This window comes from Pieris napi, chromosome 4 (assembly GCF_905475465.1).
Source record: "Pieris napi chromosome 4, ilPieNapi1.2, whole genome shotgun sequence".
Classification (NCBI taxonomy): domain Eukaryota; kingdom Metazoa; phylum Arthropoda; class Insecta; order Lepidoptera; family Pieridae; genus Pieris; species Pieris napi.
This window is the reverse complement of record NC_062237.1, coordinates 4,750,469-4,822,557: the sequence shown is the minus strand read 5'-3', so window position 1 is coordinate 4,822,557 and position 72,089 is coordinate 4,750,469. Positions and strand designations below refer to the sequence as shown.

At 32.2% G+C, this 72,089-nt stretch overlaps 1 protein-coding gene across 1 annotated transcript; it reads left to right on the top strand.

Moving 5' to 3' along the window:
• The first annotated feature begins 17,523 nt into the window (after positions 1-17,523).
• Positions 17,524-36,256, top strand: LOC125048851 (methanethiol oxidase). The gene is made up of 11 exons (XM_047647777.1): positions 17,524-17,632; positions 21,858-22,009; positions 24,293-24,478; positions 27,979-28,138; positions 28,846-28,957; positions 29,498-29,695; positions 30,172-30,269; positions 30,344-30,528; positions 31,221-31,370; positions 33,116-33,234; positions 35,514-36,256. Exons 1-11 carry the CDS (start codon positions 17,623-17,625, stop codon positions 35,560-35,562), a joined length of 1,419 nt encoding a protein of 472 aa, XP_047503733.1. The 5' UTR covers positions 17,524-17,622; the 3' UTR covers positions 35,563-36,256.
• The last annotated feature ends 35,833 nt before the right edge of the window (positions 36,257-72,089 follow it).

Below are 72,089 nucleotides of genomic sequence, written 5' to 3'. Positions count from 1 at the left end.
AGAATACTTTGAGTACAGTTAGGATGATTTAGTTTTTAGAAAAAGGGCTTTCAAAATAATGCAGCATTAAAAATGTCCTGTTTATTTAAGATTTGATGAATCTGTCAGGACAAATCATTTTATGTCTATATGATTGCATGCGTGTTCTTTATTTATACAAATTCAAGGACATAAAAGCATAATATTGATTACACGAGAAAAGCACAGCATGAGCACGATACAAACATGCTTCTATTTTTAAGGATTGAACTTATTAAAAAATCGTGTAAAACCTTAGGAATTCGTGAGTGCATGAGAATGTGAATGGGTGTGTGTACGTGAGAGTGTATTTGAGAGTGTGTGAGAGATGTTATAAGCGTGCGTTTGCGTCTTGGTTAGTTTTTGTAACCTCAGATTGAACTAGACATGTAGTAAGGCTTCTGTAGAAACGAAATCCGAATGTAGAAACATTATTTAAACCGCAAAAAAACTAGTTTGTTTTAGTAGAATCTTTTCAAGTGTGTTCCTTTTGTCTGTACTCTGTCCCCATCTTCTTTTAAATTTTATTTAAGTTTGGAATCCTAATCTAGAATAAACTCAGTCATACTTTAACTGTATAACAATACTTGAATAAAATACCAAACAAAGTAGGATATACTTATATCTTACTACCGATAAGCCTATATCTATAAAATAAAAACTTTGGACTCATTGCTACTCCAATAACAATATTACCAATCTTGTTATTGTGAGCTACTGTATGTTATTTATTTTAATAATATAAAAAATGTAAATGATAATTAATTATTTATTACACGTGTTTGCAGCCTATGAAAGCACGAACAATGTCTATATTGTTTGTGAAGATAAAGTATTATATTGTGTTATAGTATATTATATTGTGAGAATAGATAATATTTATGACCTATTGTCATAATAAGAAATATATAAATCCTAGATGGGAAGGCACTACAATCGTGCCGCACATACACGCGGACCGTGAGATTAAACAATCATACTCCATCGATATTGCATATTATGTCAAAAATGAATTTGTGCGAATAAATGCGGTGACAGTGGTATGGTCTGGATCTTTATTTATCTACGGTATCAATTCGAACAAAAACTGCTAAAATTTAGAGACAATAATTGTCTCCGTAAAATTATACTTGTTTAGTCTTTTTAGTTTCTTGACTACTTTTATAATTTGTCTACAATTGTTACTTGTTTACTAATTATTATGATTTTGTCAAAAATATCTCACTGTTCCAGTGCAACTTTCCATGATCATCTAATATTGAATGTTTATTTTAAGTAGGTATACTAAGTACAAGTCATTAAATATTTTTGTAGTTGTAACACAAAATGTATGAGAAAAATTCAAAAGCCGTTAGTCTCTCTCTCTCTCTCTCTCTTCTTGCCCCTCACCCACACAAAAGACATATACCCAAGGGCTATACGCCCGCCCCAGAGCAGCCCTGCATTAGCAGGCCGCGAACAAGCACACCGTCAGCGGAGGCTCTGCCCGTACTGGCCGATGTCCGCCCCTGAAGAGGAGCGAACAAAAGCAAAGAAGATGTTACATATAAACGCGTAAAAGACAATATACAAATCTCACATAAATAAAAAGAATCATAAGAGTGAGGAAACCTACGCGATCTACATCTACAAGGTAATGAAGCAGGTATATCCAGCCTTGCGATTCTGTGACTCACTTTAGGAACTCTCACAGCGGTTGTGAACAATAAACTACAAACCTACTCCTACTACTACTACTACACCTCATCAGAATGCCAAATCGAAAAATGACTGCTTTACGACTGATTTGAGCGCGACCGCCGCTGTGAGAGTTCGAAAAGTGAGTTACAGAATCGCAAGGCTATCATCAATACAGGGATATCATCGAAGGCTATGTCAATTATGAACTCTTTTGTAAACGATGACTCCGAGAAGATTGGAGGCGTCTCGTCTTACGCAGTACCACACGCATCATGCGCTGAATGCGTGTGGCCCTTTTTTGGCCTATAATATTGCTCCAAAACGTAAGTTTTTAGTGTTTTAGCTTTAAGCAATTACGATTTCTATTTTGGAATTATATTCTAAACTTTTTCATAATATATATCTTTATTAATTTAATAGAGATAAAATTAATTGTAGGTATGGTTATTACAATGTTACTACAGAGGAGCAAAAGCCTGAGCATTTTGATAATTACTAGTAATTTAAAAGCTATTTTCTCCGCACTGAAAGGTAAAATTTTCAATATTTTTAAACGGTCTCAGTGGAAGCCGTAAAGAAAATCTTTCCCTTTTACCAGTAAATTAGTTTCTATTCATTCTACAGACTATTAGTCTGCGTCCGACGCATAGCAAATGAGTCATTGTTCGGGACATACCTGTACTGTACTGTACAAGGAAATCTTTTGTTGCGAGAATATAATTTTAATAAAATAACCGATTTTAGCGTATTAAAATATCTCTGCTTTAGTGCTTGCATAAAAACAATCTTGAGTTCGATTCTCTGCCAAACAATGAATTGCTTTGTACGGTGGGATTTTTTTCCAATGTATTCGCACCTTCATATATCATAAATAAAGGTTCGCAACTATAACTCAAATAAAATTTGGTAATATAATGTCATTATACATTGATTTAATACAAGAAATACACTATTAGGCGCTAATTGTTTCCGCTTGAACTCTCATGGTTACCAAACTTTAAAAAATACATGACTTACACAATATATAAATTATAAACTTAAAATTTGCAACTTGATCTAAAAAAAATATAATCATAAAATAGTATTTTAAATTTATTGACAACTACTTTGTTACTCCAAGACAATCCATCCAAAACATACAACATTATTAGGTATCTCAGACCTACATATATATAGAGGCGCATCAACATCACTATACAAATATGCATACCCGATGGCTTTTTAAATAAATAGTCTAGCCAAAATTTATAGATAAACTGCGCTCATGCTCAGCACACTGGTGTAATAAAAGTCTGGGCGAACACAATAAATAAAAGAATGCTCATGAAGCGTAAAATATAGTCTGTCGAATATCACGTGCTAACAGTTTCGGCTTGGGCTGCTCAGTGCTCACCCGGGGAGCTATGTAAATATGAATTTACAACTCGCGAGGGATTTCTGCTGTGTTGTTTTTACTTCTAATGCGATTTCAACATTTAGGTAATTCTGTGAATAATATAGGTGTGAATTATCAAACATATATGGTATTTTTTAGGTACTTACATTTTTTTTAAGGAGGTATACCTGAAATACATGATTAGGACTAATATGAATATACTTATTAAATGGAAATGAAATTATTATTATATTTAAATTTAGCGTTTTAAGGAAGCAATGACAACGAAAAAAAGGTGATAGTCGTACCTTCTTGGAGATATGAATAATATTAATGCAAAAGATTTCAATTGTTGTGAAATTTTAACAAATAAATTGTGACGTAGGTTTTTTATATTTTTATAAAACATTTATTTAAGGACACAAGTTTAGTTTACAAAACATATTGATCGGAGTTAGACAATTATTGTTACAACAATTAATTACTACAGTAAACATACAAAATAAAGCCGTGTTGGCATAGTGCCGTCAGCGTGCGAATCTCATCCCTAAGGTCGTAGGTTCGATCCCCGGCTGTGCACAAATTGATTTTTTTCTATGTGCGCATTTAACATTCGCTCGAACGGTGAAGGAAAACATCGTGAGGAAACCGGCTTGCCTTAGACTCAAAATGTCGACGGCGTGTCAGGCACAGGTGGCTGATCACCAACTTGCCTATTAGATTTAGAAATTTGAGGTACAGATCTAAAAAGGTTGTAGCTTCACTGATTTATTTTATTTTTCTTTTTAAACACACAAAATATTTTTTGTTAAATTACAATATTAAAATTAAAAACAAAAAAATCTAGTAATTTTTACCATAGAAATCAAACAATCTTTTCCTTTATTATTAGATCATAAATTTAATTTGCTTGGGCTAGAAAATATTTATAAGTCTGAATATGCTTATAAAAGCCTCAAAAATCAACTTTTGATTTAAACGAAATGACAAATCGGTTTCATACATCACACACCTATGTTCTTTCGGTTTGACGTAACATATCGCGTACCTGAATATGCAGTATGCTTGTGATGATAAATTAACTAACACATTAATCTGCCCCACTGCTAAATCCTTAAACCAGACTGCATCTTGATGGATGATCAGCTCGAGTGAGCATACAAATGTCGATGTACTAGATTTACCTCGTTAAAAATTTCGCAAAACTTAAAAGTAACTGTTTGATGGTTCCCAGTAATATTAGCGTCACGAAGATGTGCAGCGTTTTTGTCGAAGAAAAGGGAGAGAGCGATTGAGAGAGAGTAAGAAAGGGCGAACGTAGCATGAACCAAATAGCCATGGAGAATTTTTTTTTAATAAATTTAAAAAATATATATAGTTTGTATTAATTTTCGACACTTTTAATATTTAAATGACAATTAAACCAATTACATTCCTAACATATCGTCCTTTTTCTCCCCCTTTAAGTCTCGGAAATCTAAAGTTTTAGATTTGTATAAATATGAACAAGACTTAAAAATTAGTTTTCCAAAGAAGTTTTACTTCTGACATTTGTACTTTGTACGCACGCAATTTTTCGTCTATGTGCGCAATTTATAACTCGTGAGGAAAAGGACATGCCTTAGGCACAAAAAGTTGCCGGTGTGTGTCAGGCACAGAAGGCTGTTCATCTACTCACTACTACTACTCAGAAAGACAGAATATAGAATTTTGAGGCCCAGTTCTAAAAGCTCTGTGGCGCCACAGGATTTTAAAATCAGCTTATCGAAGTGGTTATTATCAAAGATAACAACCTATACTTTTAATAGGACTGTCTGAAGATGTACATTATTTTGAACTAAAATAGCATCCAATGGCCATTGTAGTGCTTCTCAAACAAGTTATCGGTCACAATTTTTACATTGTATTTAGTAATTAACTATACAAAAAGATATGTGGTCAAAATTTTATAAAAACCAAAACATCATACAAAAAGCGGTAAATATTTCAGCAAAATTGAAAATAAATTACTCTTTTCGTTACACTGATTTTATATTCGATATTTAATCGCTGCATGTCACGCTATTGGTATCAGAGGAATCCCGCATGTCATTTCGTCGCCGGAGGCAAGAAATTGCACGGAGCACGCCATGAAACGCATCCAGTATAACTAGATCTATTCCGAACCGTATTTCAGTTGACGTGACATGAGAATCAAGTGCCATTGGGGCCTGGTTATTGTGTGGCTCGTTGCACCCCTGCAGGGCATATTGGACAATCTACCGTACCTGACATAACAACCTATTTGATTACAGTAAATTGAGTCATCATCATGAGCATGATATTGTTCAGAATCGATTCATTTCTGATTGAATGTTTAATTTGGTAAAATTAACATTACAAAGGTGTTGTAATTGATCTGATTGCGACTTTGAAAGTCGATAAAAATTGTGGCGTCTTTTGCTTAGCAATTAATTTTTATCAGACTTTTAATGTAGATGAATCACATTCAGCTTTGCGATTCTGTAACTGGCTTTTCGAACTCACTTATCAGAATGCCAAATCATAAAATGACTGCTTCACGACTGATTTGAGCGCGTCCACCGCTGCGAAAACCGCTGTGAGAGTTCGAAAAGTGAGTTACAGAATTGCAAGGCAGAACATAAAGAAATATAATGTTAGTCTCATATTAGTTGAACGTATTTAAACAGTTTTAATGTACAATAAAAGTAGTACCATCTAAGAGCGAAGTATTTAGTTTTTGTCTAAGGAGTCTAGACACAATTTGAATTATAAAATTAAGTTGATATATGAATATGTTAGCTATTCGTTAAACTAATATAATACTTATAGCTACAATGCAATATCTGCAATACCCTGATCTTATCTGATCTTATTTATCTTATCTTTGTCTGAAGTGCCCAAAAGACTACTTTAAAACACTGGGCCTGTAATATTCTACTTTATTACTATTCGTACTATAAACAAATAAACACAATAACACTAACTTTGAGGAAGTGCCGTTCATTACATTACGTATAAGTTAGCTGACCGTAGAAATAAAAGTTTAGTACAAAGATGTTAACACTTTCCGCCTGGTACCAGTGGTTTAACCATAAAGGCCCTCAAGTCAAGGATCCCGGGCCTTTAAAATTAGAATCGAAATATATATTATCACACTAGATGACCTCGTGAACTTTGTTTCACAAATATATATTTGTGTCAAAACTTTTAAAATAAACCAAAGAGACCGGACCTCATACCGCAGACTACATGCTACACAACCAAGAGATAACTTTTTATTTCTAAAAAGACGTCCAATTCCCAACTAAGAACAGTTTTTATTAGAAAATTCAATTGTTGTTTTTAGAATTTTTTGTTTCCCACCATTTAAACCTTCTCTGATCTTCCACAAATATTTCAAGATCATAATTAGCCAAATTGGTCCAGCCGTTCTCGAGTTTTAGCGAGACTAACGAACAGCAATTAATTTTTATATATATAGATAGAATGTACTTACAAAACTGTGTATGTCTTTTACATTCAGTTTATTCAGTATATTCTCAGGATTACGAAAACAAATTGCCATTGAATAGTGATATACTACCTATTTGGCACTTTGCTACTTAATAAAGTCGAGCTATTAAATAATTTACCAAATTTAATAAGTTTATAGTCTAAAAATTAATAAAATTTGCTCGTTTTTTAACAAAATTGTAGGAAATTTGAGGCCCCTGAGTAACAGGGCTCTAGAAGGAGCAATGACGGCCGAACCGGTAACGAAAAGGTATTTAGGGGACGCCAAATGGAGCAAACTTTGCACTCGGGTCCTTGCGGAGGTAATGACCCAAGTTTTTGCTTTTCTTGTCACCACTTGTTTTTCACTGATTTACCATTGTTTTTATGTTTTAAGGATTTTTGTACGTTGCGAGTAGGCCTTGTTGAAATTAGGCGCGTGACCTGATTTAAAGTACGTAAAACAGATATTTAGTAAATACTTTTAGTGTTTCCTAAATGTTTTAGTTAATATAAAGTGACTACGTATTCATACTATATACATTACATAATAATAAGACAAAAACAATTGTGAAAAGGGTCCATAAAAATTACTCACTTAAATTTTCGAACACAAAAATCCTGCGAAACTATTTATGAGCTATTCTATTACTACGAGCGCAGACTTTCAAACACTACAATTAGACCCACTATATATTAACACTATAAAAACCCTATATTAAATCGATAGTTTCGTAACAATTTTGCGACGGTTATAACAGTCTTCGGCGTGAAAGAAATGACCTCACACGAACTTCCCAAAGTGGATATGAATAATACAACAAGTTACCCAACTTTACCAACAAGAATTTTATTTTATCCATTTTGCCTGACTTGTGTCATTACTAAAAGTTTTCATTCTAATAATTTTCTGCTTTTAAAAACTTTATATTGTAACTGGGATCTTGTTTGCGTCGGACAATATATTGTTTTCACTAATAATATAAACATGTGCGGGAACTTGCGAAAATATCCCTCTTCTCTATATTAAAAACTGGTGAAAAATATACTGCAATATCGTATAACGTTCCTCATAAACGCTAGATACCAGAGAGAGCCTAGAGATAGATAGGAAAATAAGATGTGAAAGAAAGAAAGAAAGAAAGAAAAAACTTTATTATACACAATAAACAGGATATTTAGGTAAAGTAAAGTGCACTGGCCCCCACATTAGGATTCCCCGTGTTGTGGGCAGCCAGTCTCTTCCTTTTGACATGTAAACAGTATTTTATAAATTATATTAATGATTTCTACACGTTTATATTTAAACTATTTTTGCACAATAAGAATATTTTCAGTATCAGCATATGACATGTTAACAAGACATTGTTAACGGCAGTTTGATTGTAGAAAATTATGTTTAGCATCTTGGCAATAATTAGCTAAGTTCATGGTATAAAATCGGTGGCGCTACAACCTTTTTAGGTCTGGGCCTCAGATTTTTGTATCTGTTTCATGATCAATCTAATAGAACAAGTAGGTGATCAGCCTTCTGTGCCTAACACATGCCGTCGACTTTTTGGGTCTAAGGCAAGCCGGGTACCTCACGATGTTTTCCTTCAAGGTTCTAGCGAAAATTAAATTTGCACATAGGTATATAGAAAGTCTATCGGTGCACAGCCGGGGATCGAACCTACGACCTCCGGGACGAGTGTCGCACGTTGAAGCCACTAGGCCAACGCTGCTCAAGGTATAATAAGTGTAATATGAAAATAGTGAGCGGTGGCCAAGCGTCTTGAGCGTGCGTCTCTAATCTCTGAGGTTCAGATCCCGACTCTCCACCAATGAACAGTTTCTTTCTATTTAACATTTGCTCGAAACCAGAAGAAATCATCGTGAGTTACCGGCATGCCTTAGACCAAAAATCATGTTCATTGTTAGGCACAGAAGGCCAAAGGTTGTTGCACCACTTTTTATACGAAAATATGATTTTTATAGAACAGGGGTCAACCGGGTAGGAGGTTCAATTGGTTCAACTTACTTCGGTGGGCAGCTGGTTCCACATATAGTGGCAAAAACTGCCTTAAAAAACGCTCAGTTGTGCAACGACGGACGTCGAGGTGATACGGGTGGAATTTCGTATTCTGCCTCGACGTCCGATGATGAAACTCAGCTGCAGGTATTAATCCAAAAACCTCCTCTGAACTTTCCATGATAAATGTGGTAGAAGATGCAGGGGTCTCTCACATCTCTACGCAATGTCAAAGGATCAAGCCGCTCGGAAAGGGAATGGTTGATATGTAGTTCTTTACATTATAGCTTGCTCCATAATTTTGTGACTTATATGCAGACAGCGTTTCATACTTTGTCAAGTTCATCTTACAGGCTCCAAGTAGATTTAAGTAAGCCGGTTTTGTGAAAATTTTCGTACAAAATGTCTGATTTTATGCGTCCTACTCTTAAATATCGACTTCGGTTTTGTCTCAAAAGCGGTGGTGCTACAACTCTTAGTAGACTTAGATTTATGTATCTGTTTTCTTAATAATTTTTACTTTTACAAGTAGTTTTAGTATGTCAGCCTTACACCTGAAACAGAGCATAAATTTTGTGTTAAAACATTAAAAAATTAGTTCGGAATTAAACCTCGTGCCTCAAAAGCCGAGATATCACATACACCCGTTTTATCCTGTTTGAGTTTGATAACAAAGTTATTGTTCCTAACAACACGGCTAACATTATGATAAATCTTAATAAACCTAAAACATGATTATAAAAACCTAATTACGGAGTAATAAAAAATTTAAGTCTAGCTTTTACGTACTTATGATTCTTGTACGTCAAATTCAAACGTCTTCATTTATTTTACACTCCTATAGGTAACTTAAATTATACGTATCAAACAAAAATGTTCAAACATTTAAGAAACGTAAGAAAAAACCAAAAAAATTATATTATTATATACCTAATTCGTGTAGTGTGATAGTGTATCAGGATAGGTACGTGAGGGTGTGGTCAGGCGCGCTAAGGATATCTTTAATACTTCGCATATTCAGTTTAAACAAGTCACGGCTTAAGACAAGGGAGTCTTACGCTAAGTCTGGTTTCTGAATATTACCCTTATCTATTAAGGAAAGGACACTCTATTCTTGTATTCTATTCAAGTTATTATATTATAGGTTCTAATGCCAGAAGGCTAAATATTCAGATTTGTTACTCCATCCCTCACGGTTACAGAGTCGTATCTATATATGGCACAGTGCTGTACACAATTTGTAGCGAACGGAATAATTTATTTCCCTACCGTTATAGTAGATAGCCTACCTTTACCCCGTACCTCTATTTGGAGAGCTTAATGGAGGTAAGTGAAAAACTATAAATTACGATACCCTACTAAAAGGATAATCACGCGACCAAATGAGAATATAGAGCCCCTAAGTGGGCGCTTAATTGATAAAGGATCTTGAGTTAGTGTACCCTATCCAACCTATATTATTAATATGCATTATTAAAATAAAACAATTGATAAAGTTTAAATTTAAATATATACGTTTTTATAGAATCAATACAGCGTTAGTGTTTTGTTTTTAAACAAAATACTAATGGAAATAGTAAGCCTGCTTAAACGTGCTAAGGGATTTGAAGAGCGATAATTAGTGTTATATACATATTTATGAAATACAAGATCGTTGTAATAACATTCGGTATCTTTTTAAGGACTATGAATAAGAATATTTCGCATTGTGTGTGTGTATTACAGCCATTTGTTTAGACTAGTATTAGATTAGTAGCACTTGTTAATAAGATCCCGGACGACATACACGACGGGCTCACTTAGAGTGAAACGTTTATGAACGAAATAATTAATTAAGTTTTATTTTGACTTATGACAGTTTAATGTTTTTTAAAGATTAACATAGAAGAGTTATATATTGTACCTACGATACTTTATTTATATTAAAAAGACAATATAATCTCCTCATATTTTTCAGTCATGAAAAGAATTATTATTCATTTTTAGTACATGTTTATGAAAAGCATTACGAATTGAATAGGCTTATAATCCATCAGAAAATATGTGAAGTATTTCATAAAATATTAAACCTCATTCCAGACGCCCTCTAGAGGATGTCAGGTGAGACCTTTACACCTAATAACACGGTCTATGATAAAAACTATATCCAATTCACTAGAAAGGGTGAATATTGAATAATATTAGTTTTCGTATGAAGTCACGTAATCCAACCACTTTATACAGAGCGTTTTATAAATTCCTGTAATATAATCGAATCGAAAATGCACTTAGAGAATTAAATGTATCAAGTGTTATAAAACTCATTTATATATACAGGTATAAAGATCTTATTAGGATAATTTTTCATTTAATTTTTCTTAAGATAGTTTTTGCCGCACACCACCACTATGTGGAACCAGATGCTCACTGAAGTATTTCCGAACCAATTCGACTTAGGGTCCTTCAAGAAAAGAGCGTACAAATTCTTAAAAGGTCGACAGCGAGTTTGCGAGCCTTCTGGCAGTGAGAGTGTCCATGGGTGGTATCACTAATATCAGATGAGCCTCTAGCCCGTTTGCCTCATATAATAAGCTATAGTTATTTATTTACACCTCGTTTCCTTAAACATATAGAAGAGGTTACATAAGTTATTAGGTATCGTTTTATTTAAGTTTTTATAAGTAAAGATTTAAATTAAAACACCCCATGTGTTTCCGGTCATAATATACTGCATGAATACGTCAGGGAATAACGTAAAACTGAATTTTGGTTGAATTGAAAATTGATGTTGAGTTGAAAAAGCGTTTACCGGCTTTTAAATTCGCGTTTTATTTTGGCTTGTTTTGGTGAATTCTATTCGGACTTTAAATGCCATTTAGTTTTGTATAAAAAGAAATTTAAGTGTTTAAGTACGTAATGAAAATGAAAAAATAACAGAAAATCAGAAGTCCATTAGTAGTGACTGATAATATCCTAAAAATATATTATGTTATCTTATTTAAAGTTTCATGTCATTTAATACATACACACAGCACTGCAATAAACACAGTAGGCACATGAAGTACTTTGCAATGACTAAATTGAGCTTGAAACTGAAACTTTGTAAAAAAGCTTTGCTTTATTTTGGTTTCAAAACCAGTCCCGATACTACCTTAATGACCAACTACAACCTGAGATTCCTATATATGTTTCGTTATATTTTTTTAAATATATTATAGGCAAGTAGATGGTAAGCATTATGTGATACACGCCGACGACTTTTTGGGTTTAAGACATGCCGGTTTCCATACGATGCTTTTCCTTTACCGTACGAGAGAGTGTTGCACACATAGAAAGAAGTCGGTTGGTGCACGGTCGGGGTTCGAATCTATTATTTCAGGGCGGTCTCAGGTATCATTGATGTCTTATTAAATGTAAAAATAGATATAAAGCAGTCCAAGTTGCGATGTATTAAAACATGTTACTAAAAGTCTTCAGATATATTAAAATAGTGATAGCTTTTATATAGGTGTACCTTAATCTAGGTAGAGCAAGCATATACATATAGAAATACACGCTTTAAAAGTAGAAAGGTATAGGTATAGCAAAATCACAAGTACAAAGGCTTTGCATGGAAGTGTCCTTAGCGATGCATTCTCTGCCTTTGTACTAGGCTACGTCAAGCTGTACATTATTAGACTGCAACCTTTCTGAATCCGAAACCTTAATTGTGAGCCTTCAATGTATATCTGCCATAAAATAGGACTTCTTCATTATCCATTTGGTATAAAAATGTGTATAATGTTGGGAAGGGAGCAATGTTGGCCCAATAGTTTGCTTGCGCCGGCTGTGCACCAATGGACTGTTCATCCGCTCGTAGAGCGAAGGATAACATCGAGAGGAAATCGTCACGCGTAGTCTAGTTTTACTAAGAATGTTGACAGTATGTCATCAGGTACTTCTAACAACAATGATCACAGAATACAGAAAACTGAATACTGAAGGGTTGTAGCGCTGGTTTTTGTAGTAAATGGATTTTACAACGCCTATGTACCTATTAGTGGCAGTGTTGTATCACTTTATATAATTGATATTAAATCTGATTATTATCAGGTATATTAGAGAATTTATTTTTTCACTAAATTTAAAAGTATTATCAGCGTTAACGTGTGATTTAACAGAGAATAACGGAGGCGGTCACTGTTGAAAACAAAAGAGCGATAAAAAATTTATCCTCACAAATTGAGTGTTGTCTCAGCACAGCTGCTGTCGAGAGATAAGCGACCCTTTCTTTTTGCCGTTTTAAATTGATATTTAGATGACGTTTCTCTCTAAATTAACTTCATTATTTTGACTAGTTTACGCGTGTAACGTTCATTAATAACAATAATTCGACTGTTTGACTGTATTGGAAATAAATAATTTCCCGCGCTGTTATGTCAGTTGTCAGTGCTTGACATTTGACAGAGTGCGACGATTGACATGAGTAAAAAGGCTTGTTGTTACGTATCAATAAAATAGTTTAATCTCAGTTACTTATGTTGAACGCATTATATTAAAAAAGTACGGTACGAAACACCGAAATCAAGCACACGAGTGAACCCTAGACTCTAGACCAGTTTTGTAACTGGGAAATGTTAGAAGAGACCCATAGTTTTAAATTGTATAATAAATATAATTAATCAGTTCCGTGGCTTAAAGGCTAATGCAAAAAAAAATACCGGGAAAATAATAATTCCTTCGGGTTAAAAATCTGGTTACAAAATTTAGTAAAGAGACACAGAAATTGACTCCCTTGCTAAATTTGAGTTTATACGAGTATAACATAAATTATGAAATTATACTCAATTTATAATTGACAAAAACTATACTGAATTCGAAATAAAAGAACATGAATTTTCATATTTCTGTCGACTTTGGGTACAAAGGCCAATTTCCCTTTGAAAATCGAAAATTGTATTTTTATTGGCTTCGGTTTTGCGGTATAATTAATACGAAGTACGGTAACTGCAGTTTAATAAGATGGTCCGCTTAAATCTCTTTGAGGGTCGAAATTGAAAATTTTGATATAAAATATTGAAATTAATCAAATTATATTTTATTGCAATTAGATTTTAACAATGTATAATAATGCTTTTTTCATAAGTTACCGAATTTAATATTATATCCAGCTGGTGTATAAGGATTGTCGTCAAAATGCGAAAATATCATGTGTACATAGCTAGTACTCTAGTACACACAAATACTCGTATATACTAGCTATCTAGTAGCCGTGCCCAACGAATTCATGCCCTTCGATTTTCAATTCTAGAACCGCTTATAACTGGAACATTGGAAGAAACTCCAAAAATTCGAGTTTTGAGTTAAGCGGATTTTGATTCGTAGGGGGGGGGGTTAAGATTTATTCTTACTCATTTTGACTTACATTGTAGGGAAATCCTACAACATCTATAGTTCGAAGAAAACTAAGTATCTTAATAAGTTTCAAATTATCGAATTGTAAATTTTGTATGATATGACATGGCCTTGTTCGAGACACAGCTTTGATTTATTTTTTTGAGTTATAGAAGGAAAATATTACTGCAAGGCCTCACTGATTATTTCGACTAATAAAGGGATGAGATTTCAAATACTGGAGATTTTCGGGCTTGAAGGAAATGAAACTATTTTTCGAGTTTTGGAGGTTCAATTTAAAGAAGTTTTACTCTAATTAATATAATTGCCCTCTCAAGAACTAAATTAAATGCATTTTTAAATAGCATCTTTTAAAGAGGTAAGAGTTCATGAACCTATTATCCGCGCACCTTAAAACACGAAACTTGGAAGGCTATTGTTATCTTCAATTACCTGAGTGCAGATTGTATAAGTCTCCTATATATATTGAATACGGATGTTTGAGTAATAGGACAACCGTCGAACGAACTCATGCTTGTCGTCCGCTCAACGAAGACGGCCACACTTTTGGTGTTTCAATGATAATGCTTCAATATATCATTTGAAATACTTTATATAATTGTTGAAAATTGAAACAGCTCTTGACCTCAGCTTTAGATTATGGATATTTATTACTATGGAATGTATTCGTAAAAAAATGAAAGACTTAATCGGTGCTTTAAGCTTAGAGGGACAAGCAAGTATATAATCACGAAAGACGATTTAATGATCAATCACTCTGAACTGGCTTGTATAATGACCAAAAATCACCGGTTAACAATTGTTAGAATCGTTTAATATTAAAGCTAATATTCAAATAAAAATCGCCATTATAAAGTTGAATAAGAATTAAAAATGGGGACTCCAAACTTCCTAATCTTTCTTAGATCCTAGTGGAAAAGTCAACGTGGAAATAACAGGGCGCGTCGCACCGGCCGGCGGCGTCAGGCGTTACTTCCTTCACCCACGCAGTACCGTTTTTGTCGACGACGCGAGAGGGCGCCTCACGCGTCCCCCGACGCACGTGACTTGTTGCTTAGTACTTAAATATTTACACAACAATTCTTAAACATAATGTGAATAAAATAATGCACGGTCATGAATTTTATATCGAAACCCCTCTTGAACCACGCAAAACTATCTATGTTTCTAAGTTTCGTATTCGTCATTTTACTTGCCGCTATTTTACTTCACATAAAATCCGACACTACAAGCAAAATTCAGACAGACTCCATTCAATACGAGTCCGAGATAAATGCGACAGTCTCGGAACCGAGGAAAACGAGAAGAAAAGAATACCTGTACCGACTTTTGACAAATACGACCCGTTCCCTCATACAAATGGAAATAAAAGCTAGGAGACTGGAAGAAAATATGCGTAGGATTAAGGAGAAAACTGCGGATTTATTGTGGAAAAATAAGGATACAGCTCTCTGGCAAATTTTGTTTAAAAATATTAGTAGGCATATTTCAATTAGACACGAATTCCACCAACATTCCAGTTTGAGGCGTATAATGCAAGATCACACACACATACGTAAAGTCCGGAGTGTACGTGAACGATGATGTGCTAGTGTTAATTAGTTTAAAGAACTGTAAAATATAAAGCAAGTAGTTATATAGGATATAAATTTCAAAGACTAACAGAAAGTGAATAGACAATTTGCAGACAGAGCACGTACGTACCACTACTGTATTTTATTTTTGTAGATTTCGCTGAAAAGTTTAGTTTTCATATTTCACTAGCATTACTTAGGATTATATTCTTGCTTGTTTTATTCAATAAGGCGTTTAAATTTTATCATACATATTAGACGTCTGCAATTCTTTATTTTTAATTTATGTTATTATTATTAATTACTTAAAATGTCACATGGGACATGCTGCAGCTCCTTACAAACATTTTGTAAAACGAAAAAATGGCGATTAAAAAGAGTGGCGGAGAGTTTATTGCCAGTTCTTCTCTCCCGTACTACGCCCTTGATTTGAGAACTGGCAGTAAATGTAAAATTAGAAGCATTAATATATATTTCTTTACTGACAAGTCATAAGTGTACATTATGTTACCTATGTGATTAAATTATTTTTTATTTATTTATTTTATTATTATTTATTAAAGAACACAATATAATACTGCTGTAATTATTAAATATCAATTTAAATTTCGCGCCAAAATGTTACTCTTACTCATTCCAATATGTATTGTCTTTGTTATATCTCTTTACTCTGTGTATACTATTAAAAATAAATTACTCGAAGTGAATCAACTTCCACTATTTACAAAAGAGTTATATAACAGTATAAGTCATAGTCGTTATTTATACAACAATTATCACACTTTTGGAACTGTCTTTTATTATTTTTTTTGCTTTAGAAAATAAAATATAAATACGATTTACATAGATTCGCGAGGAATATTATAATTAAAAATATGAAGGTAGGTAATGTCGTATTTGCGCGGCTAATAATACATTACGGTATGATAACAATTAAAATAAAATATAAAACCTTTATGTAAAATAACTTTGGAAAAGCTATGAATATATATAATACTGCAAAAAGTTAATTTGATTTGATTTGATTAGCCTTTATTGCTGACACCCATACAATGTAATAACAATTATTTAAGTTACATAAAAAAACACTTAATTCTAACACATAAATAAAACTTAATCTAATGCATCATGTGACCCGTTTTTGGTAATCAGCGTGTCCTGTGACACGTAGGCCTCTTCCAGCTGTTTCCATTCTTTTCTGTTATTAGCTCTTCTTGTCCAAGTTGTGCCTCCTATTATCTTAATATCGTCTGCCCATCTCTTGGTCGGTCTTCCTCTTTTCCTTTTTCCATCACGTGGTTGCCATTCTGTAATTATTTTTGTCCATTTCAACCTGCTATCTAGCAAAAAATTAATAATTGTATTAAATGAAGGTCATTTAAATGTGCAAGAATAAATATAGTTTAGAACACTGCAGATTTTACAGTTATGACAGTATATTTACAGATTTTTTTTTAAACATCAAAACATTACAATTTACTTTCATCTATCTAAAAGGTTAAATTGTTTTGATAGCCTATTGGAAAATTATAATCTTTTTTATCCTTATTAGTTTATTTAAATAATTAAACGTAAAGTATAAAATATGCTATCTCGATGAATTGTTACTCAGGGATTTAGCTATATACATTTCCAAAATAAAATAAATGTCTAGTCGTAGCCGCAGTACTTAATACAATCAGCAGTGTTGGTCTAGTTGCTTCTGCGTGCGACTCACCTTGAGGTAGTACGTTCGATCCCCGGCTGTGCATCAATGGAAAGTCCTTTCTATGTGCGCATTAAACATTCGCTCGAGCGGTGAAGGAAAACATCGCGAGGAAACCGGCTGGCCTTAGACTCAAAAAGTCGACGGCGTGTGTCAGGCACTGGAGGCTGATCCTACTTGCATATATTGAAAAATGATCATGAAACATTCAGAAATCTGAGACTTAAAGAGGTTGTAGCGACACTGTTTTTTTTTACTATAGACAGTAACTATTTTTCGTGGTAGGTACACCGTATTTCGGTATCAAAATCATCAGCACTAGTTGAACCGTTATCATTCACAACATTAGTCATTAGTCAATTCTCGACCGGTTCAGTGTGTTAACGTTGGAATGTCTTGCTGTGAGTAAAATTTAATAATTTACTTGAAGCTAGATAAGAGGGCAATTTTATTGGTATTAAAAAAATAAATATAACTACGATGAATATGCAAATCATTACGTGTAATTAGTAGCTTCGTTGGTGATAATAATATATTTGGCGTTGACGTAGTATTTGATTATGACTATAGAAATAAAAAGAATAAAGGTCATAGTTATATGTGTATGTTTACTGATATCTGCATTTCTAAAAATAGATTATAATGAATTATACAATGTATGCATGTAATAAAACTACTAATATTTATGTTCAAACATGTTTTTCTGTATGTGGTATCATTTGTACATTTACAGACGTTATTAAAAAAAAATATTACTGCCCATGTTTCCAAATTGATTGATTGAACGAGAAGAACAAGAATCCCACAAAAAGTGGACTTTTTGATTACCAAGTGTTTTGTTTTTCAAGAAGTAGGGAACTCTAACTACTTTACCACGCTCCACGAGATATGGAATTAATAACAATGAGTGACTACTGAATTGATTTTGTAGTAATTTTTGCTGTTCGTAAAGTTCGTTCTGTTTTGTTGACAGAGTTACTATGTCCTTAGCTCCAATTTCTAACAACTCTTTAAGAGACAATTACGATAGATATTATATTTATAAATACTCCTAGTTCTAGTGTAGGTATAGTTCCTATAATTTTTGTACATTATCAGTACTACCCGCCAAGTGAGATAATTATATTATGACAACAACCGGGTAAGATATCCAATGTCAAATCGTAATTCGTAGGTTTTGATATGAAGCGAATTTTAGTTTTTTTTCTGTAGATCACTTTACAAATCATATTATGTTTATATTAAAAAAAAGGTCTCAAGTAGTGTTTACATAGAAAAACAACCGTAGTATATTAAAAAAATCCTCTTTATATAAATTTCGTATCAACACTGGCATAAAGGTTCAAAGGGTTAAAAAATAATAAAATAAGACCCTTCAATGAGTTGACACAGTTTTCGAAGAGGTTCTTGTAACAGAATAAAAAATAACCTACTTCTAAAGCTATCACAACTCCTATCAAAAATGTAAAAGAAACCCTTATAAGGTACTATATTGAAAAGACGTTATAGAGATTTCATATCAAAACATTGAAGTATTGAAGACTTCTTATGATTATGACGAAATTGGAATAGATTTTTATTCGGTTTATTATTTAACTAGATTGATGTGTGTGTTTCATATCAACTAATATACTTAGCTAAAATTGTTTAGTATATTGTAATACTTTAGTATCAGTCTAACCAAGTTCATAGATGTTCTTATATTTTTATTTCACTAATAAAAATACCAAATATCTTTTAACAGAGATGTGGGGTCTCTCTGCATCTTCTACCGTATGTAACCGTGTTTTCAGAGTTGTTCGGATTAATACCTACAGTTGAGTTTTATCATCGGACGTTGATGCAGAATACCAAATTCCATCCGTATCACACCGACGTCCGTCGCTATACAACAGACAACTGATCGTCATTTAGGGCAGTTTTTGCCGCGCACCAACGCTATGTGGCACCACACATTGAAATAATTCCGGACCAATTCGACTTCTTAAGGGTCCTTCAAGAAAAGAGCGTACCAATTCTTAACGCAACGCACTCGCGAGTCTCCGAGTATTGAGACTGTCCAGTGTCCATTGGTGACGGTATCAATTAACATCAGATGCCTTCTGCCTTGCGGCCGTTGACCTCCTGTTCTAAAAAAACCATATAATGAAATAAACGTAGGTACAAACGATTCGCACGTATGATTACAGCGGTGATTTTATTCTGTAAAACAGGAAGTAATTTATAGTTTAATTGGCAACTACAAATTAAAGAATCCAACCACCAAGAATAAAGAAAAGTGTATTTATCGTAGAAATTTAAAAGAAAGTTTCATTAGAAAGTGCTTTTTGATTCGAAACTTGAATTGTTAGTTATGTTTTCGTAATAAAAACTTTTTGCTACAAAGCATCAATATATTCAATTATAAGCCAAACTCGTCCTTCCAAATAACCAAAAAAAATGCGCGATAAAGCAATTTGACAGTAACAATGTAACAAACATATAGTTAGAGATATGATAAACAAACAATAGCCGACTGATGAGATTACGTAGAACAAAGGAGTAATTTATATGCAGGCATTACCTGACGCGATTACCGAATTGCGAGGGACGCTCCCTCTATGTCGCTCATTGTATAATTTTAGCGTTGATACGCTATGAACTTTTTACCGTTGTATTTTATAACAAGTCTGAAATAACCATTTAATTTTAATACACTTTCATTTTATTAATGATTAGGGCAGCAAGAGATTCATAGTCGAGACCTAACAATAAGTATTATTTTGTATTTTTTTTTATGTAATAGGAGGCAAACGGACAGGAGGCTCACGTAATATTAAATGATACCGCCGCCCATGGACACTCACATTGCTTGCGTTTGCCGGCCTATTAAGAATTGGTACGCTCTTTTCTTGAAAGACCATAAGTCGAATTGGTTATGACTAGGACCCTAAGTGAAATTGGGAACTTACTCGTATTCCGAATGTTCCCAATTTCATTTGAAAAAGGAACGTTTAGTTCCTACACTAAAATTAAATAAATATCTATAATCTACTAGCGGACCCGACAGACTTTGTCCTGTCTTAACTATGAATATTGATTTCAAATTGGTAAAATTAATTAAAAAATATTTCAGAAACAAAGTGCTTATTATTCTAATGCTTTATGTTATACAACATTCTTTGTTTGTTTTTCTGGCTCGCATATTATTATATTATCAATATAATAACTCCGATCGAAGCATTTATTTTAAACGATATTCATTTTTCTTACATCCTCTTTGACGATATTTGCAGCACGCATTCTGTCAATGTTATGTCAAACGCCATAAGGTTACATCAAAAAGTTTGAATTGTATGGTGGTTAAGTATTCTTAAATTTTCTAATTTTCCGCAAAATTTTTCTTTTTTTCTTTTATATACACAACAAAAAAAAATCTGACAAATCGGTCAAGCCGTTTTCATGTTATGTCGTGACAACGGAAAACGGGTTTCATTTTTATATATATAGATATACATTTTCGTAAAGGGCCTTTCCTATTATTTGTCTTAATATAGATATAGTTATGTAAGCTTTATTACATTATTGTTTCCCGCCGAAGGGACAGTGATTGAGGGGCGGATTCATTTATTTCGGTTGAGCTCCGTATCAGGTTTCCCACAGACTCAGAAATACCCTAATTTTTCACAGATTTTCGAGAAATATTTATTTAAAAATAGAACAAAATCTAAGAATGTAGACAATTTCGATTTAATAAGATTTCAGATCATTATTTATTTCAATTCTGAAGCAATTTTAATAAAGCCTGCTTCCGCAAACTTTGTTTCGCCTTATTAGATTTTTTCGTAGCCTTTTTAGTAGCTACATACCAACACATGTAACATTTTGCGCTGATACGTCATAAAGACTGTTCACTTTTCCGGAATAAATATCTAAGTAAAAAGAAAACTAACTAACTTTTTAAATATTTAGTAGTTGTTGTTGTAAGTAAGAATACAGTAACAACTATCATGCAAAATTTCATTTTATTTCATTCATTTCAAACATTTTATAATGTGCATGCAAAAATTAGTTTTATTTCAATAAATTCAAACATTTTCATTCTAATCCTTTAAAAACAGTTTTTATGTTTTTCCGTGTAATTTTCCCAATTTTTTCACCATAAAAACCTTCTTCAGAGTTTAAGGAATATTTTTTTTTAAATACTTGAATTTGTTCAGCAGTCTTCGAGTTTTGCGCTTAGCAACATGTTTTGCAATTCATTTTGTTATGTAGATATCTCAATTAATATAGAACTAATTATATATATATATATATATATATATATTATATATATATCTACTCGTATATATAAATTTACTTTTACGTTTTTATGGCTTATATCAAATTATTATATTTCATCACGATTCAGCAGATTCTAACCACGACGACTGTTAAGTACAAACATTTATTTAAATGAATAATAATTAATATATTCGCGTTTATCTCAATCAATATTTATTTAAAGGCCCATTAAAGCAAGAAATGCTCTGTAAATTGTGACAATTATATTTTTTTTACAGGACAAACTTATATCAAATTAGCAAACAAAGTATTCTCGCATTTTCGATACACTTGGTTCTATTTTTGACAATTTGATTTTTACAGGCAAAGGTCCCGGCTACGCGTTTCCATTAGACGCTTTTAACAATGGCCCTAGAGAGGAGCTGTTGTACGTGATCTGTGTACAACCCGACAAAACGAAGCAGGACTATGTTGCTACGGTTGACGTAAACCCTAAATCCTCTACTTATAGTCAGGTAAAATACACTGAAATTCTTGTTTATGAGAACACTTTATTGTTTTAAAGCTGTACACTAATTTAAATGCTTAAGTGTAATATATTTAGCGTACACCAGCTGTTAAGTTTTACTAAGTACTTGAAATTAGCCTCTTTACCGAGGAAATGACGGTAACTTAAATAATTGTTTATTTTTAGAAATTCTGTTTCTAGCTAAGACCCCAAAAAATATGTTTTTAACAAGATCGATATGCACCGTCATAACAAGTTACTATTTAGATTTTTTGATATGATATTTAAGAATATCGTTATTCTTAAATATCATAAATGAATACTAAATTGTTATTTTAATAGTTTTTCGTCGTCCTCTATTCTGTTTAGGATCGATAATATACACAAAATCCTTTTGTTCAAATTCAATACAAAATATGTAAAGTAAAACGAATATAATAATCCTTTGTGGATTAGTGACGCACTTCCCAGAAAAACAGTAATGATTTTATACATCATCAAAAGCAATACATTATAAAACAAAACGATAAAATTCCGCTCAAGCTTATGAAATTGTACTAATGCTTACTTTTTACAATTCACATGTATAGTAAATAATAGCTTTTCTCTTGTTTGTTCCGATCTGAGTCGGTCACAATGATACTTTCCCGAGTTGAATCCTAAAGTCCAGGATTACCGGAGCGTTATTGTCTAGTTTCTGCGTCGTTTCTAGAAAATAGAATTTTATTTGAATCAACTGCTAATTTTGTAAGACAAGTGTAAAATTTAACATGGACGTGCTTCTAATTAAATAGTTCAATTTCATGTATAAAGTATAAGGACTGACCGCCATATTAGATTTACTATTGGGGGTTCGGTTTAGTACTTTACTCTAATATTTTAAACAATGAATGTTCTTTTTATGAATAATGTTTAAAGAACCTTATTTCTCATTACAAAAAATGTATTTTATTTACTTGAGAAACTTAATACGAACGTACACCAAGATAGTCCTAATTTTAGTCTACTCATTCTGATATGTATCTTTAATGCCCTTTGGATTTGAATTAAAATAAAATCCTAAAAACGTTTAAAATCAATGTGTATAAGTGTATTCACTTTCAGACAAATCAAACGCAAATTAATCGTTAATTTCACAAGCATTTACTTCATCTGTCAAAAGGTCAGGATTTTGACAGTTGACTTCATCAGGATTTCACAGATCAGTCTTCGTGATATGAAATTGTTGGGAAGTAAAATTTTACTTTCCGAATTAACAAACAAATATGGTAGCGCGTGGCATATTCCGTTCAACCAGCCAGCGCGCGAGGTGCGATCCGTTTCACGATTTGACGGTTTCACTTCGATAGATTACAATCTACCGAATAATAATACGTTAAATTGTAAGCAGTGCGTTGAGGTTCACAATCTTTCGATAGTTCACAATCTCGCGAGATAGATTACAATCTAACGGTGTTTACAATTTTACGGTGACATACATATCACTTAAGTCTAACTTGATTAGCTATATTGTGTTTGAACTAATCGGGATTCGTAAATAGTTGAATAAATAAAAGTATCAATAGTAAAATCCGATAACCATGAAAGTTCGAGTCGGTGGGTGAGTTTTCATTGAACGGCGAATTGTTCGCTGCAAATATTGGTTCATTCTATCGACGTTTGGACAGGGGTTTTAGTAGTAACATGCAATCTCAGTCTTACAGCAAATATATCGAATGCAAAAAATACGTGCTCTCTCGCCTCGCAGTTCGTATTTATATGAAATTCAATACTATTGCAGTTTAGAAATAGCGTATCGAATTGAATGTGTAAGTGTATTGAAACTGCTTAGTGAATTGCTTTGTTGTGTTATTAAGCTTAGCCCTATAGGTATGTCTTTATGTTTATAAATATTTAGGGTTTTAGGATGTTTGTTGGCTATATTTATTATTTTTATTTTAGAGATTTTAATTGATATAAGTATTTTAATTATAATTAAATTTTGAAACTTTGTAATACCGATATCAAAAAGTTCTAACTACATCATGGCATAATCAAAATTAAAAAATCACGGTTTATCTCATTTAAAGTCGGTTATAGTTATAACATAGCGATCAGCTCGCTCTGTTTGTCCTTAATCCTAGTTTATAAACAGAAATAACGAAAACTACAAATCATAAATTCATTTGTGAATTTCTATTGTATATCGTTAAAAATGGACGAAATACTTCTCGTAGCTTCGACTAGGAATATAAAAATAAATATTATTTATAATGAACACGCGATTTCTGACTACTTATATCTTCTATAGGTCATACACAGGACATATACTGGTGCAGTAGGTGACGAACTGCACCATAGTGGATGGAATGTCTGCTCCAGCTGCTACGATAGACCAGAACTGAAGAGAGACCTACTAGTCTGTCCAAGTCTCCATTCATGTAATGTCTACATTGTTGATGTTGGTACAAATCCCAGGAAACCAGAATTACATAAGGTATGTAATTGAAATTTCATTAGCTTTAACGTAGAGTAAGAGAGAGTAAGAGTAAGTAGAGAAAGATACAATTTTGCTTGATTAAAAACTATTATTATTTACATAAAAACGTGAACTTAAACATAAATAAAGCAAAAGATACGATGCCACTTTGATTATTACTCTATCAACAAATATAAAAAATTGCATTTTATTTCGATAAACAGAAAAAAACATTTTACTAAAATATCCTGTAGCGACAAGATTTGAATATTTTTATTCATACCAAGTTTATAAAGAATGTTATTTAAAGTTCTTTATAAACTTGGTGTGTTGAAATCATAAATTATACATAGTTTTTCCATTCACTAGGACGTCGAACTAACTTATTTATATTATGACCTAAATGATATAAATTAAATTGCACCTTAGACAGTTCATTTGTAACTAATCCTTATTTAATTTATCTTAAACCCAGAAATCCCAGTTAAAAGAATTGAGATTTATAATTTAGAAAGCACTACACTGCATAAGGTTATTTTTCTTATATGATACTATAAAAGCTTTTTAATAATACCTAAGTCCTGAATTCGAATATTCTGGTATATTTTCATTGACGTTTCAGATATATTATGGTTGCATTGTTCTGACAGCTTCAGCATGATACGGCAGCTGGTTGAAACGTCTGTCATTGCATTTTAGAATTCATCGATGTAAACCTGTAATATTTATAAAAAGGTTAATCGCACAACAGAAACTTGATGAAATAAAATTTCAATGCATAAATTTGTTTTAGCAATTATTTTCTGTAATAGCGCATTCATAGGTTAGCCTCGATTGGCTTGGTATTTCAAGTTTTGATGGGAAATGTTTTTTTTATTTGAGGGACACTTTTATTTCTGTTATTCAATTATAATTGAGCTTTCTAGAGATAAACTCATTAGATTAAAATAATTGCAAATAGTTTTGCCTGAAGAAAATAGACATTATATATATGCAAATCTGAGATTTCCAGTACCGTGCTATATTAAACAAATTGGAAAGTAGTACGAAGTCGAGACGAGTCTATAAAATCCGCTGTCGAAATACTTAAAAATTTGATTACTTTACGTGGAACTCGCTAAATCTTGTTTGCACTTATAAAACTTTTGAATTTGAATTTTTATGTTACTTTCCAATAAACACTTGTCTACTATACGAGTTGGTGTAGCGTGTAGCAAGCGGTTCAAACAACACATTTTTACCCTTATATAATATAAATATATATATATATATATAAATTATGTAGCATTTTTTTTAGGTTATTTTAATTAGACAACGCTATTTTTATCAAAGAATTGATCTGTCTATTCATTACAGTGAAAAAATAAATTTGGATACAAAATTTGTTTGAATTATGTAATCAAAAATAAACGTTAAATACATCTTATCGTTAAAACATATTTGTATTTCTGTCGGGTATCAAGGTTAAACAAACAATTTTTTAACGATTTCAAGTTAAATTGAAAATGTTTGGTATGAGATACTAAAATAAATTTATGGGTAGGGTCTTTGGTTTATCTTCTACATATTTTTAAGAAATACACATATATAACTCTCTCTTATACATATTAAAATGTATTATGTTAGTTAAAAACTCACTAAGTAAGACAACTAACATATAAATAACACTGAGACATAAGTTATGATCACACATTATGTTATGAATCACATAAAAAGTCATAGCTTCGAATCCTGGCAAAACAAAAGTTCTAGGCTTTAGATAGTTCAGGATCTGATCACCTCCATGGTTGTTAAGAAAAATCGTGGTTTCTCGAACCCGAATCACGTCAAACTCTTAAAATTTACCGTGAAATTCAAAATAAATTCTATTTAATTTAAAATATTTTTTGGTTTGTTAGCTTTGTATACCTATATGAACTCGGCGAGACCCAAAATACAGCCATAGGCTAATTACCAATAAAAACAAATATACTAACCCATTTATTCATACAAAATAAAACGGTCCAAAAATACTAATTTCGTTTTTATGAACAATCTTCAGAGATTGTGCTTTCAGAATCTATTTTAGAATAAATGTTACACCAAGGCTCAGATTTACTATATCAATCATTTTAAGTTAAGTTTTAGTTAATTGGTATTCCCAATTAAGTCATTCATCAAGTTGGTAACGTCGATAATTATTCCACAGAACATAGTTCACCAGTGAAATTACACCTCCATCTTGAATCTGTCCACAAACTTGCAACATTTCGGTTAATGTCAAACTCATTAGCATGGGATTTGACCTAATTTTCAGATAATTGCAGTTTAATATATTAAAAGTTAACAATTTATACAAGCATCAAGAAACACACACACATCCACACATCTCCTTAGATAAATTTTTAAATTTTATTTATCAAGTATATCCGTTTCGTGTGTTGTTGGTAACGATAGACTTGCTTAATTACCACGAAACAATTTTCTTTTAGGGTTAGGGTTAATAAATAAAGTATTTTAATACATAATAAATTTATTTCCATCACACAAGTATATAGTATTTGTAATATTCATAACCTACACAGTAATAATAATATTAATTAAAAATGTATGAATAGTAAATTAAAACAAATTTAAAAGTGTGGTCCTTGTGGCAGTGCACCTTTAATGCTGGCATTCCTCGCTGTATTGCGATACTTATTCGTTGAGAGAACAAACATAATCTATACTACTAAAATAAATTACTACTACAACTTTACTATTTAAAATATACTTCACGATAAAACAATATCAAAGAAACAAACACATATGTTTAACTCCGTGAGACGTTATTGTAGATAACTTCTAACGAATTTGTTATTTATTTTTTAATGTGAATCTTAAAACTGCCCGTAAACTTGTATCATTTCGCTTGATGGCTGACATTAGCATTAAATTTGACCCAAATTTTTAGGAAACGTTAAAAGTAAATCATTTTAGGATTCGTTTTGAAATAAATGTTGTATTTACATAAGTATGATACAGGTCCTAACAATCATCTTATAAAACAAAATACTTGGCGATTAAAAAGAGCGGCGCAGAGTTTCTAGCCTATTCCCGTCATTTCCACGGCCTTGATTTGAGTACTGGAAGTAAACTTATATAGGATACTGAACATTTTTTATAGACACATATAATATATATCTAGAAATATTGATTTTATGAAAATTGCATTTATTTCGATATAATTCATAATTGAATGAATGATATTCTTTGTTACTCCATATTTTTCTTAATTTACTTCAGCAAATATTTTGTAGTTCGTATTCTGTAAATTTCTAAACGTATAAATAAAAGAAATAATTAAACTATCGTTTTCGTAATTATAAATCTACTAAAATTATAAAACTAAAAACCGTTTTTACAACATTAACAATAGATTAGAAATAAAATTTAAAAATAATATATCGCAGGCTAACAGCAGTTGCGAACAGCTTGTCGGATCTTATCCGTTCAATATCTTTTTCATGGCGAGTTCATGCCGAAAATCTCATTACCAGGTAATCGATGGCTCAGAAATGAGGTCGTTCAACTGCAGTTTCCCACACTCGGTACACTGCCTGGCGAGTGGAGAGGTCATGATATCCACTATGGGCGACGCAGAGGAAAATGGAAAAGGAGATTTTGTGCTGATTGATTCGAAGACTTTGAAAGTTACAGGTAATTAAGGATATTTAATTAATGGGCCATAGACTTAAGTATATTATTATGGTTGGTATGACCAGCAACATATGAACCCTATTGGTCATTAGATAGGTGCAAATTTGACTTTCAACGATTTTGATTTAGGCACGAATACTTTATACAAACTATTTCCAATCCGATGTACAACAATGTGTGAATTGCACTCGAAGAAGAAAATAATGGTGAAAAGCCAGGTTGTAAACACACGAGCACAGGGTTAAGAATAGAGAGCTTCGCCACTGCTATAGATCATCGCATTTTAATAAATATAGTCAAGTTCATGACTTTATCTATTAAGGCATATATTATCTTCTAAAAGTGCCTCTACACTACTGGAGGTTGGCGGTCAGCTCGTCATACTCCTTTTTATTTTTCGCCAAGTGCATCAGCTGTTCTACGCTGGCCACTCCCATCCATTCTCTAATATTGCGGAGCCACGACTTCCTCCTTCTGCCAGCGCGTCTTTTCCTCTCGACCTTGCCCATCATGATTATTTATGCATATATTATATATACGCCTTAATAGATAAAATCATTAAATTATAGTAGATAAGTAGTCTTGATGTTTTGATTTGGTTTTGAAAACATGTTTGGTATTGTATATACGCGAGGCAAAAATAAAAATCGACGATATATTAACTTCGTTCTTTCCGTTTACCTCGAACATATTGTTATTTATTTTAGGTTCTTGGGCAAAAGGAGAAAAGAGAGCTAAATTTGGTTACGATTTTTGGTATCAACCGTACCACGACGTTATGATCGCAACTGAATGGGGTTCACCGAAACATTTTAAAACGTATGACACTTTCAATATACCTGTAATAATTTCATATTCATTATAATGAACATATTCCCATTTGTGTTAGACAAAATTTGAAATTAAATTAAATTATAGTTGCATACTTTAAAAACATGATTATTATTGTAATATGGTATTGCTTTTCCCATACAATCTTTCAAGTTTCAACAACAATTTTGACATTTAAACAATTTGTAAGTTAAACTAGATGAATGTTGCTCAAAACAAAGAGAAATGGAAAAATATGTAGGAGGCTTTTACCCTAAAAGGGGCCATACAAAAACTAGACATAAAAAATTAAAAATAAATCTAACTTAAATTTTGTTTAAAACTTACTAACTTAACTAATACTAATATTAAGGAATATAAACTAACCAATTGTTGTATGGATTAAATAAAGCTTTAATAATAATAATAAGTTAATTTTTACTACGATTTGCACGTTATAATATAAACCAATGCTAATTACCTGTAAATTGTGGCGTATTTTGTTTTAAGTTTATAAATGCATCACGATTTTTTTGCTTTCCTTTACAGCGGTTTCCACCCCGCGGATGTATCCAATCCAGACTTATATGGAACCAGTCTCAATTTTTACCGCTGGTCGACGCACGAGTTAATTCAAGTTATAGATTTAGGGACGGAAGGGTATGCACCCCTTGAGACCAGGTTCCTACATAATCCCAAAGCCGCTGAGGGATTTGTGGGGTGCGCAGTACTAGGAAACGTATACAGGTAGGAATAATTGCTTATTGAAACCGAAATGGAACGGAACTATAATTGGGTTCGGGAAATAATATTTTCCAAATATCTTGAATTAAACGGAAAACTTTTAACAGCGAACAATAAGAGATTGATATTGAAATTTTCTAGTCCCTGCAAGTTCAAAAACTATAGGCGTTTTATAAAAACTTTGTAAGTTTAAAAGGTTTGAGCGCTTAATTATTCATTTATTTTCATCTATACGTATACTATTTGTCATTCCGAATATTAACTGCATATATAAGAATTCTCTATGAAGATTTTCATCAAATTCGATTAGAAAAAACGTGACAACATTTTCTTAATCTAATTATTTAATTTAAAAATCAGGTGTTAATGTGCTCGTAATTAGTCAACATTTCTAATCAACCACATTGAAGTAACACTATTAGTCGTTTCCTTTAAATTTTGAATATCATTTATACCTTTATTGTAACAATTTTTTTTAGATTTTACAAAAACAGCAATGGAACATGGAGCGCCGATAAAGTCATCGATATCCCAGCTAAAACTGTGTTACAAGGTGGAGCTGAAACTAAAATTAATGGTAACAGTTTTATAATTTACGAGTGTGAGCGCTATTTTCTCGGGTGTTTTATCGTGAGATTTTCATTTTTCAAGCTCTGGTAGGCGACATATTGTTGTCATTGGACGATAAGTACCTCTACTTATCATGTTGGATGCACGGAGACGTGAGACAGTACGATATATCAGATACGAAAAATCCAAAGCTCGTTGGACAAATTTTCCTTGGCGGGCAAATAGCGAACAACGACCTTCATGTAATCGATGACAAGGAATTGGAGGTAATAATTTTCTCATTTTCTAACGAATTAATACTTCATGACTTCACACAATTACCTTTTCGCTGTATCATTCCTTTCATTTCGCCCTTTGTTCGTTAAATTACTCTCAACGGCTTTGCGCAATCCAATATTTTGTTTCAATGTTTTTACGATTATTTGTTTTGTTCGAGCGATTAACTTAGTATTTCGGTCGTTTGGTTATTAATCTCTTTTGTATTCGAATAAAATAAATTCTCTACGAAGTTTTATTCACTTTTTTATTGAATTGTTTTCTAAATAATTAAATAATACTAGTTCTCACTGATTTATTCTCAACAGAGACATTCCGTTTCTTCCGTTCTAAGAAGTGAAAATGTAAAAGTAGTTTTTGTTAATTGGTGCAGTTCTATATAATTTTTTAGACATTAATTACGATACAATTAAATCTACATGATAAATCACCTTATGATATATAGTGTGTTGCTTAAATATAACCAATTTTCTTGGAAATCTTGCCTTAATTCTTCTCCTTATTTGTAACATAGCAGAGAAAATCAATGTAATGTAAGTTCTAATAACACAATATACATAATTAAAATTATAATTATAATTCCGTTAAAAAAACACACAACTATTTCGGACTGTATAATATTAGTTTTTAAAACGACCTAAAAATCATCTATATACTTAATTTAAACCTCTATTCGCATCAGGAACCACCAAAGCCTGTAATTGTAAAAGGAAAAAGGCTTTATGGCAGTCCACAGATGATACAACTATCTCTAGATGGAAAACGACTGTATGCATCCAGCTCTCTGTATTCACCCTGGGATAAGCAATTTTATCCTCAAATGATCAAAGAGGTAAGTTTTAATTATAACTACGCTTATGCTTTAAACATACGGGAATCTCTATACTTTAATTGCTTTTGCTTGCGTCTGTATTTGAATAAAAACTTTTTGTAATTTGATATTTATGAAATCTACTTCATATACAATGAAACATTTGTTAATTGATTGATTTGACCATTTACATAGATGAGAATGGGTGGTCTTGATTAACATATCACAATTGTTCATTAAAAGTACTGCAGTAGGTACTTCTCAACAAAGAGCTTGCAGTACTTCTTTAAATCAGTAGTTAACTGAACGGACGTTAAATACTCAGTTGCATATCTTTAGATAAAATAATCATAATTTGAATAATTTCTAAAGTCGCAGATCCTCTGCACCAATCACCTACTCTGTGAAAAAAAATTAACAAAAATCTGTGGCCAAGATCCATTTAGGGTTATTGTTCCACTGGCATATCTAATATATAAAATTCTTGTGTCGCGGTGTTTGTGGTTAAACTCCTCCGAAACGGCTCGACCGATTCTCATGAAATTTTGTGTGCATATTGGGTATGTCTGAGAATCGGACAACATCTATTTTTCATCCCCCTAAATGTTAAGGGTAGTCCAACCCTAAATATTTTTATTTTATTTTTAGATATTTTTTTCTGTTTTTATTTAATACATACAACCCCTAACTTTCACCTCTCTACGATCAACCCCTATTTTTTTATTATAAAAGATATACATGGCAAAACGACGTTTGCCCGGTCAGCTAGTTATTATTTAAAAATCAAGGAAAATTTAATTCCCATAGGATTATTACACACATACACGTAGTAAATGTTTTTAAAATTCCGAATGCATTTTTAAAATAAACTGTTCTATATTGCTAGCAACGTAATAGGTAGAGAGAACATTAGTTTGGTGAAATGTGGAATTCCGCCATTTTATTAAACATTAGGCAGCTCCACAACCAAAGGTCCAAGACAAAGTATTTTATTTGTAATATACCGGCACTTTAGTCCCGGGCGGCCTGTTATGCGGATTCCTTATATTTAATATAAAGCTAACTCTGCTTTTATGTGCTTTCCTTTGTATTATATAAAATATATTCCAAATTTGAATTCAACGTATATTTTCTACTGTGCACATTCTATATTTAAATTTCGTAGCACATAACAAAATAATAAATAAAACACGGTAATAAATCTACAGTATAAACAGAAGTGAAGTTAATAATCAAAACGTTATAAAGTTATATAAATTCGTATACTATATTTTTATTTTATACAAGGGTCACGTAATTATATCTAATGTTACTATGCAAGTAGATATCTAATGAGTTTGTGTTGGATTGTACTGAGCTAAGTAACAAAAACACATAAAAGTTTTGGGGCGTATGAAATTAAAGACAGAACGGAACCTAATTGATTCAAATAGTATTCATATCCATCCATCGAATGGCTATTTTGCATTCGCATCTGACCGCAGGTGATTTGGTTTATACGTTGGCATGGTTTTTTGCGACATGTTCAACTATAATACAAATTAAGTAAATTTATATTAAATAAAAAGAAGCCAGTCTTAGGAAGCCATTTATTGGTGAGGTGGGTAGTTTTTGAGTTTATCGCGATTTACAAACAATACTTTTATTTTTTTTAATAAGTATAATTTAAAGTATTTTCTCCTCTATCACACATGTTTCTGCTGCTTTGAACGGAATGTGCCTTCGCTGCTCCTAATATGAAAATTCTTATCCCAATATTATTCCAGGGTGGATGGATTGTGAAAATAGATGTGGACACCGAAAACGGAGGACTGAAGTTAGATGAAGATTTTCTTGTGCATTTTGGTGATGAACCCAACGGCCCGGTTTTACCCCACGAAATTAGGTAGTTTTTCACATCGAGCCGTATTATTTGTTAAATAATCAAAGTGTGTTGTTTTTTTTAATTTGGAATCAGATTGAAGTTTTTTCGTACTTGCGATTTTTAAGATTCGTTTAATCTATATATATAAAAATGAAACCCGTTTTCCGTTGTCACGAGATGAAAACGGCTTCACCGATTTGTCTGATTTTTTTTAGTAATATTCCTTAAAGTACGAGGATGGTTCTTACAGAGAGAAAAATAAAAAAAATTGAGTGAAAAAGTCTAAAAACAACACTTTTCTATATTCCCATACTTAAAAGTCAATTTGAACTTTAATACCATAATATCATAAAGTTCAAATGTTAGTGGAGGGGTTCCGGGAAGGTAATATTTTTTTTGACATAATCTATTTGTTGTCTTATCAACTTTCTTTTTTTTATCTTACTAGCTAGACCGGTGTCCCGAATAGCAGAATTAGTATTTAAAAAATAAAGAATCGACTGTTAGGCGGTACGATGTTCGCCAGGCCAGCTAGTAGTTAATATACAGGGTGGCCAAAAAGTCGTGGATCAAACGCAAATAGGGGATAGATGAGGTCATCAGCTGCAAAAAATTGTTCTACGGGAGGTCTCTAAGCTCAGCTCCTGCAGAGTTATAATTTATTTTGCGTTTTAAAAGAAAATTGACTTTTTTTTACTAATTCTTATTGAAATTCGAAGAAATCTACATCCTGTATCTTTTTCATAATATCCACTAGATTGGTACTGATGAGTTCTTGCGTTAGACATACTATTTATAGTTGTTTATTGAGTGTATGGAAAATAATATTAAGTTTTACGATATAATTTTTTTTCAAATTAAAACTTTTTGTTTACTTCGGACCCCACTGTGAAAAATTACTCTACCGAAAAGTGACCCTGTATTACAAGTTTTGGCGCATTTAATAGGGATTCTGAAAAGGTATTACACATGGCCATGAGTAGCTCTAATATCTTTCTAGGTCGAAAAAACAACAACGATTCGGACTTATGATACATTATTTACCTACCTGTGACCAGTGCTGTGTGAATCGGACTAGATTCAAAAAATTGGACAGATGGCTGGAGGGTTATGTAGGAATTTGATTAGACGGTGCAGATTAATTATTATGGTCAGAGGCAGGAATTTTGAGCATTTATTGTAATATGTTTTGTTTCCTACAAACAACCTTTGAGAAATAATTGTTTTAATACAATTATTTCACAATTGTTGTTTATAATTCTTCCTAGAAAGATATTAGAGCCACTCATGGCCATGTGTAATACCTTTTCAGAATCCCTATTAAATGCGCCAAAACTTGTAATACAGGGTCACTTTTCGGTAGAGTAATTTTTTTTCACAGTGGGGTCCAAAGTAAACAAAAAGTTTTGATTTGAAAAAAAATTATATCGTATAACTAAATATTGTCTTCAATACATTCAATAAACAACTATAAATAGTATGTCTAACGCAAGAACTCATCAGTACCAATCTAGTGGATATCATGAAAAAGATAAAGAATGTAGATTTTTTCGAATTTCAATAAGAATTAGTAAAAAAAAGTCAATTTTCTTATAAAACGCAAAATAAATTATAACTCTGCAGGGGTTGAGCTTAGAGACCTCCCGTAGAACAATTTTTCGCAGCTGATGACCTCATCTATCCCCTATTTGCGTTTGATCCACGACTTTTTGGCCACCCTGTATATCTAATATTTATATAAAATTCTCGGGTATCACAATGTTCCATCCCATAATCTTCCGAAACGGCTTGACCGATTTTTCTTTTTTATGCATATTCAGTAAGACTGAGAATCAGCTACTATGTATCGTTTAAGCCCCTAAATGTATTGGTACCTAATTTTAATTTTAATTAGGTATATTTTTTTTGTTTTTATTTTGTATGATACAGCATACAAAATACATACAACCCTTAATTTCACCCCTCTATAATCAGCCCCTATTCATTTTGTTAATTAAAAACTTGTGACTGAGGTTAATATAGAGAAAAAATCACAGTAAATCCTAAAAAAAATTTATTCCGGAATTTGTCTCTGTGGTAGCATAGCAAATGTTCCATGTTGGTAAGTAATAAGAAGGTAGGCTAAGTAAAATCACATTAAGGAGAAACGAAGTTCGCGGGGGCAGCTAGTATATACATATGTAAATCCGTAAACGACAGTGATAATTACAATGATGACATAAATAGAGAAAATTAATTTACTATTATTTTCATAGATTAAAAAGAAACTTATTAGATGAAAGTTTCATCTCCTCTTTCAGGTACCCTGGAGGAGACTGCACTTCAGACATCTGGTTAGCTAAGGAATAGCAAAGTGTGCCAAAGCTAATATTTTTATAAAATAAGAATTTAAAATTAAGCTTTAAATTTCCGTTTGCACTTATAATGGTACCAACTAAGGTAAAGGTTATTAGATAAGAATTAGGCAAAGGATTTAAATACTGTATAATGTGTATAATAATGACAATTTAATTGTGTATAGGGATCAATTTAGTTTCACTTGAAGTAAAAGCAGAAAGTTAGTCCTATTGAAAATTTGTCAACTAGAAACCGATGCTAGAAAACCCTTTGCGTGTTGTTAAAGACTTAGTTCCAAGTATGACTATGTCTTACCTAGCACTAAGATTCGACTCTGATACTTGCCCTAAAAGTCTAAGTAAGTAGAACTGCCTTGCGATTCTGTAACTGACTTTTCGAACTCACACAGCGGTTTTCATAGCGGCAGTCGCGCTCAAAACAGTCGTAAAGCAGTCATTTTACGATTTGGCATTCTGATAAGAAGGAAACCGCGAAAACCGCTGTGTAAGATCGACAAGTGATTTACAGAATCGCAAGGCTGTACGTCTTCTTCAGTGCAAACGGAGAATACGCGATATACATTAATTTAAAATACTCGCTTACAATGTTATTTTAAGCTTTTACCAAAAGACTGTTAGACCCTGAGTAATCCAATATTTGAATGTTTTGTATAAAGTTGTAAAAGCGAAATACAAATGTAATAATATGAGTTGATTTATTTTCGTATTTCCTGTCCAACGATCCCGAATGTAACATTTATTTTCATACGTAAAACTTTGTTTTTTCACGTAAGCTTTGGGCCTACAAATACAAGCTAAGCGGTTATTTTCACAATGTTAAGTTGTGCTAAATTCTTCTTTTTATACAAGACAAGGGTTAATTTAAAGATATATCTATAAAACTTTCTATAATATATATTACGTCCTTAAATATGAAATTGGCGTTTTGTATGAGAGAAACAAAAAGTATTTTTTTTTAATATAATATATTTAATTAATTAAAGTAAAAATCAAGAATATGTACTATCGCTATCTATGCACTTTTACCATCTTATAAGTAATACATTGATCAGCAGTAGCCTAGGGTAAGAAGGAGATGTTTGAGGTCAAATTTGCCAGTTTGACAAAACGTCAATTTCATATATAAGGACCTAAATTATCTATTATACTGGCAGTATTATATTATTTTTTAACCAGCTATGCCCCGCGGTTTCACCCACAATAGTTCTGTCGTGGCGTGATCTCTCAGTCTTAATCGATATACGAATCTTTCAAGTAGTTGTAGAGCAATGACGTAAGCCTTTTAAGATTAGTATATAATATTTAAGTTAAAAATAGTTTAATATCAGTAAATCCTATTCAAGATTGATAAGAAAGGGATAAGAGATTGCTTTTAGGATAATGAAGGGTTAAAAGGGGTCGAATACTTTTAAATGGCTTTGCGATGCGCCTCTTAGTTGGAAAAATTAAATATTCACGCACTTGGAAATTCTTGATATTCGGAAAAAACACTGAGCCCTTTCTTAATCCTTTTAAGTGGTTAATAATAATGAAAATTAAATTATATTTATGTTTAAAACTTTTTTCGTAATCCACAGCCACTCTCGCTCCACTACTTGCTGTAAAATTCAAATATTTTTATTAAAAAAAAACCTGTTTTAAACCAAGATTGTACGCAAACCCTGTTCACCCGCTGAAGCATCTACGTGGCCAAAAAAAACTTATTGATTAATTTGCCCTTTCACAAAACAAAATCCGAAATGGGATATTATAGATAATGTCCTCATATCAAGTGAGACATAAATAAAAGTAACATATTATGTGTCATTTTAAGAATAATTTTTAATTTTACGCATCTAATAATAATAATTATTATTATTATTAATAATAATAATTCATTTTTATGATTCATTCGACGAGTAACATATCCGTGGCGGGAAAGCAATGATTAGTTTATTTACTGATTAAATAATAAAAAAATATAAGAAACTATGTAGAAACTAAAATCTAAATTAAAATTAATACAAGTGCCAAATCAAGCGCATATAGCGGGCGAGAAGAACAGGCAAACTCCGCCACTCTTTTTAATGTTCTTTAAAGATCCCATATTCTGATGTTACATGGGTAACTTCAGATTATGTCATTAGTCTTTATAAGTAACAATAGTGTATTTAATATCAAATGATATGCAGTTATACAATATTTATTTGATTGAATTAAACATTTACGCTTGTTACGATGATTAACAGTCGTTACTAATCAACTGCTAATTGTCAAGAGCGTATTACTAATTGATAATTAATATGCTATGTATAGTTGACTCGGCTGGCGGCAGTAAACCGTAAATGCATACGTACGTGTTATACTGTATTCGTAGAACTATATTTCGCCTTCAAATTCCCGAAGATATTACGAGTGTATTTTTATAAAACAAACATTATATATAATATATAGGTATAACATAACCAAATTTGTTAATTTCACGTGTATTGATAAACATTATTATCTGTGGTTATTTAAACACACACATAAGCATACCTGTGTATGCATAAGCATACACAGGTAATGTGAGAACAAGCCAACAAATTTAGTCGGGATAAATTTTGTTTAAAAATTTTGTTTTTAGTTTTGGGGCTCAGATTTCTATGTTTTTCATGAGCATTTGTCAATTTAGTAGGCAAGTAGCTGATCCTGTGCCTGACACACGCTGTCGACTTTTTGGGCCTAAGGCAAGCCGGGATCGAACCTACGATCACAGGGATAAGAGTCGCATGCTGCAGTCACTAGACCTACAATGCTGTGTGTGTGCTTAAATTAAAATACTTGTTTTTATAATGCGAAGATATAGTATGCGTGTACATTTAATATTGATTTGTTCTTTGGTATTTTAAAATCTTGTTAAAGCTGTTGTTTTATTGTAGACTAGCAGACTCGGCCAAGCGTTGCTGTGGCTAAGATTTTTGTTATATTACATAGTAGTAAAATATTCAATAGAAACGGCAGGAGAACACCAATTCACCATGCTTTTTTGGTGGTTATGCCATTAAATTGTAGCTTATGTGAAACGTTGGTATTTATTCTGATAAGGATCAATACCTAGGTACGAATAAAGAGCCTTTTCTAGCGGTGGTACTTTAATGAAAAAATAATAATAAAAGGACGCTTATTGTGACGTAACTATAAAAGATAGAGACATGCTGCCGCGACATTTTTTATAGATAGTGATGTGTCCTGAAAAAAATTATTTCATCATTTTGTTCTATCATTAATAGTTTTCGGAGCGCACGCGATTGAAGGAAGTTTTTTGTTTATTTTTATACACCTTGGGTTAGATTATTCAAGTTTTAGTAAGCATCCCAAATTTTTTTTTAAAATGAAACATAGCCTATATCACTCGGGAATAGTGTAGCTTGCCAACGGAGAAAGAATTTTTGAAATCGGTCCAGTAGTTTTCAGAGCCTATTCATTTCAAACAAACAAAAAATGAAATCTTTCCTCTTTATAATATTAGTATAGATAACTAAACGTAATTGGAAACCAAATACTTCAAGAATATGTATTGAAGTATAGCCTGTTCCCCCTGAGCACACGTTACGAGTAATTTGATTCGAGAGAAATATTAGAATTTGGGACAATGCGGGGTTGGCTCTCGCTATAATGGTTATGAAGGAGTTAAATACGGTTAAACATGTGTGCGGTTACGTAATTTTACCGACAGTGTAATAATCGTTTAGTACTACGTGAATTTTGGTTAAGGGTAAACGAATGGGTATAATAGGACGAACCTAATTGTAAATTAATATTTTTGGCGTCGGTTAGAATTTTTTACAAAAAGTAAAACCTAAGAACATCTTTTTTATGATACAGAACACAACGCCATTTTCTCGCTTAGCATATTGGCAAAGGCATATGTACAATAACGCATCATCGGACGTCGAGGCAGAATACGAAATTCCACCCGTATCACCTCGACGTCCGCCGTTCCACAACTAAGTGTTTTCCAAGGCAGTTTCTGCCGCGCACCACCACTTTGTGGAACCAGCTGCCCACTGAAGTATTTCTGAACCAATTCGACTTAGGGTCCTTCAACAAAAGAGCGTAAGTACCAATTCTTAAAAGGCCGGCAACGCACTCGCGAGCCCTCTGGCATTGAGAGCGGGCGGCGGTATCACTTACCATCAGGTGAGCCTCTTGCCCGTTTGGTCTATAAAAAAGCCAATATTTTAGATAATGTGGGTGATTGAAATCCGAACGTTCATTTCTAGAATTTTGTTCTCGTATGTGTGCGTAAATATTGCGTAAAAAATCTTATTTTAATAGTAAGTGTAAGACGTAAGTTAAAATATGATGTAATTCTTTCGTTTCTTTCTATCAAATACTTTGTGCGCTGTGGTGAAAAGAGACAAATGAGTAATTTAGTTATAACGCTAAAATTAGACTCGACTGAAAGTTGTTTATGACGTAACCTATAAGCATTCATTTGAAGCATCAAACTAATATTTGTGTTTCGGGTTTCAGTCACTTGTAATCTATCCGCCTTTATCGAATTTCATTGTATTTTTCTTCATATTTCTCAGTCGAGAATCGCAAACACTTTCAAAAGGCACTCACTAGCATTTTCATCCATAATGAATGTAGATAGTAACTTTATAGGATATTAAGGATATGAAATTTCAGTTATGCATGTGTAAATACTGGTTTTAGAAACGGTCACAATATTTTTTTTATGTAATCGGAGGCAAACGGGCAGGAGGCACACCTGATGTTAAGTGATACCGCCGCCTATGGACTGCCCACTGCCAGAAGGCTCGCAAGTGCGTTCCCGGCCTTTCAAGAATTGGTACGCTCTTTTCTTGAAGGAACCTTAGTCGAATCGATATATCAAAGTATCCTTCATTTCATTTTTAATTAATATATATTTTAACATCAGAAATAAATAGGCTACCGATAATAACATTACGGTTTTGGAGTTAACCTTACTTTGTTTGAATATTGTACTGTCAGCAAACTTGTTTTATCCTACATGGTAACACTTCTGTTTCTCGCCGATATGTGATGAAGGCCATGGATTTGACAATAAAATACTGGCTCTACAACCCTTTACTCAGATTTATATTTCCCCTTCGTGATAATTCATTTTTCTTAATTGACAAGAAGTGATCAGCCTTCTGTGCCTGACACACCGTCGAATTTTTGGGTCTAAGGCGATGTTCCCTTCACCGTACGCAAGTGTTAAATGAGCACATAGACAAAAAGCCCATTGGTGCAAAGCCGGGGATCAAACCTCAGGTATGAGAGTCTTACGTCGAAATCACTAGGCGAACATTGTTTGAATTTGATGAATTTTAAATATATGACTTTAATTAAGAATCATCAGTAGGTAATATACGTTGTTTCATATAGTAACATACTTAAGTCGAGTTAATAGACAGTAAAAATTGAATACAAAAACAAATTTGTGATCAATAATAATATATTTAAGATACATTTACACTGTGATCAATAAAGTGTAGATTACAGATTATATGCAAATAAATAATATTCGTGTAAATTATTTTGCTGACAGTAGCCTTCGTCTTTTCGATTTGATTGCGTTTATTGAATACAACAAAGGGCTCAGAGCGCTGAAATTAAACGCTTTTATCAAACACAATGGAGATTCTGCAATATCGAAATATTCCAGGTTTGGTTGTGTCAAATTAATTTCATAAGACGCCTAGCAATATTAAAATAGTACGTACAGGGTGTATGATTTACTCGGCAGCTTTCGGCAGCCATATAGCAGTAGTCACATTAAAATCTGTACATGCATATACACCGTGACCTTTTTGCCATTTTTGAAAAGAAACAAAATAGTTGCATATTATTTTTAACTAGTCGCTCAACCCTTATATCAATTGATGCCTTAGATGCATGCGTCTTCTAAAGCTGAAGCGAAATATCATACCAATAGTAAAAAACTATAACTCTAACTGTAGGTAAAGTAATTTGTAACGTTATAAACGGTAAACGTGAGTATTAACAGACAGTCCCAACAGGGACTACCATTTTTCGAGAACAGGTAACCCTCAAACGATGCATGTGGACATCTCATGCATTGATATTTATAGGTCAAGTAGCCTGAGTAGTATGGATTCCCGGGCACTGCCTCACCCACTGCTTCGGTAAAAAAAAGCTGTTTCGGAGGCAGCGCCCGCCTAAAAAAAAAAAAAAAAAAAAAAAAAAGGTTTGTACTCTAACCCCACTAAACAGGACGTGCGGAGTCGAATGCACTCACTCCTGAACTGATAGCTCTAACCGTTCCAGAGATAGCTTTCCCAAAACCTTGCTAATTACTTACTAATCACCACCTTATCAGTTACTATTTCCTGCACGAAATCCCCACTCATTATCTAATTACTTAATGACTCAGTACGAATACATCGTTATCTACATTCACTAACCCGATCTATGGCTCTAAAAGAAAAATAGAATAATATAATATAATAAACTATATCTAACCTAACCTAACCTACGGGTCTAAGCAAACAACAATAAATATACCTACATTAACACCATTATCTATAATAAAATTAGATGTAAGGGTTACATATTTAAATAAATATTTTTATTCCAGGTATTATTCTTTTATTTATATGTCCATTATATTTCTATACAAATTTACTAGCACCGTATCATTGTTCTCTGAGTCACACGTAAAATTTCTAAGGAAGTCTTCTAATCTCATCCCCCTGAACTTGTAATATATGTATACCAAACAGTACTCTCCGCACACCGCCGATAGGTAATCCTGAACCGTAAGGTTATTGTATCTCCACATGCAACAATTCCTCCTTAAAAATCCTTCTATTGCTTCAATAGGTTTACGTCCAAACGAATCAAAGTATTCCCCAACTCTTTCGACGTTTATATGAATAGCCACCCAATGAGACCCCGGCTGTGAATCAGGGTCAAGATTGCATATGATAAGTGCTGGCACCTGAGCATACATCGGCAATCGATTTGAAGGATATACGTTGCTCTGGAGGCTGGGATGTATTCTACGAAGACTCATTTGCACTTCTAGTGTGTTCATACTTTAATACGCGTTTACTCCCCTACTCTTTCACTCTTTTACTGACTACATTTATTACTATCAATTCATATTTATACCAATGTATTTAAACACACATAATATGATCTCAACATAAGTAATGAGTCTCTTTGTAAAAAAAGTAATGAAGGTAAATAAAAACCATGTCATATTCGATTACATTATATTTTATTATTCTTAATATCATAATAATTACATAAGTGATTGCTTAACTACTATAATCCACACATACATTTCTGTTCTTATCTATTTCTATAATATTTGAAAACTCTGCGTAAACTACACAGTTAATTGTTTCAGTCAATGCGCTCTCGAATCTTACTTCCATTCTTACACTACCATGGCGTACAAGATTCCAATGCACATTAGAGTTAGCCGACAAGTCAGGTGTTAAATCAAAAGCTAGTAAACAGTATCCATTTGAATATTGTTCCCTCGATATTCCATTACCTTCGTTAAGAAAATGTATACCGGTGCCTGAGTACAGGGTGTGGTATGCGCTAGTAAATACATCGTTTGGAAATGATGGTTGTAACGATTTTGAAGGTATCTGTTGACCATCTATATATAGGCTAAATGAGCAAATACCAAAATTTTCAAAGTTGAAAGGATTTTTAACATAACTACCGTTGAATGCTGTATTATTCACAAAACCTATAATACATCTCTTAGGAACCTGTCCTAAAAATATATTGTCCAGTGTTTTACCCTGCACACCAGCTGGTATGGTCAGGACTTTCACTTCACCTCTTGTAATAGGATATTTAGCCGTAGTAGTGGCAAGAACCTTTTGATGAGCTATTAGTATTGATGGATTAATTTTTGCTCTGCGTATTATTAAAGTTGCATCTGTTATACAGACTTTGTACTTATTATCTGCATTCTGTGACATGAGGTTAAATGTTTCTCTCGATCTAACTAATTTTATAGATAATTCGACCCCGTTCATGAGGAATTTATCTTGATTGAATATATCCCCATGTAAATGCCCAATCATTTCAACATCCTTTCCATCCTTTGAAAGTAGTTGTCTTTTGTAAAAGCCCTTGTTTGCCTCATTAGTTTCATTCATTTTACCAGCTGTATCCTCGTACCACAAACCACATGTCAAATGTGATTGTTTGGCGGATGATGAATAATTTAATAGAGTTTCTATGAAAGCGCGATATGCATAAGTATTATTTGGGGGTGACACAAGTTTTTGGTTTAGGTAAACATCCAATTGGTTAAATAAAGAATGTAACCAATTATTGACTGGTGCCACTACATTAGCTGCATTAACTGCAGAACCGTCTTGATTTTTAATTTGAGCCTTGAGATGGAGTAGTGTATGCGAAAGGTCTATGTAGTCATCTCCTGTACCAGGTACTTGGAATTCGATAGGTCCATCATCACTTAATGAAGAAATTGGTTTGTAATGTATCCAGTGTCCATATTCGATACTTGTTTGTGTGGAAGGAAGAGCAAACAGATCCAATTCAGATTTAACGCACTCACATGAATGATTATGAATAAATGACATTATGATTAGTTTGAAAATATATCCTTGGAAATATTAATATTTTTGTTCCTTGTTTTCTTTGAAGCGCCTTTCACTTTGAGGGGTGAAACTCGAATGAGCTCATTACAATATTTTCGTCTCTTATTAACACCCGATCCAGTCATAAGTTTATCAATTTTGGTATCAACTTTGCGTTTAAGGTTAGAACTAGCCTCTTTCAATCGATTTTTAATGGATTCTTTAATAGGACGACTAGCTACAACATCTGACAAAAGCCCAATACCACTGTTAAGTGCTTCTTTTCCAATCACCTTAGCACCACTAGTGAGTAAAGGTAGCACACTTCGAAATAACCCCCCAAGAAAACTTCCGATACCATGACCACGTTGATGTAAGGCTCCTTTGTAGATTACATTTATACCAGACCCAGCTTGTTGCGAATAATAATGTTCATAAGGACATATAAAAGTTTCTTGAGGTGTATACATTTTAAAAAGGAAATATAGATTATATTTTTTTAAAATGAAGTTTCACACACGATGTACCGTATTGAAATGGTACCGCATTTCCCGTGGTTGTTCTTATATCTATCTCAATAACATCAAATTCTCTTCTCATTACCGGTAAATAATGTGGTGGTGAAAATATATGCATTTTATTTGAACCATATATGTATTTAGCAGGATCTAAGGGTATAATTCTCAATAGGGGTGTCATGACATCACCAACAATTTGTGGTTCTATAATATCGCAATACACAAATAATTGTGATGGTAACCCCAAATGTAGATTAGCAGGGCGTTTACCGATATTATGATTTACTAAATTGGTATCTGGCTCAAATCCAAGTTGAAAGCTCAAATTAGGTGATAGAGATAGTGAAATTATTGATGGATCCTTTACTGCAACAGAGACAAACTTTGACACGGTGTCCTGACGAAAACTAACTTTCTCTTTCGAATTTAAAGCAATAAGAATATTTTGTATATTATCATAGTTGGTGGCTGGTATATGGTTCTTATACATTAGTGTGGTCTCTTCATTATTGATGGTAGTTTTTTTACTTATGTATATGATATTTTCATGTTCTTGCACGGAGAACATAGTAGAGGGATATTGAAACTCAACTATACCTACCATCCATTCTCCTTCTAATGTAATGGCTTTAGGTAGTTTTGTAGAAAAATTTGATGTCATATTTCCCGGGAAATATTGTGTGGAACTATTGCTGAGTAAAGTTAAATAGAAACTTTCCTTCATTGTAGATTTTTAATATTCGACAGTAAGACCCAAGAATTAAATTTGTTAGGATATCCTTTCCATTTAACTAATACTTCCTTTCTAATACCGCTTTTACGTGATCTGATGATTTTATCAATTTTATATTCGGAAGTGGGGGAAAAAGTTATTTTTTGTAATTCTTTTTCATAAAAAGTTCCTGTTATTGATTCATTTTCTAAGTCGTTTAAAGTGTATACAACCCACGGGGAACGATCTATAATCGAAGTAATGATAAAAATTTCATTACTCCAATTACTTTCATAACCTTTTTGAAAAACATGTTTGTATTTTGTAATTCTTACATAGTCACCAACGTTAAACTTAGGTACTTTGTTTAAACTTGAAATATAAGTCTTTTCATCATAATATAAATTCCGCCAAACTTCCATAATGTTTTCCATTTTAACATCACATGGTCTCATCTTGATACTAGAGTGCACACTGTGATTATAAGAACTAACCAAATCTTGTAAAATATCTATATAGCGATAAGTATTCTTATGTGTAAAATAACGCCACATTTTCATTTTCAATGTTCTCTGAAATCGTTCTACTATACTTGCCTTTATATCTGGATTATTTGTAGTGTAATAATTTATATTTTTACGTTTTAAATAAGTTTGGACATCCTTAGATACAAATTCCGTACCCTTGTCTGATTGAATATGTCTAGGAACAGTTTTAGCTTCATCAAAGATGCTAGTAAAACACGTTTTTATTGTGCATGAATCCTTCTTTTTCATTGCTCTAACATAAGCATACTTACTAAAGGCGTCAATAACACACAAAATATATTTATATCCATCATTATATTCTATGTAAGTTCTTAAATCACTTAAATCAGCTTGCCACAATTCATTAATATTTGATAAAATATATTTATTACGTGGGATTTTTTTTATAACCGGTTTATGTAATGTATATGTTTCTTGAGACTGCAACCATTTTGAAACGTCACTTTTTGAGATTTTTCCATTCATTGCCTTTGTTAACTTATTGACACTGCTGTAACCAGCTGGATGTGAAATATCATAATAGATGCGATGTAACTCTAATACGGGGTCCATTTCTCCCAATCACTTTTGTTTCTCAATTTATTGATGTGTTTAGATTGTGTTGGAGTTGGGGAAACCTCAGTTTGTGATTCTTGAATCAATGTTTTATCTTTACTATTAAGGTCAGATATATATTTGATTCTTTTCAGATTACCAATGTATGTTAGCGGTGTATTTATATCATTTAAAAACTTGGCGAATATTTCCCAACCGATTGGATCAGATCTCTTCGAGGGTCGTAAGATGTCATTCACTAAATCTATAATATTACTCCCTGGTATTTCTTGTCCACTAATGAAAACTGTTCCATTTTTATTCCATTGCAATTGATCTGTTTTATTTACTATTGTATCCATCAATAATTCACCCCTCCTCATATAAGTTTTAGGAATTAATTTTAATATTTCTTTTGGTTGTAACCCATATGCGATGTCTTCACCCGTTGGGAGTTGTTTAACATTTAGCATTTTTTCATTTTCACTAGTAGTTATATTATTGATGTTCCGGTTTTCATTAGTATTATCATTTATTACCTTTTCAGTTATTGTTATTTCTTGAGGTTGACGTTCTTCCATGGAGTAATGTAAGTATCTTTGTAAAATTTGTAGATAAAGCGCCCATTTTTCGCGATCATCCAATTTACTTGATATAATTTTTTCCATTTCTAAATCCAATCTACTTTGCGGTGTTGCTTTATTTTCATTCTGATGTTTAAGTTTATCAATAAAGTCTTGCTCAACAAGAAGCATTTTTTTTGTGTTCATTGTGATTTATTAAAACAACTTACAAGGGTACTTAGAATTGTACCCAAAATTATGGGAAGAAAGGACCCTCCTTTTTGTATTAATATATTTTTCCTGTATTCAAAACTTTTTCCTTTACTGATCAGATTACGTAAGAGATTTTTAATTTTTTTTAATTTTGTTTTTGTATTCTCTTTTAAAGGTACTTTTCCTTGTAAAACATTGTGAATACATTCACATATACAGTTAATTTCTTGATTATTACAAGACTTCAGTAATATCCTACGATGTTTGGGTTTTAATTTATGTAAAGCTGATAACAATTCCTTATGCGTTGTTATTCGTTGATACATGGTTCATTACTGACTTAGAGTGGCTGATTACAAAGATACTTATACCTTTTCATAGGAACATATATTGTACAAAAATTACTAGATTCAAATATTTTAGATTTTATGCGGCGAGCATCATCAGTGTTTTGTTTCAAATCAATCATTAAATAACCATGAGCTTCTTTAGTAGCATCGGTATATGAATCTTCAATAAACTTCGTGTCTTCCGGTGAAACTTGTCTAGCTAGAAATCGTATTTGAGTTTTGTCACGGGGATTTTTAAAATAAATAATATAACTTGAATTAAGTGAAATGTCGCGCTGTCCTCTTCCTTGATGAAATAAGTTTTGGGTTATGTAAAAAACACTCAAATTTCTATGGTGACTACCTTTTGTAAATATATCAACAACTCGACCATCAGATTCCCTCATTAAGTCATCTATTATAATCAAATGTGGATTTTTACCATCAAACATATGCAATTCCGGTAGTCCTTGGTGGTAATTTACTCCAGGTATATTATATAGCGGCTGCATTTCATCATAACACCATGTTATTTCTAAAAAAATCTCATTACATATACTACTTTTATGCTTAATGAAATTTGCAACAAAGTTAGATTTTCCACATCCACTAGGTCCTGCTACGATGGCAGCAAAGGGATGAATAAAATGAATCATTATTTTTTGACTTCTGTCTTCTTCAGGGAAAGGAATAAAACTAAGTTGATATTTTTAAAACAATTTATTTATATGAAATATACAAAAAATGTAAGTGTTATATCACAATATTAATGTACAGTACACGTTTATACATTATACATGTACAAAACAAATTTATTTTACATAAAAATTTACAATTTGTTATATTTACAATACTTAATTACATACTATTGATTTGGTAATGACCTATAGGTAACGTATCGATTTTGTTTGGTAAAATGTACCGCTTTGTGTCATTAAAAGATAAACACACCTTATTTATTTCCTGTGTAAAAATTGTATGTTTTAATGATCTAAACCGATACATTTTACAATGCTGTACGTTTTTATTAAACAAACATGACTTATAATTATCCAACGTTAATTTTTTAGTGACACATTTGTTAACACCCTTCGCCTTAGTAATAATTTTATCATCTACCTGTAATGCATACATTTTTGATCGCAAACCCACAAATTCTGTAAAGATTTTACCACAATTTTCATCTTTGAAATAACCTAATTTTTTCTTATTTACTTGAGGAAAATTAAAAACATTGTTTGGATTATAATCTGATGTATCGAAATGTGTACAAATGTCTGGCTTTATATCATCATAAAAGTTACTAGTAAATATTTGATAAATGAGACTGTCAGTATCAGTATACAGTAGTTTCAGATTTGAAGTAAATTTCTCTTTCATGTAATTATAGTGGAAATCATACATCAGCGTTTTAGATATATCTAATATACAAAATCCGAGATAAATAGGTTTATTATAAATTAATTTCATTTTGTTTAATTGAATTGCAACAAGACTATCAGAAAATATTGAAACACTGTGAAAATGTGGTTGAGCAATTAGATCCCCAGCCCCCAATACTTTGCCCCTATTTTCCCAGTGGGTTAACAGTTTAACGTTAACTCGTTTCTCAATATTTTCCATAGTCTTACCAAAAACTGCGTTGTTCATGAGTTTATAGAAATCTTTCTCAAAATCAGAATTAGCTCGAGTTCTTAATTGTGTATTAAGGTCTATATAGTTCTTTAACCATGGACTCTGCTTAAATTTTAATATTCTATAAACTTTTAATAATTTTAAACCCATTTTCAAACATTGAATTAAATTTCGATAATGAATAATATATTTGGATTTATTTTTTAAGTTTGGAATCAATCTAATTTCCTTAGCGTCCCCAACTGGTATATTTTCTGGACAAAGAGGTAAATCTGAATGTTTATCATGTAAATCCACCGGATACTCCAGATCTACTTCTAAGATAAAACCTATATCTGATGAACAACTAACATTAAAATCTGTATCAGCACTAACCCACTCAAAACCACCTGTAGGTAGATATTGTGACATTGCCCAACCATATAGATTATTGGCATCGAAATACATTAAGAATGACTCTTTATCTTTCGCATTATAGTCAGACATGTAAACATTATTTGCTTTTGCATAGCGAGTGCTACATTGCGAAACACCACCACGAATTCCTGATTTAATAAAAGCAATCATATCTATATCAGAAAGTAATTCAATCTCTGTTTTAGTATGTTTTAACATAGCATCCCAACTTAATCCAGGTGCTGTATAGTAATGAGCCGGGTCTAAATCGTACGTTTTAATGCAAACACGCCTAAAATTTTCAAAAATATCTGCTAACAATAAAACATCAGTTTTTAAATAAAGATTTGAATAATCCAACATATTTTTACAATTGAAATGATTCCAAACATCTTTGGCATGGTTGTAATCTTCATTAGAAATAATGGAATCTGTGAGACTACTGTAAAAGTGTGGAAGATCTGGAAGTTGATTGTAGTTTAATGTATCAAAATCTTTAATAAATTCATATGGAAATACACCTTTTTTAGTCAGCCGTTTAAAGTCTTCTGAATTGGGAAAGCATTTTGATAATTCATTAAAATTATTTTTTGTTAAATTTTTTGCTAAAGTATCTAAGCTACTGGGTAAAAATTTTAGGGAATCCACAAAACGTAAAGTTACATTACTGTTATTGATTTTAAGAACCTTTGAAAATGATATGTATTTTTCTTTGTTTTGTGGGAGAACTTCTACCTGACCTTCATCAAAGTTTAAGGCATGTACGATAAAATGTGCATCATAATGGCTTAAATTGTGCAAGAAGACTGGTATAGTGTAAGGTACTCTAAATTTTTCTGAACAAACTTTATGTATGACCCCAACAAATTCCCCAGTAAACCAATCGTGGTAAATCATTGAATTCCCACACAAAATTTTATTACAAATATAACAATGAATAGATTTGCTAACTATATCTTGCTGAATTGGTGATATTTTATTAGCAACTTTTTGGAAACCAATTTTTTTAACAATTGTTGTCAAATTATCTTTCAGGGTTTCCATAAATTTTAAAGCACAGTTTTCACCAGTATATGTTACATATTTAGACAATTTATCATCGTATGAGCATTTAATGTAGTATCCAAAACTATACACATTATGTTTTTGTACATTTATTGTATGTGATTTTGAAGGATCGTTTGAACATGATGCTAAGGGACTTAAAAAAGCCTCAAAATCCGCATATATAACAAAAGGTAACATCAATTTACGTTGAAATTTATCAAAACTTAATTTATTTTCAGATACAATATCGCCCCACCAATTTTTTTTATTTTTATCTACGCTTGGTATTTGTGTACAAATATGTCTGCAATCATTTTTTTGATGGTTATTTAAACGTTCAGATGTTGAAAAATATTGTAAACAAAAGTCACATAGATATATAGCTTCCTTGGATTTCGAAACTTGACTACTTATTAATCGTGACATATTTTTTATATAACAATAATGACCGATTTTACCCTGTGTCAAATATAGTAAATTTATATGAGTCTGCATTTTATTCTTTGTAAAATACAATGGCCCAACAATACAATGCTTTTTTCTTTGTTCATTATATTCTAACCCAAAAACATTAATGCTTATATTATTAAGACTTTCAATTTTGTGTATATCCTTTAATTTGACTGGAAATTTAAGATTACCGAACTTTAATTTATGACTGTATTTGGTGTATGATGATACTCTATCCGAATTTTTATGAATTGGAAATAAAGCAGATAACAGTGCCCACTTAAAACAGGCATCATCAGTGTTTTTAACATTTATCACAGCTTTTTTTATTTTTATATCATGTGGTAACTCAATAAAGGATTTTCCTCTTAAAGGGTTAAATTGATTTAAATTCATATCCAAATGTAAAATTTTTTTCAGACTCCACCCACTATCCTTTCTCTCGAATGAATTTATATAGTTTATTAGAGATTTCGTGAGAGTTGTATAAAATATATTTAAATCATCACCAATACAAACAATAAAATTCATTGATTGGAAATCAAAAGTGTTGTTAATGTTTTTTGTCTCCTGAACAAAGTCACCATATAAAATGAAATTTATTTTTAAAATTGTATGATCTTCTATAGATTTATTTATTATTGTAAATATTGTATCTTTGACAGATGCAAGAAATAACTCTGGTGTCTCAAACTGTAAATCATTTTGATTTTCTGAAGTTACTCTATAGGTTATTATTCTATTACCGAACGCAGTCTCAATTATCTTAACATTGGGTTTTATTGAATGTTGTTTTTTATTTACATTATTTTTATGTGCATTGCTCCTTAGATGATTAGCGAAATATTTTTTGGAAACATTTCTATTACAAATACAGCAAAATTTCATGTTAAAATTATTACCTTCATTCGATGTTGATTGCTCTTGTGAAGACCGTGAAAGATCCATGTTCGATCCAGATTTTATTATTTTGATGTCAGCAGAGTTAATATCAACAGCTGCTTTCCTTTTAGTTCCACGACCCATTTGATCAACCCTGTCGAATAAAATTTTATTATATTTAACTGTTAGAAATGCGAATAGAGAAATAAAAAAAAAAAAAAAAATTAAATATATATAGAAAATATGATTATTAAATATACTCACAGTTTCCTATCGAATTCATCACATAGCACCATCATTCTTTGATCATAAAATGGGTGATTTAAATCATTTCTTTCTATTTCATCACAAACGTTGAAAAGTTCAATTGTATCAATGGATAAGCTTTCAAATTCATGATCCATTTCATCAAAAAAAACACTAACACATTCTTGAGACATTGTATATATGTATTTGTTTCACAACTGTTTTTTGTCTCACACTTTTAACCTTAATGCGCAAAGGTCTTCAACAAAAAGCACAATGATTGACTTTGTACAATGCAACATAGTATTTATACTAACGGAAAACTGAAACATTACTTAATTATATAAACATATGGTATTAAAATCTGAAGCATGAAGAAACTAAATGAAACTAATTTTTAAAACTGTAACGTTTTACACTATCTTCCTCGGATATCCCCTTTGTTATGTTGTATACAATATCCTTTATCTGAACATCAATGTTGGAATCGTTTTTCATATAATATTTAACACGAATATCTGCATTTTTCCAATGTTGTGCCACTGGGATTTCTTTCAACTTTTTTAAACTATATAATTCCATTTTAACAAGTATGTCAGCGTCCATTCCATCATCTTTATCAGTCGATATATATGAAATGCTTCCCTCCTTCCCTGCACGGCCAACACTTGAAGAAAGTTTAGTTTTTTTCTTCTTCCGGTCAGGTTCTTGAAGAAAAAAGTCATCTAAACGATTGGTCTTCTTATTTTTATTTTCTGTTATGTTTAAAACCTCTTCTTCATCATCAGATAAATTATAATAATTATATGGTCTGAAACATTTATCCACATCTTTCAGGTTGTATGAAGACTGAAATATAACATAAACAAATCAAAATGCGTTTCAAAAAATAAATAGGAATTATTAAAGAATTTACTGAAACCAAATTTATAAAATTTAAATAACTTACCTCCATTGTTGTTTATTATTTCAAACTTTCAACCACTTCACTTTTGTCGAACTTAGAGCACAATACTAAATCTTTCTACAAGTATCGGGTTATATAGACTGGTAATGGATATCATTATCTAGTTACGATATTCAACTCGACTGCATGTTTGAACAAGTATCCATACCTATCAGTAAAATGTGGATAAGAAATACAAAGGGCACTCTAAATACCCTTTGCAATCTTAATAGTCATTGCATTTTTTAAATATTTTTGAAATAGATAATAACAGAAATGTGTGTATCTAGTAGTTTAGCAACCAAATATACGTATAATTATTATAATATTAAGAACAATAAAATATATTTACGAATATGAAAATATAAACGAATAACCTTATCAGGTTTTTATTAACCTTCATTACTTTTGAAGTATATTATAGGACAGGTTCCTAAGAGATGTATTATAGGTTTTGTGAATAATACAGCATTCAACGGTAGTTATGTTAAAAATCCTTTCAACTTTGAAAATTTTGGTATTTGCTCATTTAGCCTATATATAGATGGTCAACAGATACCTTCAAAATCGTTACAACCATCATTTCCAAACGATGTATTTACTAGCGCATACCACACCCTGTACTCAGGCACCGGTATACATTTTCTTAACGAAGGTAATGGAATATCGAGGGAACAATATTCAAATGGATACTGTTTACTAGCTTTTGATTTAACACCTGACTTGTCGGCTAACTCTAATGTGCATTGGAATCTTGTACGCCATGGTAGTGTAAGAATGGAAGTAAGATTCGAGAGCGCATTGACTGAAACAATTAACTGTGTAGTTTACGCAGAGTTTTCAAATATTATAGAAATAGATAAGAACAGAAATGTATGTGTGGATTATAGTAGTTAAGCAATCACTTATGTAATTATTATGATATTAAGAATAATAAAATATAATGTAATCGAATATGACATGGTTTTTATTTACCTTCATTACTTTTTTTACAAAGAGACTCATTACTTATGTTGAGATCATATTATGTGTGTTTAAATACATTGGTATAAATATGAATTGATAGTAATAAATGTAGTCAGTAAAAGAGTGAAAGAGTAGGGGAGTAAACGCGTATTAAAGTATGAACACACTAGAAGTGCAAATGAGTCTTCGTAGAATACATCCCAGCCTCCAGAGCAACGTATATCCTTCAAATCGATTGCCGATGTATGCTCAGGTGCCAGCACTTATCATATGCAATCTTGACCCTGATTCACAGCCGGGGTCTCATTGGGTGGCTATTCATATAAACGTCGAAAGAGTTGGGGAATACTTTGATTCGTTTGGACGTAAACCTATTGAAGCAATAGAAGGATTTTTAAGGAGGAATTGTTGCATGTGGAGATACAATAACCTTACGGTTCAGGATTACCTATCGGCGGTGTGCGGAGAGTACTGTTTGGTATACATATATTACAAGTTCAGGGGGATGAGATTAGAAGACTTCCTTAGAAATTTTACGTGTGACTCAGAGAACAATGATACGGTGCTAGTAAATTTGTATAGAAATATAATGGACATATAAATAAAAGAATAATACCTGGAATAAAAATATTTATTTAAATATGTAACCCTTACATCTAATTTTATTATAGATAATGGTGTTAATGTAGGTATATTTATTGTTGTTTGCTTAGACCCGTAGGTTAGGTTAGGTTAGATATAGTTTATTATATTATATTATTCTATTTTTCTTTTAGAGCCATAGATCGGGTTAGTGAATGTAGATAACGATGTATTCGTACTGAGTCATTAAGTAATTAGATAATGAGTGGGGATTTCGTGCAGGAAATAGTAACTGATAAGGTGGTGATTAGTAAGTAATTAGCAAGGTTTTGGGAAAGCTATCTCTGGAACGGTTAGAGCTATCAGTTCAGGAGTGAGTGCATTCGACTCCGCACGTCCTGTTTAGTGGGGTTAGAGTACAAACTTTTTTTTTTTTTTTTTTTTTTTTTAGGCGGGCGCTGCCTCCGAAACAGCTTTTTTTTACCGAAGCAGTGGGTGAGGCAGTGCCCGGGAATCCATACTACTAGCCTGTCACACCGGAACAATGCATACGCCATGCATTAACTAATTTTATTATTTTAAGATTAGGATTAGCATTAGCCCACTCAGGCCGAGCTATGCTGCCCGTTCAGGCCGGACTACGCTGCCCATTCCGGCCGAGCTACGCGCCCATTTAAGCCGAGCTACGCTGCCCATTCTGGCCGAGCTACGCTGCCCATTCAGGCCGAGCTACGCGCCCATTCAGGCCGACCTACAGTCGCAACAACAGCCCGAGCTAAGCTGTAAATGCCCTTAAGGCCAACAGCTAGATTCCATTAAAAAAAATTATGAGCATTAAGGTACACATTTCAATAATTTAATAACTCTTCATTTCAAGACAACAAAACGCGTATCGTCTCAGAGGTAAACCATTATCCCTATAGAAGAAAATTAATGTATTTTCCTCGCTCCAAACATCCCTTTTATCTGACTAGACAGAAAATACGATTAATACTATTCAAAGTAAAAGTCTTACGAAGAATAACACTATAATAAAACTGTTTTGGACTGAGCTACTACGATAATTATTACATATTTTATTATTAAAAATTGCTTAAATGTTATTAAACTACTATTAAGATTTAGTTGCATCGTGTCAAGTCAGGGTTATTCTAAAATATAAGGTCGACTTTGGCTCTCATGATTATGAACAATGATAAAGGGTGGTGCGGTTAACAATAGCGTAGGCGTGTATTAAAATATCATCTTCACAAAGAAAACGCCAGCTTCTTTCCACGACCCTTGCCTTGTAAGAAAAGCGCAGTTGACGTTTCGCTATTATTAAAACAGCTTCTGTAGTCTCTAGGGTTATAATGGGAGTCAGGGACTAAAGTTGAAGTGTATGAAACGAAGATATTTTACTTAGTACGATTACATCATTAAACCTCTGTTTTGATTATTAAGCGTGCGCATCTTTATGGTAGTGTTAAGAGCCCAGAGTCTTATTTAATTGGATTTATAAAATAATATGCCACCGCTATAGTATGCTAAAGGATTCAATACCTTTTTTATGCAAGTAGGTGATTGAACTTCGTGTCTGACCCACATACCAGGATAACTAAGTCAGGCACGTTAGCTTTAAAAATCGAGCTCGTTGGGAAAGTTGGAATCCTCGAAATTCCTTAACATTAATGGAAGAAGTTTTTGTCTGGTTCACAGTAATATGACAAGGGTGAGTGTAATGAAAAAAATGATTGGATAAGGAGCTTACAATTAGTTTCATGGCCCCTCGCCCAGCCTAGATTTTTTGGCGTCCGTGATATGTCTGAACACAACACAAATATGACGCAGAATACTTAATTCAGGTGTTGACAAATATTTAGAATTGTCCTAGAAAAGTCCTTGAACGGTAAGCCAGAACATAGGCAGAACAAACAGAACAATCAGCCACTTTTTTGTTAGTTAGTTATAAGTTAAGCAATTGTTAAAATGGGTTATTTATTTTACATAATGTTTTGTGTTCTTCTGCATTTTGTATATATAAATGTGTTTATCATGGTTTTCTTACCAAAATTTAGGTGCAGGTTCAATAGGTACGCACTACACGTATGTTTGATTCTCATTACAGGCTGTTAGTTCTATAAGCATCCCTGCGTTTATATAAGGACAGTATGTTATGTTAGACTCAATAAGGAATTAAACCCTTATTAAATTATTCTTGCCTTCAACATATTGCGTTATACGCCGTGTAAACCTTTCCTTCGGGTTTTTTTTAGTATATTTGTGGTCATTTATTTGTTTAAATTTACACATCAATTTCAACTTCATTAAGTTTTATAATTTATTATGTGTTAACGAAATATGAGGCACAGAAAGCGACGAAGTTTTTTTGTTGATTTTATAATTACGGAGTGAAAACTAGCAGCATTGTGTATAAAATATAAAATTTTCCGTAATAATTAAGACGATATTGCATTATAAAAATATTTCATTTATTCATAATAGTATCTTATAAATACAATTTCTTTTTAAATTAGATTTTTTATGCATATGCATAAATAAATCTGTCATTTATTTATTTATTGTCCTTAAAACTATTCACTGCATTACATTACCCCTAAGGGGCATTTTACATAATTGGACTGGTACACACACACAGAGAAGTAGAAATAACAAAATCAACGTGTTTTTTGATTCTAATAATCACAAAAAATATCGGTTGCTATAAACGCTGTAATAATTTTAATATCAATTACAATTAAAACCTAATTGATTATAGAATGGACATTTGGGTAGTTTTACTGATTAGTTTTGAAATTAAAAAGTAGATTGCAACAAATTTTGTTTTGATAAGTCGCTGAGACACATTGAGATTTATTTAAAAATTCACACGAAACCTCTGAACATCTAAAAAGTAAACAATCGTATCCTATTAATCTAAATTTGTTATGATTTGAACATAAGCGAACTTAGCGATAATAATTACGTCCAGGCCGTAAGTATTCTTTAATCGTTTCGAACTATAACGCCAATGCGCGGCGTTGCCTTCTTTGACCGTCGTTATTTTACCTCTATTTCTTTATATGGAAAATGGGTTTCTTAATTATTTACATTTTCCTTGTACTTTTTCGTAAATATGTATATTGCACTGATATCCTTTCATTAGGAAAAATGCCATAACGTATTTTATATGTTGTACATCTAATCATACGTAAGGCCAGTATGGAATACTTATTACTCACATGACATAACATGACGTAACACACAACACAACATAACACAACACAACACAACACACCACACCACACCACACCACACTACAACACTACACAATACACATCACTTTATGATGCTTCGTTTTTTTTTTGTTGTCCTTAAGTACATCGTGGCAACAATTGTTGATTTTAATAAATAAACGTAGGCTTTATCGATTTAAACATGTTTTATATTGCGTAAATTCAATATTGAATGCTTATTTTAGCCTCGAGGGAGCATTTGTCATAATATGATAAGAGTTAGGCTAATTATCGTATCTGGTGCACAATTGGGACGAATATTAGTACTCGTTATACCTATAAATTAAGTTCTCACGGTTAATATCTCCCTGGATAACGGTTGTGTATTCTAGACTAAACCAAAGCCTCTCCAGAGTTCAATTTCTGGCAATACAATAATTATCTTAATGATTTATTATACCCACTTAGAAATGCTCTCACCCCATTTCAAACAAAATGGAATGCAAAAGTAGCTCTCGTATATCTGAACATATCAAACGTAACATGAAAGGTGAGGTGAGTGAGGCAAGTGAAAAGCAGTCCCATTTAACATACTTAAATATTAATTAAAAATATTTTTAAAGGAAAATTGTTTTTGCTTAATACAAATATGTTGACATATAAAAGTATGTTTTATCATGCTGTAGGTATGTCCATATTTCCACCATTGTTATATTATACAAGTACTCACAATAAAAATATTTATTCATACAGCTCGAAATAGGTTTATAATAAAAATGCCTGCAGCCTATGTGTTTTTGCCGTGTAATGGAACGTATAAAGGAATTTTCATCACATTTTAATATACTTCGTGGAATTCGTTTATTTTCTCGTAAAGCCTTAATCTTTCTAATCCATCGACTTATAACTTCAATGTAGGATAATAATCACTGAAAAGTTTTGTATACTTATAAGTAATTCTACATAACTTTTGTTCCATAACATACAATTAATTTGAAGCCAGTAATGATTGCTTCGAAGACGTTTCAGAATAATAATACAATTTATATGAAACGTATGGTTGGTGGACTCAGTATCCGCTTAGACTCATAATTGGTCCGTTGTGCGTTAAAGTCCTGGCTAATTTTGCCAGCCTAGCTCCTTCCAGAAGGACAGAAGTCTCCTGGGCACTTCGGGAGCGAGTGGAACTCACTGTTCCCAGGATTTCTGCACGTTGTTTAGCCACAGCCTCGCATTACGTGGGTGACTGTTCCTCTGCGCTGAAACAGCCTCTATATGAAACCTAATTTTCTTATTACTGTATACTTAAATAATGTAGGTTTAAATAACAATCCCATATTTAAAAAAAACTAATAATGCGTCAATCAAGTCTGTAAAATTCAGTTAATTCTTATGTTATTTTAATAATGTTATTAAAAGATATTATTACATTATCAAAATTATTCTTATTTATAATGTTTCTCGCGTATTAATAGAATAATAATTTTTTTTCAAAAGTAGGAAAGTCTTTGAATGTTTTTGGTAAATTATTATTATAAAATCTTTAGATTTGGATTGCCATACAAAAAGTGTTTTTCCTATACAATTCCATTTTTTTTTGGCATAACCAATTTCGCCCCATAAAGCAAGTACATTCATTCCTTCGGCAGTTGTACACTCCCGATGACTTAAAAACATTGATGTTTTTGTGAAGTATGGGTTATGTAGGCATCATAAAAAGTCTTTGACACGTCGCGTATTAGTGTTAAGAATGAACAAATAACGCAATATTGTCATATAAATGCATAGTTCGTAAAACAGGAACCGGTCGTTAGTTGAGAATTTATTGTTAAGGTTTAATGGCTATACGTTCATTTCCTTCCATTTCCGTATGAGTAGTTCCTTAAAAAAGATTAACGGTTGTTACTTAATTTACTACAGGAAAATGAGGAAAGGGGATGTTATTTATATAGGGGCTTCCTTCCCAGTCGAAGTATAAGCGTTGAAACAAGTATAAGTTTGATCACGTTAAAAAGTTAAGGTATGCGATGACGTAATGTAAAGTTATATTTAAATTTTTATTAATGAGTGTTTGGTTATGTTGGTTTACATACTATAAATGTATTTGTTATTTATTTTGTAAATAAATTATTTTTGAAGTTATACTCCTTTTGGCGCGTTAGGGAAAGATGATGAGAGTAAATTTTTACAAAGCGCACACATCGTCACAAAAAACCGACACCCTGAACAACATAATTTTAAATTAGCTATAGTCAAGATTTTAGATTTTTCTATTTTTAGTGTTAAGTGCTAAAATTTTTAAAAAGATTTTTATCTTGTTACGCCAAAGAAGTATACCTTCTAACGTGTGTACATAAGTACCTACACACACGTTTTTTTATTGTTGCCTTAGACTATGACCTTATAGACTAAGTTTCCCAACAATACAAACCGCGTCTCATGCATGATCTGTGGATAGAAAAATAAAATGTGACACAATCTTATATCTTTAAATATAAGCTATTCATAGTTTCGAAAAAGAAATTTTCCGAAATCGGAAAGTACTGCAGGTCTTACATTTAATATAAATTTATAATATTAAACAGGTTCGGACCACGAGTGTTTCAGTGCGTATACACTATGTACTATGTTACATCCAGTAACGAACTTTAAAAAGGTTCCTTATAACTGAGTTACGTAGTTGAGCGTTTACGTGAAACGAATTTTTAACCACTAGAACGGTTGGGAAATTTAATTAAAACTCCGTCGACAATTTTGATATAACAGAGGAACTAAAAAAATGGTGTTAACATCTGTCGCAACGGATATTGGCTGATATTAGATAGGAAGTTCCATGTGTCGATAAGAACCCGTGACGTAACACAAGGACATGTTTGCGGGTCGCGCCTAACTTCATGGTTTGAAAATCATGCTATTCTGAGAGTTGAGTTATCATTCTAAAAACCTTCTACATTTACCGCATAAATCATTCATCATCATCATTAATAATATAAGTATTTTTATTTTAGGCCGGTAACGCACTTGCGCTCCTTCTGGCAATGTGAGTGTCCATGGGCGGTATCACTTAAGATCAGATGAGCCGTTTGCACACTGTTCTTTAAAAAAATATAAGAGAAGGTTCCGATTTCCAATAAAGAAAATTTGTCAATATAACATTTTAGTTCATTTCAATATTACGAATAGCGTTGCTTTGCAACCAAACTTAATAGAAGAGAAGTGGTTGCCTGGAAGACATCGCTCGAAAGCGATAAGGCCGCCAGTCCTTTTCATTTAATTATGTCAATTGCATTACGTTTCTGCACCGAAGTGTTGATAAATAAATAATGTTTTTCAATAATTATTAATTAATAACTAAGAAGGTTGTACTAGGAGCGTAATAGATGTTTTACAAAAGCTTCGCTCGTTAACATTGCTTCTGTAGCTTTGAAATTAAACCGAGTTCAAGAATCTAACGAATAATTAATTTGTTTTAAATAAGTTTTCCAAATGAATTACTAACTCTGTCTGGGAAATTTAAATTATCAGTGTTTGATATTGCTGCGGATTTTATGAAAAAGACTAAATGATAAAACAATTACCGATACGAACCTTATGTTATTATTATATAATAATCCACTGTACAGAGTATCTACATGCATAAAGATTTAACTAAAGAAAGTCAAGAAAATCACTTAACTATACATTGTTACGAAGACGGGTTGACTGCAATGTTTCTCGAAATTTCCACTAGTTAGAGCTGCTTCCAGCAAGTTGAAATGTGATTTGTAGCCTTTTCAGGAGAGGCTACATCACATTCTAGAAAAAATTAATTTGCATTAAGTTACTCTAGTTTCCAGGAGGCTGAACTATAATTTTTCAGGTAATTTCAGCGCAAGTGTAGTAAAGTTGTACCGTTTTCAAGAAACCCGTTTTCAGGCGTTTTCAAAACTGGTTATATCCCTTTGATGAAGGAATATTTTAGAGTGAACTTTCTAGGTGTGAGACAAGGACGGAATGATGAGCGAAAGAGACGGAAGTTCGGAACCTTCTCGAAGCCAGACTGAACATTCTAGAATTGTGCGATAAGGGTAGACCAGCTACTCAATACCACTCCAGCCTAGAAAGTTCTCGAACATCGTTCAAGATTATTCCCTGGGATATATAAGCGGGCCGAAACGCGACCAATTAATTCATTTTCGACTGCAAATCCAAGAGATTAACATCGAAGAGATAATATGCGAATAGTGAAGACAAGTGAAAAAGTACTGTGTAAAGTGCGCATAAGTACGCGCGTGTGTAAACGCATTGAAGTACTTTTAATGTCGTAATTAGTGTTATTAAATTCGTCGTTGATTTATTAAAAAATAAACCCTTAAAGAGATCTACGGCGGAGATCTCGGATAGAAATCTGATCCCCTAGCTCGTAACAATATATTCAGTTTTATTTTTCTTCTTTTTTTAAAGTACGCTTCTGGTTATTACCAGCAGCACTCAGGTACTAATGATACACCATTGTGACAAGAAAAAAATGGTCATAATGGCACTTAAAGTAATTAAATTTAATAGCTAATACTATTAAATGTTCTGTCCTTATCGCAGCAAACAATTCTTAAACTGATTTAGTCATATACTAAGTTTAAGCAAAATGTAAAGCTTTAAAGCAAATTGTTATAGGTCACAACTCAAAGGAATACTCAATGTTTAAGTGGCGCAAATTCGGAATTTTTAAGATATTATGAAAGCATTTTTCCATTATAGCAGGTCGTGTTTGTCACTGAAAGTAAATTAGGATAAAAATAAGATCCTTTGTTGAATGGAGATGGATTAGAAGCTATTACTTTACTCAAAGATTTATGAGGTTGTAAATGAGACGTCAAAAAAATGTCTTGCTGGTTTTTCAATGTTTTCAATTCCTGTTATGACTATTGGTTTTTCGTGCTTTAAAGGATTTTTGTTATCTGAGAAGTTTTGAATTCAGAATGTTGTTGTGTGATTTTGAAGAATGAGTAAAATGAATCAAAGACAATTTTCATTATTTACAAACTTCATACAAAAAGTGACCATATGACAATACAAAGCTATATGGTTAAAGAATTTAAACATAAAACTGTTTCTTTTAATTACAAGTTCTGTGTTCTGCCCTGCGATTCTGTAACTCACTTTTCGAACTCACACAGCGGTTTTCGCATCGGCGGTCGCTCTCAAATCAGTCGTGAAGCAGTCATTTCATGATTTGGCATTCTGATAAACAATAAACTACAAGCTCCCACCTTTTCAGATACAATAACAGAGCATAGTTATCGATAGAGACTATGCTCGAGATATCGAGATATTAATAGTTATTTTTAATATCTCTTGTGTATTGTGATACAAACAGGTAATTTTTTAAATAAACATTTTCCCAAAATCATGCTTTAGTTACTTATAATTTTCTACGAAATACTTAGTATATTTACGACCCAACCTGTTTCAATATCTCACCGACCAGCTTTAACTTCATTACATTCCCCGTTTTACGTCAATTTTCCTAACAGCGCCCTCGAGGGCTGAACCCTCTGCCCTACAAGATGTATTTTGCATACGGGTTAATCAAGGCCCCGTTTGTTTATAGCAAACCATGTGATAGATATTCTATGTTTATGTTTTATGAGTACAAATGATGTACAATTAAACTGAATACGTAAACTGAATAAAAAAATTACATTATAATAATCTAAGGTCGCAGTATTATTTAATTCAATTGGACATAAAAACAGAATCTTTAACAAAAAACAACAACTAACCTTAACATATAATAACCAATATATATTATAAGCAGTGTTGGCTTTGATCCCCAGCTGTACACCAATGGACTTTCTTTCTATGTGCGCATTTAACATTTACTCGAACGGTGAAGGAAACCGACATGTCTTAGACGCAAAAAGTCGACGGCGTGTGTCAGGCACTAGAGGTTGATCACCTACTTGCCAATTAGATTTAAAAAATGATCATAAAACAGATTCAGAAATCTGAAACCAAGACCTAAAGAGGTTGTAGCGCCATTGATTTATTTATTTTAAAATATATATTATTAAAAGGAGTCCCTTTAGGCAAGGTTCCGTTCAAGATACTTGCAGCGTTCCCCTGAATAGCTAACTAAATCTTTGTCCGAGGTAGCTCCATAAAAAAATATTGTTATATATTATATTATTATTATCTGTTTTTTTAACATAAATAAATTGTATTATTATTGCAGTACAGTGCGTATTTTTAATACTTAATTAATAATAATATATATCAAAGTATGTACCTATTATATCTTCTAAACAATTATTATCTCGCTGGGAATCGAAGTGAACACACGAAAATAGTTTCGCCGTAAGATGAATTGCTATTTCCCGTTATACGCCCTTTAACATTGGGAATGGAATTTCCATTTAATTGATTCCCTGGAAAAGGCGCAAAGTAAATAAGAAAAGAGGTCGCGAAAATTACAGATTAAAATACCTACCCTTCATTTAGAAGAGTCAATATAATAAAACGAAAACTCTCGGAGGAATTCGTTCAGTATTACCAGAAAATATATTAAGAAATTCCTTTGGTTTAATTTAAAATGTAATTTAATACGTATTTTAATTAACAATTATTATAAACTAAAATCATACTACGATTAAAACAAGAGATTTTATAGATTGATGGTCTTCGATAATGAATCTTGTCAATAGACTATTGAAAAACACAGTCTTTAACAAAAAAAAAAACTATATCAGTCTCATTTAACAAGCTATTTTTTTCTATCAAATTGTATTTACGTAATGACGGAAAGAGACCGAACATAATTTTAATAAATCAAACTACTACTTATATAGAGTATATAAATTTATTAGCGTTGACATGTTGATACCATATCTGTCAAACTAAAACGCTAACAAATATCTATGCTGAGGGATATCTATATCTATACTAATATTATAAAGAGGAAAGATTTGATTTTTTGTTTGTTTGAAATGAATAGGCTCCGAAACTACTGGACCAATATCCAAAATTCTTTTACCGTTGGCAAGCTACACTATTTCCGAGTGTCATATGCTATGTTTCATTTTCAAAAAAAATAGGGATGCTTACTAAAACTTGAATAATCTAACCCAAGGTGTAAAAAAATAAACAAAAAACTTCCTTCAATCGTGTGCGCTGCGAAAACTATTAATGATAGAACAAAATGATGAATTACAATTTTTCAGGACACATCACTATCTATAAAAAAATGTCGCGACAGCATGTCTCTATCTTTTATAGTTACGTCACAATAAGCGTCCTTTTATTAATTTTTTTTTTATTAAAATACCACCGCTAGAAAAGGCTCTTTATTCGTACCTAAATATTGATCCTTATCAAAATAAATACCAATGCTTCACATAAGCTACAATTTAATGGCATAACCACCAAAAAAGCATGGTGGATTGGTGTTCCCCTGCCGTTTCTCTTGAATAGTTTACTACTATGTAATATAACAAAAATCTTAGCCACAGCAACGCTTGGCCGAGTCTACTAGTATAATATATTTCACTTAACTCATACAGGGAAAACGTAACTGTATATATCTTGTAAATAATGTAAGCTACACGCGGCCAGATTAAGCATTACATAATTTAATATTCTGGAGCCATTTCTGTTTTAACATTAAATAATTGAATCACAGTAACTTTCGCCGGGGGCAAATACAAACAGTGAAACACTTTGATGTTTGCACCTTACCTTAAAATTATGGTGTGAATAATTCAATTCGTCCTTGTCAAAGGGTTACAACAGCCCTAATGTACGTAGTAGGTAATCATGGCATCGAAATTAACTTTATCGTTTTAAAACGAAGAGTTCAAAAAAAAAATAGAAAAAATTTTTTTCCAGGTTTATGTATCCTATGTTAGAATAAACCAGACGTAAATCAAAAAACCTCACGATATAATTTAGTTTCCGACAATGTAGTGAGCAAACATACAAAAACATACATACTAAGTACGCATACTCGAACCCTTAAATAGATCATACACAAATATTATCTAATTCCAATAATAGCATAAAGTCTGTTAACCCTTTTTTGAAATCGTTTAAAAACATAATGTAAACAAGTCTATTCGATTTTTAATTGATAATTTTAAGGCAGTAAGTATATATTTCTTTTTGATTAGTTTTCTGTGACATATCGTTGAATTTATCTAATTAAGATGGATCTTAAAATGTGAGTACAGCGGGAGTTCAACTACACGACCTAACTATTCTAGTGGTTTAGCTACAATGCTAGAGTAATCGTAGTAAAATTATTATAAAGTCCTTATAAAATAAATTATAAAGATTAATAAATCAGTAAAAATACGAGTGCCACGAAATGACAAATTATATAAAACAAAAGTTATACGCGAAGTTTATCAATAAACAGCTTATAGGTCAGATTTATCATAATGACCTTTGAGCGGTCAATGACCCCGATTTTAATTATGGGACCCTATAAACTGTTTGCAAAAATATTGATATTCCAAATGATTCTTTATAATGACTATATATTACTATATGAGGAGGTTATTAATGTTCATATAAGATGAATATAACTTGGAATATAGTGCGAATATTTCACGGAAAACGATTTAAACGCTTTTATCGTTATTATAAAATATGGCACGTTATAAGTTCAAACGGGCTTTTGTATACTCAAAATGTTATAGCATTTTAAAATGAACATACGAGTTCGCTTTAAACGTAATAAAAACTCGTTGAATAATAACAAATATAAAACCTACTTATATGAAAACCTATTTGAAGTAAAGAAAATATAAAGGAAGCCTATTGCTCAAAATGGGCGATGTAAACCTAATAATTTATGTACAAAACTGACCAGTACCAGTTGTTTCGGGTTTTGAGAGCATAAATAACAATATGCGTAAAGTAAGGTTAGGTTTTATTCACGAGATACTCCATATGGAGGGACTTATAGGGATTTACTGACGTTTTGGCCGTAGGGTGGCAAGTAGGGGAGGACTAGACCATTTGTATTTATAGTGCGGTAACCATTCGGTTTTATTCAAATCCCGCGTGAGCAGTGATTTTTTATATTTTCTTTATGGATGAGTTAACTGTGGGATGTTCTTAGCGGTTTTATCTGGATGATGAGGTTCAGTGACGAGTAAATATGACATTGGATGAGCGTTAAAATACTACAATTGCAAAGTTTAATCTGATGCGCGTGGACACGTGTAAAATGCTGGCGAGGTTTTTATTTTTATGTAGGTATGTTAAATATACATAAAAACACACATTTCACATCAATCTCCACTCACTATTGATAGACAGTCAGTTTGTAGCTACCGTCGAGATATAAGGAACTTGTTGAAAGGGTAATATAGATTTAAAAATAGTTTTAATTCATCACAAGTTATATTGGAATTAAAAATAATTTAAAATACGTTTCAATTAAATTGATAGTTGTCCTTTCAATAAAAATATCTATGACGTTTGATAACTAAGGATATTTTGGATATAAATGCCAGTCCACAAAATTTAAAATATTTATAAACCGGTAAAATTTCAGACATGAAAATTGCGTTTATTCAAACATTTTCACCTAAAAGGCCAAATACGTAAAACGCGCATATTCAAAATACATTTTCCTTATCACTAAAAAGCCTTAGTAAAACCTATATTGACAGCAATAAGCGCCGACAATCGCTATTGTGCCGCTTTCAAAGGGAAAATAGTGGATCGCTTTCAGCCCTTCAGGTTAGATATACGTTATTTACATCCCAGTGGAAAAAGTCGCTTCATTTATCGAGAAATATTTATTCTGCTTGTTAGTTCAAAGACTATAGATCAAAGACCGCGAGGAGGAAAATAAATTCGCCGATAGAAGGTTTATTTGCGTTCCTAATGGTTTGTTATTTCAATGCGCCGTATACGACATTATTTTGTGAAAATATGTACGGGTTTCATGATATGAAACAGCAATTTTATTATTGTTAATAGCCATGCTTTCATAGATTTCATAGCGTATCTGTAACAAAACAGTTTTATAGTAAGTTTAAAGTTTAAATAATCATGTATGATATTGGACGTAACAATTAATATACTCAGTTTCGCATTTCACGTAAATTAAACTTGAATCTAGTTGCAAACAATGTTCAAATATTTGATTAAAATTGGGATCTTTGAACTTTCACGCATTTCAAAAATGAGATGACTTTGCATTTGATTGATCATATAGAAGAAGCCGGGCCGTAGCAGAAAAAATACTATACTATATTATGATATATGCAGTTGGGTCCGACTTTTTAATTGTATATAACCTTTAATATTATAGTCCCATCCCGATGCTTTCATTAATAATTTTAAGTCAGACCGGTAACTGCTGTTCTGCTCCTACAAATCCAATATAATATAAGCTCAGATTTGAGAACAAAATCTGAGAAATATAGGATTATAAGGCATCTGCAGAACTAAGCTGCGGAACAAGCGTTTTATATTTGTGCTATTTATTTAGATGATGCTATTTTTTAAGTAGCCCTTTTCCAATATATTGTGTGAATGAGACAGTGAGGTATTAAGGATCTATCGTATTTGAAATGTTCACAGAACTAAGGAAGCGAACTAGACAGCTTACAAAAGCTCAAATATCCAACGACTTTGGGGAAGCCGATTTTCAAGCTTTGCCTTCTTGAGCTCTACGGTATTGTAGCTTTACGAAATATAAAACGACTACATTAAATACATCACGGTTGCTATATCATAATAACTATAACTTATTTTTGCTATGCAGCTCGCCACTTCTAGTCTATATGCCATGCCATACTTCTAGTCTAAGACATGTCGGTTTCCTCACGATGTTTTCCTTCACCGTTCGAGCAAATGTTAAATGCGCACATTGAAAGAAAGTCCATCAGCCCTGCGATTCTGTAACTCACTTCACGAACTCACACAGCGGTTTTCGCATCGGCGGTCTCTCTCAAATCAGTCGTGAAGCAGTCATTTTATGATTTGGCATTCTGATAAACAATAAAGTACAAGCTCCCACCTTTTCAGAATGCCAAATCATAAAATGACTGCTTCACGACTGATTTGAGAGCGACCGCCGATGCGAAAACCGCTGTGTGAGTTCGTGAAGTGAGTTACAGAATCGCAGGGCTGGTATGAGAGTCGCACGCTGAAGCCACTAGGACAACACAGGCTCACTGCTGTTTTTTGTTTATTTTTGCTATAAAACATCAACGTTTATTTTTAAGGTAAATATTTATTTACGTTTTTACAATTTAATTAAAAAGCTTCAATAAAATCCACACACAATTTAATTAAACGAAAACAGTTATTAAAAATTATTCCGGAGAAGCCCGAAACTTTTTACACTATAAAAACATGCTAAATAACAATTATATTAAAAACATAAATCATACATATACAAACTAAAGAAAATATCTGATAGTAGAACCATTACGTACCAACAATATAATGTTATATGAGAATTAATGTGTGGGTTTCAACTTGTCTCGGACTAATTAATCAAACGGTCGACAATCAAAGTTATAGGCGGCCTAATGACAATAGCAAAGCAATCTCTCGAAATTGCCTCATTAAACAAGTTTACGGCTTTACCTTTTATGTCATTGATGTTACATATAAAAACATTTTACCTTAAAAAAAGGGTGCGTGTACTTATATACGCGCGTAAGAAGTTATACTTCTTTGGCATTATTAAAAATAGTTTTTGATTGCATGCAAATAATTAATTACAATTAAATAATCAAAGACTGGAAAAGGAGTCATTATAGTCAATAAAGTTCAGTTTACATTTGAAAAATTAAATAAATAAATATTGATTATTATTCTCTTACATTAAGTGTAACATAAATTCTATTATTATTCGAATGTTGTTTTTAAATTATGTTCAATGCCGTAGCATCTTCCGCGGGCAACTTCATTCTGTTAATTTTGTGTCACGGTGCGCGCGCATTGTAAAATTTCACTCTCATCAATTTTTCATAACGCGCCTAAAGAAGTATAACTACAAAAATATTAAATAATGGCGGTAATATATAATATAGATAAAAAAAGTAATTCGTAAAATACTTTACACTTCTGCGTCTAAACATGTTCCTTTATCACCTACTTTCCTACATTCCCACGAAGCTTGTTGCATTCTATAACGTGCCAGGTCTTTCAATGCTTTCTTTACAGTATGAAATTAAATTGTGCCCGAAATAAAAATCATCCAGGGCTTTTAGACGCGTCGTTAGCTCAGAGTTATAATTGCTTTACCGACTACAATCCAGTAGAATGATACCATGAATAGCGATATCAAAGTGTTCCTGGTTTATGCAACATCAGGCCGCATAGACGAAAATCCTCCCTTAACGTTTGAGGAAGATTCCCAATACCTTCCTCCACAATCAATAAGTGCTTTTGACCTATAGTTATCAAAATTTTACCTTGGCGTCACAAATTACAATATAGAAGTTTTGCGCAAACTGTTCAACTGGGAATTCAAATTAAAGTTACCCTGTTACCGCTCTCCAACCTGATAAAATAATCTAATTGCTTTTGTTTTCAAATATTGACCGAGATCGGCTTAATCTCAACTTTAGCGTTTGAATTACAAATAAAAATTGATAGTTTGTTAATGCTAAAATTACGAACGAGAATTCTTTGACTGATATTACAATGTACTTGATCAGATAAGTGTTTAACAAATATTTTACGCGAAGAAGATAATTTTATAATTTAACTTTATTTTTACTAAAACAATAGATTGGTTAGTAAATCATACTAATTATTATTAAATAATTGAAAAACTGTGTAAGTAAACGTATGCACTAGCTTATTTTGCATATGATCATTAATCGAAACATTTTTCATTCAAAAGTAAGGTATACCTTAATTTTTACTTAATCCATGTTGTAAATATAAAAATATGACCCTTGACGGCATCGTCTTATTAGAACCCAAACTACCTACAGACCACCTTATAATAAGACACTAGGATTTATGACGGGAAATTGATTCTTTAACATCAATTCCATATCTCTGCATTAGTGATTCGACTCCGTAGACGGACAGGGATTCTAATTCTCTCTAGTATGAATACAAATTGCTGGAATGCGGTTGCCATGGCAACGAGTGCTTATAGCAAGGCTCAATATGAACTGCACAATTTGAATTTCAAGAGCTATGCAAAGTGATTCCGAACAGACCTCGTTGAGATTGATTTAATCCGTACTTCAGTAAACACGGATATTGTCGGATCAAATTCGGTTATTGAATTATTAACTAATGTGATCTGAAACTTGCAGCCGGGGTTTAAAATAATTTATTCCGAACTACAAGTTATATTATTTCAAATACCTACATAAATTGGTTTGGTTGTGAGCGTGTTTGACTTCATTATGTCTCAAAATGTTCTTTCATTCAGATTTGCGATGTATCGATAATCTTATGTAAAGGTTAGATTACTAAGTTTATTTGCGGTGTTTGAACATCGCACGCGTCGAATTAGTACGCAAAAGGGAAGAACACTATAAGGGTAAGATTTAGAGTTCAAAATTAAGTACTTAAGCTAAGTATGACTCCCGTATGTCAAAAATAATGGGAGTTTTGACTCTGAAACTCACTCTTCGAGTCAATATTATATGCGTAGACTTAGCGCTTACTCTCGACTCGATCCAAAAGCAATACAATAGTGTCCGTATCCGAGCACCCACTTAAGTTCTAGTTATAATATCTGTGACAATTCCTAGTCTAGACGCTAGTGGTAACCTACAGTTGTTTGTATTTACTTAAAAACATCTATAAAATTTAGCATTCTTGAGCAAAGTAGCGATCACTAAACGATAAAAAGTCAAAAGCAAAAAGATTTGTATATTTCATAATAATTACATTAATATATTCCCTAGCTACTCGAATATTAATAATTTACATTTCGTTTGTTAAGGCTCTAGAAAGCAGTTATTGAAAGGAAATACTGGCTAATTGATCATTACTTCAATAGCTTTTCGCTTTGATATGAAAATAGGTTTTCAAGAAATATGTAGAAAATACTTGTATAACGTTAAAGCGATACACAAATTTGAATATTGTTGTTTGATACACCAGTCTGTTTCATTTATGTTATATAGTTTATTTAGTCGTTTGGGCGGGAAAATAAATCCTACAACAA

Bases quoted from the DNA above. Each gene is read 5' to 3' on its own strand.
- LOC125048851 (XM_047647777.1), top strand. The intron at 24,479-27,978 runs GTATGTAATTGA...TCTCATTACCAG, and splicing joins GGAAACCAGAATTACATAAG to GTAATCGATGGCTCAGAAAT. The intron at 28,958-29,497 runs GTATGACACTTT...TTTCCTTTACAG, and splicing joins TCACCGAAACATTTTAAAAC to CGGTTTCCACCCCGCGGATG.